This window comes from Papaver somniferum, unplaced genomic scaffold, assembly GCF_003573695.1.
Source record: "Papaver somniferum cultivar HN1 unplaced genomic scaffold, ASM357369v1 unplaced-scaffold_107, whole genome shotgun sequence".
Lineage (NCBI taxonomy): Eukaryota > Viridiplantae > Streptophyta > Magnoliopsida > Ranunculales > Papaveraceae > Papaver > Papaver somniferum.
The window spans coordinates 3,381,010-3,441,957 of NW_020619603.1; the positions used below are offsets into that span (position 1 = coordinate 3,381,010).

General features: G+C 36.6%; 5 protein-coding genes and 1 long non-coding RNA gene across 6 annotated transcripts in view; 1 reads left to right on the top strand and 5 right to left on the bottom strand.

The window, feature by feature from the left end:
- LOC113328229 overlaps positions 1-560 on the bottom strand; it is a 4,589-nt gene extending 4,029 nt beyond the window's left edge. The window contains exon 1 of the long non-coding RNA XR_003349312.1: positions 50-560. This is a non-coding gene — a long non-coding RNA (uncharacterized LOC113328229). The remainder of the gene's footprint in view (positions 1-49) is intronic.
- Positions 561-5,698: 5,138 nt separating this feature from the next.
- Positions 5,699-6,583, bottom strand: LOC113327889 (ethylene-responsive transcription factor ERF043-like). Its single transcript, XM_026575009.1, has one exon. It carries the CDS (start codon positions 6,581-6,583, stop codon positions 5,699-5,701), a length of 885 nt encoding a protein of 294 aa, XP_026430794.1.
- Positions 6,584-36,081: 29,498 nt separating this feature from the next.
- On the bottom strand, positions 36,082-37,322 carry LOC113327845 (ethylene-responsive transcription factor ERF016-like). The gene has a single exon (XM_026574962.1). It carries the CDS (start codon positions 37,181-37,183, stop codon positions 36,353-36,355), a length of 831 nt encoding a protein of 276 aa, XP_026430747.1. The 5' UTR covers positions 37,184-37,322; the 3' UTR covers positions 36,082-36,352.
- Positions 37,323-43,530: 6,208 nt separating this feature from the next.
- LOC113327890 (putative F-box protein At5g62660) lies at positions 43,531-44,754 on the bottom strand. Its single transcript, XM_026575010.1, has one exon. The coding sequence runs from the start codon at positions 44,752-44,754 to the stop codon at positions 43,531-43,533; it is 1,224 nt and encodes a 407-aa protein (XP_026430795.1).
- A 6,343-nt stretch (positions 44,755-51,097) lies between these two features.
- On the bottom strand, positions 51,098-54,597 carry LOC113327637 (DEAD-box ATP-dependent RNA helicase 17-like). Its single transcript, XM_026574800.1, has 10 exons — positions 54,461-54,597; positions 54,229-54,301; positions 53,932-54,041; positions 53,691-53,834; positions 53,465-53,573; positions 52,911-53,275; positions 52,747-52,820; positions 52,362-52,666; positions 51,873-52,122; positions 51,098-51,755 (listed from the first exon to the last, which is right to left on the bottom strand). The coding sequence occupies exons 1-10, from the start codon at positions 54,564-54,566 to the stop codon at positions 51,474-51,476; spliced, it is 1,818 nt and encodes a 605-aa protein (XP_026430585.1). The 5' UTR covers positions 54,567-54,597; the 3' UTR covers positions 51,098-51,473.
- A 219-nt stretch (positions 54,598-54,816) lies between these two features.
- LOC113327749 lies at positions 54,817-56,409 on the top strand. Its single transcript, XM_026574877.1, has 6 exons — positions 54,817-55,120; positions 55,239-55,332; positions 55,521-55,639; positions 55,714-55,770; positions 55,910-55,999; positions 56,094-56,409. The coding sequence occupies exons 1-6, from the start codon at positions 54,830-54,832 to the stop codon at positions 56,148-56,150; spliced, it is 708 nt and encodes a 235-aa protein (XP_026430662.1). The 5' UTR covers positions 54,817-54,829; the 3' UTR covers positions 56,151-56,409.
- The last annotated feature ends 4,539 nt before the right edge of the window (positions 56,410-60,948 follow it).

The window sequence follows — 60,948 nt, forward strand, 5'->3', positions numbered from 1 at the left end:
CGCAGAAATTTCAATACAGCAACAAAATTTGAAGAAACTAAGCACTTACCTGTGTGATTTCCTGGTGTTTCAAGGAAAGGAATAGATTCCTCAATAGGGATTTACATCACTCAATTAAGATTAATCACCGATTGAGGAAAGAGAGAAGAAAGAATGAAGGTCCTGATCAGATTTGATGAAATTAGGTATTAGGGTGTTGCCGACCTAAATCCCTATTCATCCCTCGTAATCGAAGCTAGCTCTTTGCTAATTCCACCCAAAATTGAAGTTGTTCATGTGAGATTAGCGGTGTAAAGATGGTTGGATCGACCAAAATCAAGTCAGGATTTGAGTTTTATTCGTTGCCAGATTTTCACCAAAAATCTCTCGGTATTCACTTTTTTTTTTTTTTGACTCATGATTTAAATACATGATATATGGATCATAAATAATTCTAATATAATTCCAGAAGAGCGATAGGATTAGATGCTCACATGCGACTATCACTGTAATTTATGGTTGCATCTGCTAAATTTTTCTCAATATATTTTCATTTTGAAAACCTATTATAGGGGCTCCAAAAAAAAGAGTCATGAACCCTCATAAGGATTCAAATATCCTAGGATGAAGATAAGGAGACCTAATTCAATTTCAAAAATACTAAAATACCCTTAACCTATTAAATATTGAAACTTAAAATTAATTTATTTTCATTCCTCTCCTTTTAACTCTTCCATTTTCTTCTTCCCATCACCTCCATCGCATATTTCTTCGATTAATCATCAATTCTCAAAATAATTCATTATCGGTTAACAATGACTTTAATAAGGTAACAATCAAACCCATCTTATTTTATTAGTTTTAATGCATGGATAGGCGAAATCGATCGAATTAGGTTTTTGAAAAAAACAGTTTCAGAACTGGCTACGGTTGGGAAACCAAACTGTACGTCATCTACGGTTTGGATTTAAGAACTCCAAACCGTATATTCTGGATTCAAAAACCTTACGGTTTGAAAAAATCATACTTCCATACCGTAACTTGTACGTACGGTTGGGAAATATGAATTTTCCCTACCGTAGGTTAGCTTATAGTTCAAATTTGGGGGTTTTAAAAACAAAAATAAGTGATGGGTTTTCTTAGTTTTTTCTTTTTGTGATCGTCTTCTTCATCGCGACGGAGAATAAGAAGAGAGAAAGAAGAACAATAGGGTATTTTTATGATCCTCATCTTCATCATGATTTATGAATGAAAAGAGAAGGAGAAGATAATAGATTTAGTTTTTTTGTATATGATCATCATCTTCATCATGATGCAATTATAATCATCATCTTCATCATGATTTATGAATAAAAAGAGAAGGAGAAGGTAATAAATTTAATTTTATTCATGGAGGGTAATTTAGCCACTACAAAAAATAGTTGGATATGGGGTTTTATTGATTACTATTTCATAACCCTATTTTGTCATCTTGTGAGCCCTCAAAACCCAATGTTTAGAGCCCCTATAATTAAGGATGCACAAGATCCGGTCCATTTTACCTGTACAGGTCAGCAACCGAAAAAACCGGTCCGAAACCGAACTGGAATCGGAGTAGCCGGGACAGGGACTGGGAATGGATTTCAGAACCGGTTGTATATGAGTACAGGTACCGGTTCTAACCCTATTCCCGGCAGAACCGGACCCAGAAACCCGATGTATAATAGCCGTCTAGATTAGAGAATCCTAGCCACTGGTGCTAGGTATTCATAGCATCTTATAATCTAGCGAACAGAACTCATTCACTTGTTCTTTCTTTCATTCACTTGTTCTTTCTTTCATTCACTCTTTCTACTTGCCTCATTTTCTTGTTTTCTTAACTGAAGGATGAAGAACAATCCATGGTTCACGTATTTTTAACAAGAATCACCACTGCCACCTTCTTCTTCACCACTACCATGCGAGGTGAAATTGTTGTTGTGAATTAAAAAGAAGAAGTTGATCTGATCATCAACACCACCTTCTTCTTCACCACCACCACCACTTACCAGTTACCATCAACGAAGAAAATCAGTTACTGATTTACTTCTCTTGAATATTCAACCAACAACAACAAGTCAAGGTAATAATTTATTCATCTGATTTAGGGTTTGTTCAATTAATTGCATGTCTATTTAAATTGTTCAATTGATTTTAGATCTATGATCACTTCTTCTTGTTCACCATCTCTAATTGCATGTTAGGGTTTGTGATTTTATTTCTTGGAGATTTGGGGTTTGTTGATGCTGGCTTGTTGCTGCAATGGAAGAATGATGCTATTGTGTATGGAATTGAAGGGTTTGGCTACAAATTTGAAGTCAAGAAGGAAATACAGGTTGGGTTATGTATGAAATTGAAATTTGATTCAGGTGGAGGTGGATTTGTGGTGTTCATGAGATGAGGATAGATGGGGTTGTGCTCTAATTGATTGATTAATTACTTACTGTAATGGATTTTGTTATCTCTTGAACTTGTTGAATGCACATAAAAGTGTGAATTTATTTCATTGTGATTCAGTACTTGATCAAAATTATCTCTTAAATTGATTAATCACTGTAATGGATTTGGAATTTTGGACATTTTTTTTGAGTATCAATGAGTTTAGATGGATACAGAACTGCAGTGGGTAAAAACCCGGTACCGACTTGTACCGGACCGATGTTACAGGCAATGTAGTTGATTTCGGATTTCGGTTTGTCTCGGTCCCAAACGAGACACTGGTATAATGTTATCTCGCGGAAATTCCGTTTTCAAATCTCGGCGTAATTTCGGTTCCAATTTTTATATATGATCTCTACATATGTTAACATATAACAAAATGCTATCAAATTAACCAAAACAAAAAGAATTATTCATTAAAAAAATACAAAAATATAAACAATTTACTGATCGAGAGTCATTATTTATAAACTTTATACCTGAGCTACGGTTGTCGGACATATTGCACATTTTTAAACCGTCAAGGGTAATGAGCAATACCAGTTATAAAAAAGAGAGGGGTTAAACAAAAGAACGAACAATAGTTACACATTTTATAGAGTGGACAATGGAGACGTTTTTACTTGTACGTGTCCAGCTTGTGCTTGTGTATTCATACACTTTTATATTCTCACATGCACCCCAGTACGTGGACACCTTTGGGAAAATATATTGCAAACTCTCTCTTTTTTTTACCAGCAATTCCATACGTCTCTCACTACTCTCTTTTTTTTTTCATTCATAGGAAGAACAATTGACTTTCATATGCGAACTCTTTCACTGATTGTTAGTTTCTTCTTCGTTTATATGGACGTACTAGATGATTTGGGTGTTTCAACAAGTGTCTGCTCAGTTTATATATAAATTACGGTTTATTTCTTTCTGTTTTGAATCGAATCTCTAAATGATGTACCATAATTCATACGGATTTATGATGGGATTGATCATGTTCAGCTTCTTCTGTAATGAAATTTATTTATCTATTGCTATCCTTTTTGTTTTAATTTATTAGAATCTGCTAGAATTATTTGAGCCTTATTAAAAAAGAACGGGATTCATGCACCCCGATGGAAATCGAAAAGCTTCAATGACAATCCATGAAACAGTAAAGCAAAAATAAAAAGCCAAAAAAGAGAGAAAAAAAGAACGAGATTTCGGCCGATTTTCAGCCGAGATTTAAAGATTCCTACGAATTTACTGGTGGAATTTTGCCTTGCCGAAAATCTTTATATCGGCTCCTCTATTTCCGAAACCGGAAAAATCTCCGAGATATCGGCAGGCACGGACGAAATCGACTGCATTGGTTACAGGTACAGGTTCAAGTACATGTACAGGTACCGGGTCTTCATTTCCGGTCAACTCCAGATACATGTACCGGGTTCATAAAAAACCTGGACTGTACCGTCTCATGTGCAGCCCTATCTATATATAATAAGTTTCTTCATTTTTGTTGGTGAATACAACAATTTTTTTTCTTTCGTTTACCATCATTACAAAGTTATTTAGAGAAAGAAAATAGACCTTATAAAAGGCCATATGATAAAGTTCCCACAAGGCTCTTTGAATCAGGATTAATTTTGGCTAGCTTCCTTGACTCGCTAGTTAAATTTTTCAAAAAGAGAAAATGCATGTCCCACTTACAGAATTGTGATCAAACTTCACTTTACTATGCGGCCACCATATGACCCAAAGACGATTCATGATAGCAATCCACAAAATATTCCTTAGCTAAAAGAAAATTTTAGTTTAGAAGGAGATAAATTTACATATTAAAAGGGCTTATTTGGATTCGTCTAGGTGACCAAAGCCCAAACAATTTCTTTAAGTTTTTCTAATCAGATTTTAGGTTCTAAATATGTAATTAAATAACTGTGGAAAAACACAGTAGTAATACTTATAACTGTCACTAAAACAACAAAAAGAATTGGGCTTTGGACTGTGAAACAGTTGAATGTTTATTAAAATCTAAAGAAGAAGAAGAAGCATCTCTAGTTTTCTTATAATCTATAGTATATACACTTATAGTTCTCTGGTTTCTACATTTCTTCATCTATAGCTACTAGTTGAATGTTTTGCAGGTTTTCTTATATTCAGTAACTGTAAGCAGTTGTTTCCTGTTTCGGCTCCTTGATGTACCGAATCCGTCGTCCCAGGGAACTCGAGCTACATTACGCATGAACCAGCTTGTCTTATAATTTATTGCCATCAACTGTTTTTAGCATGTGTTGATATAAGTATCAAGAGTCAGGTAATGTGGTGTTTGTGACATGCAGCCGGAGAACTTCTTGAGAAAATGCAATCTGCAGGGAGCTTAAATCAGAATCCCATACAAATCCAGTTTCCACCACAATCCCATAGAGTGATAAAAATTCAGTTTCCAATTTATAACAACCACCCATTTGAGTGAAATGCAGGAGTGAAGCTAGTCAAGATTGAACTGAAGCTTAATTCTTCTTCAACTTCTTTTCAAAACCCAAACCAACAACGAAAAAAAAAAACTCTCAAAGAGTTGAACTTAAATGAATTCTGCTGCCCCACTTACCAAATTTAGGTGAAATAATTAAGAGAGACGGGTAAAATATCTGTCTTTACCAGGGCCGTCCTAGCTTTTAAGGCCACCCATGGTTAAGTGAGACTATGTTTAGTGAAGGAATAAAAAATGTCAAGATGGGGGTCTAAAACGGCAGATGTTCAGAATATGAGCTTCACAGGTTGCAGCCGAAGTGGAAGAGTCTGCAACACGAGCATTTTTGCAACAGAAAAAGCACATCAAGGAGGGTTATATGTGAAGCTTTGAGAGTTTGATATCCGGACTTCGAAAGTGCAAAGTGTCTGAGGTGGTTAGCAGTGCGTCCCTTTCGGTGCGTATATAGGAACCAAGAACTGTTGGTGAAATGCATGCTTAAGACTAACAAAAAGTTCTGCAATAGCTTAGCTAAGCCTAAAGCTAAACTTTTATCAGTTTTGTCAAATGGCAGATGCTACCTTATTTATCATATACTAGCACCATGGAACATTACAACCTCCCCCAAATTGTCATCAATCGGAAGGAGGAACAAAAAAAATCATACTTGATCTGGAGAGAAGCAAAATATGTGTTCCCCGAAAACATGCATCATATGAAAAATTGATGCATTTTGCTACTAAAATTGATCAACCAACTACCGTGCAATACCTTGAAACCCGTAGCACCTAGATAGAAAAATAAATAAATCCATAAGTGTCATCGGTATGTCCAACAATAATATGGGTCATCCGGGGCCGACGACTGGTATAACACGTCGCAACGGCTACTTTCGCCGCCACCACTAGTACCATGAGGAGCAATAGCATCTTCTAGAAATCCGTTTCCTCCTTGGCCCTCAACTGCCGCCACCACCGGTGATATATGTTTCTCCATGGCTGCATGACAATCTCCACCATAAAATTGATCAAAACCCAAACCATCATTACAATTGCTGCTATTTGCATGCCAATTTTCAACCACAGACATTTCCATAGGTGATGGTGCTAAAACCTTTTCTCCTTGACATAAAAGCATCGAATTTGCATTCGCTACGGGCAATGCAGAAGACATATCAAGTGAATTAGTTGGCAATGCAGAAGACAAATCAAGTGAGTTAGTTGGAAACGCCAAAGCATCCGCTGCATGCAATGCAGAAGACATGACAGGTGAATTAATTGGTACCGCCGGTGCCATTGTTGCAACATCACTAGTAATATTTGCATACTTTGAAGCCACAAGTTGTATTTGTGACCGTGTCAAATAACTTGGAAAACGATTACACGATACTGTTGTTGATGATAACGACGATGAAGACGCATATGATGATAACAACGTCTCTAATGCTGGTCGATTTTGAGGAAAGTTCAAGTTATAAAGTTTTCCAACACCACCTCCTCTCATGCAGAAAACAGCAGCATCATAAGCTTTGGCGGCTTTCTCAGCAGTCTCATATGAACCCAACCAAATCCTTTCTCTGCTCTTAGAGACTCTAATCTCAGATACCCATTTTCCCCATTTCCTCATTCTCACTCCTTTGTAACCACTGCCCCCATTCTTACCTGTATTGCCCCCATTATTATTAGCAATACTCTTGTTCACCATGACTTAAAAATAAATTTTATATCGATTTTCTTCAGTATTCTATAGTTTTCTCTGATGTTTTAAACTGGTTTTCTTCAGTATTCTGTAGTTTTTTCTGATGTTTTAAACTGGTTTTCTGTAATTTTTTCTGAGTTTTTAACTGGTTTTTTTCTGTAGATTTTTTTTGAGTTTTTAACCGGTAATTTTATTGTTTTGGATCAGGATTCATGTGGATGTGATATTTATAGATCAGTAAAAAACTTTGGTTGAATCGTGGTTGTTTTGGAGGTATGACGCGCAAGATTTTCTAGTTTGTACGTTTTCAGAGGTTTGGTCCATTTGGAGCTCAAAGAAATATTTGGTAGAGCCGTGTGTGTTTAGGGTTTGTGACACGTCCGAGTTAGTTGAAATTTTGTTTTACAAGTGACGTGTAGAATGTAAAGGGGTTACAAAGTGACGTGTCATTGTAAACATAGTCTCCAGAAGAAGCTCTTTTTTGTTTGACTTGAAACCTACGTATAGTGACAAGGGGGATGTATGTTTGACAAGTAAGACGAACATGTGTCAGTACATGTGGATGTCCTGTGTTGACACGTAAGACTACGTTTTTAATCAGAAAACAGTCGAAAATTCGAAACTTATCATCTTTATATAAGTACGAGATGATTATACGCACTTGGGCCGGCAAGATTTTGTGCAATGGTCTTTTCAGTGAAATTTAAATCTAGACCTCCCCTGAAATGCTTCATTTCGAGTAAACTGCATAGTGCATACGTATATATATTTATTTGAAACGTACTTCTGATTTGATAGTCTTGTTTATAAAGTTACTTTAGGTGTTTATTGAATGAGGCTCTGTACTTTATTGCACTAAAAAGGGTTTGATTCAGTAAGCACCTGAAGTAGCTCCTTTGGAGATGAAAGTGTGAACATGATGATGGCTTAATTTATTTGTAATTCTTTTGTGAGAAAAAAAAAGGTTACATATTTATATTAAAAGAAAAAAAAGGAAGAGTTGATGTTGATTGTATTATATAGATAATTGGAGTCTGATTCAGTAAACACCATTGACGTGGTTAGCTCTTTTGAAGATGCATTAAGGGATTTATGCAAAGCTTGATAATTAAATTTCAAGACGAATGGGTTTTGAGTAACGGCCGAACCAGCATGGGTCATGAAGACGTCATTCCTGGGGACATTTTGGTAAGATATATTTTTACTTGGTTTTCATTTTCATTTTTCTTTTTTAAATTACCTCTTAATGTTTTTTTTTTTCATAATTTAGTGTGGTAGGGTAAGTGTGAACAGTTGCAGTCTACAGAGATCTTGTCTACTGTACACTTGTGGACCAACTTTCCTTTGGTCTACCTATTTAAAAAACAACTTTCCCTTGGTATAGACTATAGAGTAGACCCTTGAGTACAGTGATCACTATTCCTACATGGGGTCACTTGTGGACCCTTTAAGTTGTTCAAAGTAGGAAGCTCGAGGCGAGTCAAAAGTACAGTGATCACTATTCCTAGGAAGCAGATTTTGGACCATGGTCCATGAGGTCCATTTTTAGTCACTGAGCAGATGTTAGCTCAGATAATCATAAAGGGACGAAGCCCTGGCTATGGCTAGTGTTCTTCAGAGTGACAAGGCATGCATGCCGTTCATCAGATGATCATACGTGAAGAAGCCCTGGCTATGGCGAGTGTTCTTCAAAATGACTAGGCGTAAAGAGCAGGAACATCGTCCATCGGGATTTATAATCACGAAATTTTTAGATCATTAAAAATGGAACTTTCACGTTCCATATTTTCTCCGTGAACATGTGTTCACCGGCATAGTTTCCGGTAGTGCAAGCAGCCAAAATATTGAGCATCAAGCATACAAAAGTGGTGTGTTAGTGCCAGATGTCTCCGTGGGACATAGTAATATTTGTTTGACCTGAAGTATGATCTGAAGTTTACTTGTGTATTAATTGACAAGTGGATGTATGCTTCAGAAGTATGAGTGGACAAACATGTGTCATACAAAGTGACGTGTCAGTGCCAGGCCATTGTAGAGATAGTCTCCAAAAATAGATTGACTCCAGATCTGTTCACACTCCTCTAACGAGTGTATATTTCACATTAACTATTTAACTGATGGTCCCATTATTTTCCAAGTTTAGAATCACGATCCTCGTTACATAGCTATCTAAATTAAATAAAGAATAAAGATTGAAATGTGAAATATAGCACGAATTCGCACCATTTTGTTTGACTTGAAACCTACATGTAGTGACAGGGGATATATGTTTGACTAGTAAAGACGAAGATGTGTCAGTACATGTGGATGTCCTGTGTTGACACGTAATACTAACGTTTTAATCAGAAAAAAAAATCAAAACTTCGAAACTTATCATCTTTATATATGTATGAGAACATTAGACCCACTTGGGTCCTTCAAGACTTGAGAGTAATGGTCTTTCCAATGAAATTTTAAACCACTGGTAGTCACTTTACGTATATTTCATCTATGAAGCGACTGCATATTTAAGATTGATCATATATGCCCTGTACTTTAGGTGTACATTGAATTAGGCTAAGTACTTTCTGTACTAACATGGAGTTTGATTCAGTGAACCCCTTAAGTAACTCTTTTGGAGATGAGGGTGTGAACATGAAGAAGGTCTAATTAGTTTGTAATTCTTTTTTTTTTTGAAAAGAAAAGGTTATATATTTATATTATATTAAGAATAAAGAGAAAGGAGTTGAGGTTGCTGGTGCCCGAGGGAGTAAAACTAGAAAATTGGAGTCTGATTCAGTGAACACCATTTATGTAATTAGCTCTTTTGAAGAATCATTAAGAGCATTTGTGCAACGAAAAAAAAAATATTAAGGTTCAAGATAAAATGTTTTTGATTAGTGGCGGAATCAGCACGGCCCATGAAAGACGTCATTTCTCGCGACATTTTGGTAAGATATATTTTTACTTGGTTTTTTCATTTTCATTTTTTCTTGAAATTACCTCTTAAGAATTTTATTTACAATTTTTCTCATAATTTAGTGTGTGTGTTAGGGTGAGTGTGAACAACTACAGTCAACCGACTTTACACTTGTGGGCCAACTTTCCCTTGGTATGGACCCTTGTGTCAGTGACACGGGGTCATTTGTGGACCCTTTAAGTTGATCAACTTTTTTCTTGAAAACAAAGGTGATCGAACTAGGCAGTCCGATATGGTCAAATATGTCGCGGAAATCAACTATACAATTTTTTCACCAACATAGCGGAAGATAAAATTTCCAGCTAAGATCATCCTCAAGTCCTCGTGTACCCATACCGAATTCTAATGGACGAGTAAAAATTATTACGGGTGAAATGGACAGAAACAAAAATAGCAAGGATGAAACTGGATTCATCCTGGCTTATACTTAAAACAGAGCGAGGATGAAACTGGATGCATCCATGTAAATTAAAAATTAAAAAAATATTTGAACATAGATACGATGAAACATTTTTGTCCATTTAAACAGAATCAAAATCTAGATATCTTTTTCACCCAAAATTTATTAATTTTGGCCTTTTTAACCAATTTTATGAAAAACAACGCCAAGGACAAAGCAAGAGGAACGTGAGCCTTACGTCAGATACAACACGAAACGCACTACCTTATGGTCTATCTATATCTATATGTATATATATCCCGGAGAATACTACACTTGTTTTCCTATACTAAAACCGAATGAAGGTAAAAAGAAAAATTTAGGTCCAAGACGGCACCCTGGTACCGGATTTATTCGACGGGACTCCGCTCGGGGACTCCAACAACAAGGCCCCACAATAACGATCGTCAGGATTAGGGGGTCTTACTGCCAATAAGAACCACTACATACGTTGGTGAGGTCAAAATGTTTGATTACGTGTCGGAAGATACAAGTCAGATGAGGGTCAAATGTGGGCGTATGAACATCTTCTGGTTGGAGGGTTAATATGAGGGCATGACGAGACAAATTCTAAGTGACGGTGCACATTTTGGATCACATGCTTACTTTGGATGATTTATGGGTCACAAAACAGATTATGGTCACTGATTCGGTTTGAGGTGATCGTGAGAGACGAATCCTTGGCTATGCAGAGTGTTCTTCGAAACGGGTGGGCGGACGTAAAGGACATGCACGCCGATACAGATGATCATACGTGAAGAAGCGGCGAGTGTTCTCCAAAATGACTAGGCGTAAAGAGCAGGTACGTTGTTCATCGGCATTTTATAATCACGAGTTCAATTTTAGATAGTCCCAAATTTTCTTTGCAAAGCCGCATTGTAGGAAAGACAAAAAAATGTTTCTTTCCGGGCATAATATTGACCGGAACAAGAAGATCATTATCAAGCATATACAGTGCTTCAAAAATGTTTTTCTATCAAAGTATATAAAAGCGTGTTAGTGCCAGATGTCCTTGTGGGACATAGTATTCAACTTGTTTGACCACAAGTTTACGTGTATTATACGTGAGAAGTAAAGACAAACACGTGTAAGTACATGTGGATTCTTTTGTTGACACGTAAGAATGCTTATTTGGTCAGGTAGATGAACCAACGTCGCATCTGTTTACTTCACTGATATTTTTCATTAAAAAACAAAAATGATTATCAGATTAGCCTTGGTATGTACCCTTGAGTGACCAATACTCCTATATGGGGTCACTTGTGATCTTGTGGACCCTTTAAGTTGATCAAAGTAGGAAGCTCGAGATGGGTCAAAAAGTTGTCCAGAAATCAGCTACATAATTTCTTCACCAACATGGTAGAAGCAAAAATTCTTAAACTTTGATCACCGCCGAGTCCTCCTTTTCCGATGATGAGTTGTAGCCACCTACGAGAGAAAATACAAACCGAAAGGCACATGAGCTTTTACCTCAGGAAATGTATTCCAGGAAACAAACTACCCTAAGGTAAGGGGAAAAGTATGAGGATAGGTTGAAAAGTATTGTTGGGTAAGTATCTTCGTTACCGATTCTCCAATAATACAACTCGTGTATTATCCACCGATCCGTTACAACTCTTTGTAACACGGTTTTCATTTATGTACCACGTTTCGTAATACCAAGAACGAAACAAGAAAAGAATGATAGAAAAGATGATCAATCACAAACTTAAACAAACTTACTTGGGTGTATTGAGGCGAGTAATCTCTTTGCTTAAGACATTTGATGCCCTGTATAAAATATTGTTACAGATTTAGCGGTATATGTCTCCAACATTCAACAATACCTCGATGTTTTTCACAGCACTTCGATAACACCGAACAACGAACGCGAATAAATGTAGCACAAACTCTTCTTTGACTCTTGAAGACATTATGCAAACAACAATTTTCTAGTACTAGTTTTTGACTCTAAAACACATTTGCAATGGAGAATGAGTGGGGTTTAAAAAGGTTTAGAGGTGACTCTTGGAGAAGTCCTTTCATGAAGAGTCACAACCGTTAGTGGAGAATCGCATCCCTTGGGATAAGACACTAATGTTGAAAAGACTCAAGTGAGTTGACACATATATTCATATTTCTATTCAAAAATTCCAACAAGTATGAGAATAGCTTTTACCGGAGATATCACACGCTATCCCATGCTACAAAAGAATAGGTTGAAGATGGTGAACCGGTGCCTCCCTAGTAGCGGATTTATTCGATGGCATTCGGCACGGGGACTCCAGCAGCAAGGCCAACTATAATAATCATTAGGGTTAACATCCTACTGCCAATAAGTGTTAGAATCATCTGATCAATCCAATACTCAGTCCACCACAATAGTCTAATAGTCGTTGGTCAATTACATGCTCATGTTAGTAACTGCATGTTAGCATTCTGTTATTACAGCTGTGAATGCCAATTGTACTCTGCTATAAAAAAAAGTGTGTGGTATCAGATGAAAATCTGAGCAATTGTGTAACGACACAGATCTCTTCACATGGTATCAGATACCCATACACCATTAATGGAAACTTCAAAAACTTCATCCTCTTTGAATAATCATATTTTCTTACATTTAAACCTCCATCAAAACTATCAAATTCAAACTTTCTTCCATAGAAATCACAGATTGTACCTCTGTTACACAGTTACGACTTGTTTCGCTTTGTTGATGGATCTTATCAATGTTCAGTGAGATATGTTCGTCAAGATCCCAATTCATCAACAACTACTGACGATCATCATGACTTTGTTCAAAATCATATTTATCTGTATTAGATCAATTAAGGTCAGGCGATTTTATCCTGGTTGTTCTCTGCTTGTACCAAAGAAATACACTCTTAAGTTGTTGATTGCACTTACTCTGATGAAGTTTGGAGTCGTTTGGAGAGTAATTATAATGCTACTACAAGATCTCGTCGTATGCAGTTAAAAACTGATTTGATCAAACTCAAGAAAGGATCTGATTCTACACATACCTAATTCATAAAAGCTCGTTCAATAGCTTTTTCAACTTTTTCAGATTGATCGTCCACTTTCTGATGAGGATCTTGTTTTTCATATACTTCGAGGCCTACTTCTACAATTCAACGCTTTCAAGACTTCTGTTAACACTTTACTCCATCTGATCTTTTAGGTCTTCTCTTATTAGATGAAACTGCTTCTGCAAATGTTGTTCATCCACCACAACACAATTCTAGTTTCTCCTCATCTTTTGAAATCTCTCATGTGAGCAACTTTTCAGGTATTTTTTCTCCTAATTAATCAAATTCATCTTGGAAATGTAATCCTTGTTGTGGTGGTGGTTATTCTTGATCTAATTTTACAAGAGGAGGTCATAATTTTGCAAGAGGAGGACGTTTCAATTCAGGAGGTAGATCTAATTTTGGAGGTAGATTTCAGTCTAGTGGCAGATTTCAATCTGGAGGTCGTTCTAATGGAAGATTCATTAGAGGTTCTACAAATTTCTTTTCTCATGTGAAGTATTACTATTATATTGAGTGTCAACTTTGTCGCAAGCCTGGACATCTTGCTAATGAGTGTAGATATATATTCTGGCACCGATTTTTCTACAACACAAGCTTATAATGCATATTCTGATGATGGATACAATGAGTATTTAATGTTCATCATTTTAGGAAACCTGAGATGGGCCAAAGTGGTCTCAGTAAAAAACTACAGATCAGGTAAACTTGTAAGTACTGGGTCTTAAGAAGTCTTCTCTTCATAAAAAAAGGTTTCTACAAAGAAACATATCGTCTATATATATAACTATTTAATGTTCATCAGTTTAGGAAGCCTGATATGGGCCGAAGTGGTCTCGGTAAATAACTACAAAAACAGGTAAACATGTAACTACCGGGACCTGAGAAGTCTTCTCTTCATAAAAAAAAAGGTTTCTACAAAGAAACATATCGTCTACATATATAACTGTTTAATGTTCATCAGTTTAGGAAGCCTGAGATGGGCCGAAGTGGTCTCGATAAATAACTACGAAAACAGGTAGACATGTAACTACTGGGTCCTGAGAAGTCTTCTCTTCATAAAAAAATGGTCTCTACAAATATACTTATCGTCTATACATATAGTTGTTTAAAGTTAATCAATTTAGGAAGCCTGATATAAGCCGAAGTGGTCTCGGAAAATAACTATAGAAACAGGTAAAGTTGTAACTACTGGATCATGAGAAGTCTTCTTTTCATAAAAAAAAATGGTTTGTACGGAAAAATTTATCGTCTATACATATAACTATTTAAAGTTCATCATTTTAGGAAGTTTCAGATGGGCCGAAGTGGTCTCAGAAACTAACTTCTGAAATAGGTAAACTTGTAACTACTGGGTCCTGAGAAGTCTTCTTTTCATTAAAAAAATGTTTTTTTATGGAGATACTTATCGTGTATATATATAGCTATTTTATTAAAGTCCATTCGTTTTAGGAAGCCCGAGATGGGCCGAAGTGGTCTCGGAAACTAAATAGAGAAACAAGTAAACTTGTAATTACTTGGTCCTAGAAAATCTTCTTTGCAAAAACTAAAAATGGTATTTACTGAGAAACTTATCATCTATATACATATAATAATTTAAGGTTCATTAGTTTACCGATCCTGAGATGGGCCGAGTGGTCACAGAAACTAACTACAGAAACCGATAAACTTGTAACTACTGGGTCACGGGATCTACAAAGAAACTTATCATCTATATGTATATAACTATTTAAAGTTCATCAGTTTAGGAAGCCTGAAATGAGCCAAAGTGGTCTCGTAAACTAACCACAGAAACAGGTAACTACTGCGTCCTGGGAAGTCTTTTTATCATTAAAAAAATGGTCTCTACACATAAACTTATCTTCTATACATACAACTGTTTAAAGTTCATCGGTATAGGAAGCCTGATATGGGCCGAAGTTGTCTTGGAAAATAACTATAGAAACAAGTAAATTTGTAACTACTGGGTCTTGAGAAGTCTTCTTTTCATAAAAAAAAATGGTCTCTACAAAGAAATTTATCGTCTATACATATTACTATTTAAAGTTCATCCGTTTAGGAAGCTTGAGATGGGCCGAAGTGGTCTCGGAAATTCACTACTGAAATAGGTTAACTTGTAACTACACATATAGCTATTTATAGTTCATCAATCTAGGAAGCTTGAGATGGGCCGAAGTGGTCTCAGAAATTAACTACTGAAACAGGTAAACTTGTAACTACTGGGTCCTGGGAAGTCTTATTTTCATAGAAAAGATGTTTTCTACATAGAAACGTATCGTTAATATACATAACTATTTGAAGTGGTCTTGGAAACTAACTACAGAAACAGGACCCAGGATCTAAAGAGAAACTTGTCGTCTATATATATATATATATATATATATATAACTGTTTATAGTTAAAAATTCATCAGTTTAGGTTAGGAAGCCTGAAATGGGACGAAGTGGTCGCGTAAACTAACTACGGAAACAGGTAAACATTCAGCTACTGGATCCTGGGAAGTCTTTTATCATAAAAATAAATGGTCTTTTCAGATAAACTTATCGTCTATACATATTACTATTTAATGTTCATCATTTTAGGAAGCCTAAGATGGAATCATAAAAAAATGGTCTTTTCAGATAAACTTATCGTCTATACATATTACTATTTAAAGTTCATCAGTTTAGGAAGCCTAAGATGGACTGAAGTGGTTTCGGGAAATAACTACAGAAACAGGTAAACCTGTAACTACCAGGTCCTCGGAAGTTTTCTTTTCATAATAAAAAAAAAAAATGGTCTCTACTGAGAAACTTATCGTCTATGCATATAACTATTTAAAGTTCACAGTTTAGGAAGCTTGAGATGGGCCGAAGTGGTCTTGAAAAATGGGTCTCCCGGGAAAATTAAGCGCAGGCCCCAAAAAAATAATATTCTCATTGTCAGGCCCATAATTAATTTTAGGTACCGTGACACCCATAATTATTTTCGCGACACCCATAATTATATGAAATTATTAAAAATGTCTGCGTGACGGATTATGTATCCACATGATGGGTTATGCACCAGGGGTATAATTGGTAATGCAATTTGGATATAACATATCTAAAAATCCGCGCCTTTCAATTTTACAAATTTTATATCGTTAGAAATCTTTTTAAGAGAGCTATGCAACGAGTACAAACAACAACATCAAATTTTTGTTTTTCACGAAAAAAACGGAGGTGATCATCATTTTTGGCAAAATTTCGAAAACTGAGTACACAACCATTATGCAGCCACAAAAAAAGATGCATAACACATTCTGCAGACACATAACGAATTATGCAACTATTTTCTCGACTTCATAACAAAGTTATGCATCTATAACAAGTTATGTAACCATTGTTTTGGTTTTTTTAGTGTGTACATAAAAAATTGATGCATAATGCAGTATGCATCCATATTTACGGATACATATCAGGTTATGCATCTATTTTATCGATGCATAAAAGATTGTGCAACAATTTTCTCGATGCATAATGCATTATGTAGTCATATTTTCACGACTGCATAACATGTTATGTAGATATTATTGTAGGTGCATGACAAGTTATACAACCTTATTTTTTGTTGGTTTCAGTACTAACAAAAAAGTAGCTGCATAACGGGTTATGCAACCATTCTCTGGACTGCATAACAAGTTATGCAAACAAAAAAAGACTGCATAACTTATCATGCACCTACAATAATAGCTGCATAACGTGTTATGCAATCATTTTCTGCACTGCATAACAAGTTATTTTGCATTTGCATTATATACCACATGCATATTATGAAATTGTTGCAGCATTTATCTACCTCAAGCACCTAATTGGCTAATCACTTAAATATCATGAACCTTCCTATTAAAATACACTATCCTAAAGTAATGAAAATGTACAACATGATATATAATGAATCAAGGTTGATATAAAGATACAGTTATCACGAAGTGTTCCAATCAAAAAATCAAACCAAAACATCACAACGAAGGTATGTTATTTTACCTATTAAACTGAAATGGTTGTGCAAATGACAGTACATTTTCTACAGATTACTAATAAGTATCAAACATGTCTATGTACTCGCATTATAAAAAGGACCGACTAATAATCCATTTGAGTGTGCAAACACTTACGTACCTCTGCTTCGACGAATAAGCTTAATCCAACAACTAGAAAATGTTCTAGAGCCATGCATCAATAAGCCCTGACCCATCGAAATTTCGAGCTTGAAAAATCCTCAAAAATATAGCCCGAGCATCACTTTTTAAGTTGAAATGAAAGATTCTCCATTTCCTCCCCAAAATACCTCCCTCCATGTTAGATGCAGGTCATTACTACACAAACTGAAACAAAGATTAATTCTAAATTTGCAATATCACCTTGTGATCTGTGTTTAGGAAGATGAAAATGGACCAGCAATTCCAACTCCACCTTATATTGTTGCAAAATGGAATCCAGAACTTGGCGAGATGAAAAGCCTTTAACAGAGCGTAAAGCGTCAGCTCTGACCCACCGTCATCGGACAAGTAGAGACTGAAATTCTCAGCTGGGTACTTAAAAGCCATCACTAAAAAAAGTGTTAATCACCATTATTGGTGGCTCTATTGTCCGCAGTACATACAAATTAACGGATCCTGTCGTAGGTGCCTCTACATGAGCTTCGGGTGACCAAATATGAACACAAATACAAATTCACACCATGTAAATTCTCCTCATATCTGCAATGAAATAACGCGAACGCCAAAATTGAATTCTAGTTATAACGACAGTGCAAGAGCAATTATAAATATAAGGTTTTAGATACTGTTGTTCATACAACCACCGACTCCCAACATAACAGTTCACTGCTAATGATTTCGAAGGATTTCTCAAGTATGTAATTGTGTTATGTGATTGTCCGTTTTTCTACATGATTACCTAGGACAAAAACATTTCCTAGGCATACACAATTCGAACCCAATTTCATTCACACAAGTGAAAAGTCAAAACACAACCATATAATTAAACACCCAATTACCAGATCTAATTGATACTTGGAAAAACAAACATCTTCGAACATCTCTAATTCACTCTCTGATTCAGTGATTACCGTAATTATATCAGATCTTAAATCTTCTATAGATGAACACTCTCTAGCTAGATTTACGGTGGTTCTCAAAGTCTGTAGATACATGTAAACCATTAAACCAAAACCTAATGGAACAAAAGTGTAATCAATAATTTCTCTCTTCATTGCAGCTAGACAAGAAAAGTTCATTCATCGGGGAGAAAGAAGAAAAAAGTTTTGAAAAAGAAGAGAAAAAAAAAAGACGAAAACATGATTTTATAAATAATGGGTTTCGGAGGAATTTTCCTCTATAAAATGGGTGCGCGCGTGAACTTCTCCGTCCTTGAATTTCACGGTGGAAAAAATCTGAAAAATGGGTCTCCCTGTAGTTTTCACTATACATAAACATGTAAAATTGAAACTACTGGGTATCAGGAAGCCTTCCTTTTGGAAAAAGAAAAATGGTCTCTACCGAGAAACCTATCGTCTGTACATATAACTATTTAAAGTTCTTCGGAGTAGGAGACTGAGATGGGTCGATTTTTGGATAAAAATGCGGATTCTAATTTGTGGCATATTCTGAGTCGCCGAGGAAGCTTTTGCACTACAGTGATTGGTTTTTAATTAAACTAGGAAGCCAGATATTTACCGCAATTGTCCCAAGAAATACATAATTTCGCAAACTAAAATCTAAATTTTATTAACTGCTTGAAGTCCAGAATATCTTCTGTTTAAATTTCTAAGCACCACCAAATACAGCTTTAGCTTTCTACACAGAGGCAGATTTTTTTCTTTTTGTTGCAGCAACTAAAACTTTCCGGAATTCTGGTACAATAAGAACGAGAAAAAAACCAACATTTAAACTAACCAAAAAAGAGTTCAGATATCCGATCACTATGACGACGCTGCACATCTTATTCTTCACAACACTACTAGGTAAAAATTACCAAGGAGCATTCGCTACGACTTCGAATTCACTGTAGCTCATTGAATGTACTGCTAATTCTGAAACTTTCACAAGTTCATCTATCCGAGAAATCATAAAGGATACCTTCATGCCAAGCTGAACAAACGCTTCCAAACTATTTCTCCATGCTGTCAACTCCCCCTTACAAGTATGGCTAAGTTGGCAAGACCTAATGGCATCAGCAATGTTTACAGTTTCAGATATCATACCCGTAACTAATGTAAAATTGAGACCGGGCAGAAGATTTGCATGAAGGGACGAGTTCTGGCTGCGGCAGAGATTATAATATTTAGTTGTGACATGCTCGGGGATTTTACGACCTCCAAGACAGAACTACTAGATATTATGATAAAAGAGAATTATATTATTGAGTGAGATGATTTACATTGAGAACCCATAGGGTATATATAGCGACACCATAACTTGGTATGCAAGACTAATACTTGTAAATCAATTCATACTAAATATATCAAACGCTAAATATAACTCTAAATACTAAAACTTTCCATATAATATTTGTATACTCTAACACCCTCCCTCAATCTCATGAGGATTGGAAAAACCGCATGAGATTGGCCATGAAAGTTGTTGATAAGGTGCGGTGCCAATAAACGCCCGAGAAGTATAAGAAGAAGCGTGTCACCATTAAAAAGAATACCGATTCGGAGAACCGCCAAGTGAAAATAACATAACCGTTGATGGAGCATATAAGAACCATCGATAAGAGAATCTAGAAGAAAAGTTGACAAAGAATGGATATGATGGGTGTTGGTTAGGCCTAAGTGGGTGTCGGGCTCGGGGGCTTGGAAAGTGGGGTTTTGACGTTTAAGATGGAGTGGACGGTATAATGTGGTGGTCGCAAAGATTAGATGAAGAAAGAAAAGATGTGCTTTTAACGACTGTGGTTGATAGAGGATTACGAGGGAGAAGATGTTGCAAACTATACCAGCGAGAATGATGGAGGAGGCTATGGTGAAGATTCTAGGTGATTGCCATTGATAGGGATTGAGATGGTTACTGCCTGTGGAGCAAACGGAGATATGTTAACTAGAAAACATGGAACTGCGGAAGATGAACAGTCGATGTTTGAGCTGGTGGTGATGGTGATTATTCAGAACAGAGAATGAAGGAGTGCAGTGAGATATGGACAACTAGAAATCGACAGGAAATAATGGGTGTTGTTGGTAGTCGATGGACAGAAAGGAGGAATGGTTTTTGACGGTGATTGGAAGATGGCAATGATTCTCGGTGATGAGATAGTGATGGTTTGTTGCCATTGACTGACGAGCTCGAGAATGGAGAGAACAGGTTGCTGCATACGGAGTCGAGGTTAGCTGTAGTTATAGAGAAGATAGATGATTCCACTTCAAGAAGGGAGGAACTATAGAGAACTGAGCTAGATGATCAACTGAGAACGAGGAATAACAGGATATGAGATGGACAGTTCGAGCTTGGTTGTTGAGATTGAGCTCGAGTATGTAATGGTTGGTGAACTGATGATGCCTATGCTCATCAGTAATGAAGAATGATGGAGTTGAACTCGGTCTTTGTTGTGGCTTGTGATGGCAGTAATGGAGTTTGAGTTAGGAAAGGAGAAAAAGAAGAAAGTAATTCTCACGGAGGGCCTGGTATACGTGAGATGATGAAGAGAAAAGTGAAAGTTCAGGGAGTTTGAAAACTCACGGAGGGAGAAGTGTCCGTGGAAAGTTTTGCTCGGTCTTTGGCAATAAAGATGAATTATGGAGATTGGCAAAGCCAGAATATGGCTGTTGCGATCTGACTTAGTTGGCTGAGAAGCTAGAGAAGACATGGAAGGCGATGGAGTAAGACAAGAAGATGGTGGAAATATATTAGTGAAACAAGAAGAAGTTAAGACGGCGGTAATGATGGTCAACGAGAATGGAGCTGCAGTCATGGAATTCGAGTTTATAGGGAATTATCGTGATCAGATAGAGATAGACAGCTCAAGAGAACAGGGAGAATGGATGAAGATGGTGTCGGTGAGGAGAACTCCGAGAGAACACAGGAAAGAAAGGTTTTGTAGATGATAAACCTAATAAATAAAAACCTAATAAGAAAAACTAATCATATTGCACCGGAGGAAAGATCCAGCGGACGATAGCATTGAAGGCTACCGCCGCCGGTTAGAAAAGAAAACGAGGTGGGCAACATGTCCTGATCGTACCTTCTGATACCAAGACAGAACTACTAGATATTATGATAAAATAGAATTGTATTATTGAGTGAGATGATTTAGATTGAGAACCCATAAGGTATATATAGCGACACCATAACTTGGTATGCAAGACTAATACTTGTAAATCAATTCATACTAAATATATCAAACGCTAAATATAACTCTAAATACTAAAACTTTCCATATAATATTTGTATACTCTAACACTCCAACTAAATTGTTTCCGAATGTTGTGAAGTTCTCAAAATTGATGCCTTCAAACTCAACAGCTGAAGCTACCGCCTCATTGTTATTATCAGGTTGCTCACTAAGAGGCAATGGGGGGATCCCTTGTTCATCGCAGTCTTGAATAACAGCTGAAGCAACACGCCTTTGGCGTTTCTTGGAAAGATTTTCCATCAGCTTACCTTCAGTAATGGCTGATTGGAGACACCTTTGGCGTTTCGCGTTAGGTTTTATCCTCGGCTTCAAATTCTTAACAGCATCTCCTAATTCACAAACGAAGTGTTAGTAACTAAACTACACCATTTTAATGTTGCACAGAAACTGAAAAATCAGAATGACAGACCCGACAGAGATACCTTGAGATTTATTCACCGTTGGAGCATTTACCGTTAAAAGGTCACGAGCAGCATCTGCTCCGCCCTATTCCCTTACAATGTGAATCTTGAATTTACTAACGTCGACTAATTCGAAAACCACTGCATCCCCCTCCTTCAGATGGTGAGCCTTGGCAAACCCTTGCTAGCCACCACTCAGTCCACAATTTCTAGGAAGGTAAGATATTTCATTAAATTCAATGCCATCTTCATCCACCAAGGTTATCAAAATATCAACTTTTGACATAAAATATTTACAGAATTTCGAGGGAATCCCCTGTTAACAAAAAAAAATAAAAAATAAAAAAATGCCAGAAATCTATAAAAATTTAGCATAAGACAATGGGATAACCATACCATCCAGTAACCTCCTCCAACATGCGAAGGAAGCATAACTCTCACCAAACTTGGTATTGCAGGGTCTAAAGACTCTAAACTCATTTGAATTTCTTCCGCTCTGTAGGATCAGAATCTCGCAACGATAATGTCTCAGCGAAATTATCAACTACACAACACAACAGCGTTGCAGAAGAATTTCAGAAATGATACGATAAACGACGTCAGCTAAAATCACGAGAAAGATGTGATAGTTCTGCGAAAATTAGAAAGCTTGCGAAATTAACATTAGTAAGGTTGCGAGAATGTCGCAAGCCATATCCGAAAATAAAGGACAGATTAATTTTCATCCACTATGTATTTCCCTATAAATAGTCGTTCAAGTTGTAAAGAAAAGAGAGAGATCTTTTTGAGTAAGAAATAAGTAAATAGGAGAGAGAAAGTCTAGAGCAGAGGTCATTCTTGATTCCTTTATCTTTTCTTGTAAGAACATTCAAAGATTGATCAGTAAAATTAAGAGTGTAAATCTAAAAATGAGTTGAGTAATAATGAAATCATATGAGGGGTGTAGTGTAGGATTTCCTGCAACTACATAATGGCGCTAGAAACAGGGAGGTATTGAAGATTATTCTAGAAAAAGCTGAAAATTAATATTGAGATTTGTGAAGATTTAGAGTGATTGATTAAGAATTTTCCATAATTTCTTGCAATATTGTTAACATTGAAGAAATGGCTAGAAAAAGAAATACATCCGAACAACCGACTACTGTTAAAAGAAGCAAGAGAATTGATGGGAGAGAAAGAAGTGAAATGGTAGAATCTACTAGAATGAGAAGTAATAGAGAAAATAAAATTCAACCACCAATTCAACAAACACTAGTACAGGGGAGGAATACAGATTATGATAGGGTGAGTATACACACTTGACAATCAAATTCGGCAGAAGAAGTAGAAGAAGAGCAACAAAACAGAAACCATAGACAAGTAAAGAGAAATCAAGAAGCAGATGAAGGAATAATTCATGGAGATGAGGAAGTTGGAGCGTTAGAAACGTTGAGACGAAGAATACATGAAGAAAGAAGAGCTGAGGCAGAAGCACGTGCAAATCTAACAAAGCAAAATCACGAATTAAGGATGAAGAATATAAGACTACATAATAGAAGATCAAGAAGTATTACAAAATCATATTCAAGATCGACTAGAAGATAAATGAGGCGAAACTCACCCACAATCAATGCTGGAAATAATATTCAAGAAGAAATATCAAATCCTAATAAAGAATATCGTGAAAATAGAGAAAGAGCTGATGATCGTTACGTTCCACAAAATGAAACTTTTGATGATGGGAAAAATGGTAGAAATCAAGAGAATGGACAACGTCAGGGACGAAATGACCAAGATGGCGAAGAATATCGAGAGGAAGGAAGAAGAATTTTACATGAAAGAGAAACTCAAAGAAATCAACAAACGATTGAAGAAGAAATTGAAATACATTATGCTGAACAAGCACGTTACTCTGCGAACGTGAAAGATTGAGAGCGGAAATGGAAGAACAAGAACTTCAGGAGAAAATTCGCCAGAACAATCACGACAATCGAGAAAGAAGACGTACACAAAACCGGAATAACGGTAATCTCAATGAAGAATATGATAGAGTACAGAGGGTGACTGAAAGACAGCGAATGGAATTGATAAGAAATGAACAAAATCATGAAGGGGAAAATGATAGACATAATCATTTGCGAATTCAAGATAGGGGTGAAGAAGAAACTCGCAGAAGAAGACGAGATGAAGATAATGTAGAAGAACTGCAAAATTTCGCGAGAGAAGAAAGACATGAACGCAGGAGAAGAAAGGCGAAATTAAAAAGACCAATGGATCAAAATTCAGGTGTAAATAAACAAATCTTGAAAGAATTAGAAAAAATGAGAGGAATGCTAAATAATAGAGGAGAAGTAGGAAGAAGACAATTGGATGAAGCAATAGAAGAAGCTGCGAAAACTCCATTTACAAGGGAAGTACAATTATGAGGAATACCACCGAAATGCAATTTGCCCGCATTAACCAGCATTTTTGATGGAACAACTTGTGCAATTCAACACATTAAAGCCTATGTGAGGTGCATGTTACAATGGGAAAATCATGATGCCGTATTGTGCAAATATTTCACATCCAACTTAACAGGAGACGCGTTAAAATGGTTTGAAGGTATACCAAAGAATACAATAACATCCTTCAATCATTTGCAGACTACATTCCTAGGGGCATATATTAGTAATAATTCTTCGCGGCCTGGTATAGAAGATGTGTTTGGATTAAAACAGAGGATTGGCGAAAGTTTGAAACACCTGACTAAAAGATGGAGAACTATGTGTAGAGAAATGGTTGGCCCTGTAGATGAGAGATATATTATATTATCATTTATCAATGCTATGTTTGCAACAAACCTATTGTATGTACAAATTTTCAGAGTCAAGAATACGATCACAATGACTGAATTGCGAGAACTTCAAGAAGAATACATTGCTCTAGAGGAAAGGCAAAATGAAATGGAATCATATCCAGTTGCGAACACCAAATCACAAACAACGAATGCAACCTTATTACCCAATCTAATAAACACAGTAGAGAATACTTCGCAAGTACAACAAGAGAAGATGACGGGTAACAATCAACAGAAACTGGTGGCTATGGGAAGTCGAGATCAAGAGGAGTATGAAAGAGAAAGAAATTTCTACAATCGTGGTGGAAATAACAAGATTCAAAGACTCGATCAACCACAAGAAACTTATGGAGGTCAAAGACAAAATTATAATAGAGGACAAGGAAGTCACAAGGTAGTATGGGAAGAAATCAAGATGCCACCTCTAAATGCAAGTGTGGAGAAAATATGGGAAGCTATAATTTTGATGGAGAATATACCAACACCATGGAACATGGGAACAGAACCACCTCCAAACCACAGCAGCCATGAGTTTTGTTCTTATCATCATTTTCATGGACATACAACAAATGATTGCAGAAATGTAAAAAGAATTATTCTGGGAATGATAGATCAAGGAAAACTAAACCACTTTTTGGTAGGACACCCACAATCTCAACCATTACCACCACCACCAGAGCATCACAAAGTAAACACGATGAAAAAGAAGGAAACATTCTTCATAGAAGTTGGTGCAAATGCAAATAATCTATTCTGTCACTCTATCGTGCATTCGCACAAGACAATTGAAGATTTTCATGACAATGTTTTAAGTACAGTGTTCGCAAGAGATAATGATGGAAGAGAAATTATGAATATTGCGAAAATCTCGCCACTAGAGGAATGGCAGAAACAGATCATTTCTTTTACCACAGAAGAAATTCCCGAAGGAGAAGAGGTGCAAGATAATCCATTGGTAGTAAAATTAGAAATTAATCCAAAACCGAAAGAAGATGAGGATAATGAAGCTGAAGATTCATGGGCAATTAATAGAATTCTAATCGATACTGGAAGCTCTGTGAACATCTTATTTTATCATACTTATAAAACTATGGGAGGAAGAGATGATGATCTTATACATCAACATATAAGATATATGGTTTTATTGGTACTGCTAACAAGCCTAAAGGGGAGGTTACTATGCGAATTCCATTGAAGGGAATATCTTCCGAAATCTTATTCTGTGTCGTTGATGTAGAATCACCCTACAATGCGTTAATTGGTCGACCTTGGCTACATGGGATTCTAGGTGTAGCTTCAACTTTCCACCAATGCATCAAATTCCCTCACCCCAGTGGTGTAGGAATCATAAAAGGAGATTGGATTGAACAAAAGAGGTGTTACGAAACTGAGATAAAATATTGCGAAGGAAGAGCAAACAAGAAGGAAAACTGGCGACACAAAATCAAAGATACACAGAGAAGTGAGAGGTTGATGGTGGATGAAATCGAAAGAAAAGAAGAAAAGATATTGCGAAACTAATACTAGCTCAGAGTAAAAATGATGAACATACCACTACCAAGGAAGCAGTAGAAGAAAATAATAAAGAAGCAGAGGATGGCAAAGGTAATAAAAACAAGAAATGTATGAATGATTAAGTTGTTGCGACACTCTCGCAATAAGCCAAATTCTCAAAAACACATTTTATTGAATGACAAAATTGAGATTGCGAAATCCAAATACAATATGATGATGTGCGAGACTATCGCAGAGATAAAGAATTTTACAGAAGACAATCAGAGAAAAATGACAAAAGAGAAAGGGGCAAATCTTTATGGCGTACACCCTAGTTCGCGAATGCAATTTCGCAAGAGGCAAATATAAGACCTAAAGTACGTCATATAAGGGGGTACCTGTTGCATGGCTCAGGGAAAGGCTACACCGCCACTGGAACCTGAGTCATGGAGATTTGGGGTAAATAAATCCCATCCGGGAGAGGCACCTTGGATTCTCAGCTTAAGCATATGACTTGGGTTGGGCGACTAAGGTAATAAGGACTCTCCCAAGGAGTGCAGATCTGATCAAGGCGTTGAGGTACACGGTTGATTCAAGAGTGCCAGGGGCGTTTGAAGCGCACCTTGCTATTCTTGACAAGTCTTGGCTTATACTGCACTCGGCCTGAAGAAAACCCCACTTAGGGTGCAGTCTCGTAACCATAAGCCCTATAGGTAAAAGGGATAAGAGGCTGCGAAAACAACTGGTTGTTGTTAAGACTGGATGGGAGGAGCTAACCTTGTATGGTAGAAGTACGCCTCCTTGAAGGGGCAACCAGGGGGGAGATAAGGGCGGCACCCTCCATTAGGGAGCTGATAAGTGTCTTAAGACGCAAATGTCATGAGGCTTTTTATTCGCAAGGATATTAAGGCTTGTCATATTTGTGCAACAATCCTGAAGAGGCAATAATACAAAAGAAAAGATAAGACGAGATCAATGGGTTTTCGCATGAAAGTGCGAAGACGTCCTGCGATTTCGTCGCAAGACGGCAATGTCATGGGGCTTTATTTTCGCAAGAATATTTAGGCCTGTCATATTGTCGCAACATTCCTGAAGAGGCCATAATACAAAGAAAAAGTTAAGGCAAGATCAATGGGTTTTTGCATGAAAGTGCAAGGACGTCCTGCGATTTTGTCGCAATGACAAGAGGTGGCATAATAAGACCTTTAATTAGGAAGGAAAAATAAGACCACACAGGAATGAGATTTTGAAAAGAATCAAAATTCACTTCGCATAAGATTGCGAAGTTATACATAATTAACTGCGAAATTGAGGCATAAAATAAGAAAATTTATAAAATCTCTCATTTGGATCAAATAACAGAGGCAAGTATGGGAATGAATGAAATTAGAAAATGTTATTTGTCTCCATATGATAGATTTACTCAAAGATTCAAAAATTAATGATTATATTGATTAACTGTATTGCAAGGAAGAATTGTTTTAATGAATGCAGGTCAAAATGAAAGAAACACAAATATACAGAAAGAAGGAATAAATGTACAAGTATTACAGAATCAAAGAAAGAAAAAAGACTACTTCTTAGTTGATCCTTCATTATCTTCATCAGACTTGTTCCCTTCTTCGTCTGCGTCAGAATCTTCATCACCATCAGAACTTCATCACCATCAGATTCTTCATCATCAGCTTCACTATCATAAATAATCAGACTGAGAGTATTCTGTGGGATCTCTTCCAAGAGACAAGGATAATCATAATGAGGGATATTATGATCGTCACAAACCATTTGGATAGTTTGATTGCGAAAATGCATAACATCATTCTTAAAATTCGCAACAGTGATCTTGATTTGATTCTTTAATCTAGAATACTTGTCGTTGCAAGAAGAAAGATTCTTTGCGAGCTCTTCCTTTTCAGCTTCGAGTTCCTCAATCTTTTCACGATATCTATTTTCAGAATCTGCAAGCAAAAGACAATCAATTATTAACTTGATGAAAATTCATAAGAAGCAAAAGATTAGTAAAGAAGAGCAGTTAGTAACCTTCTCTGTCAGAAATCATATCTCTAATCAAGGTTGTATGCTCAACTTGGAGACTAACATTTACACCTAAATCTCTAGCATCATCTAAGATTTTCGCAGCCCAAACAAATTCATCCTCATTACTTATAAGAAGACGAGAACGAATTTGATTCTCCCTTTCGCAGAGTTCGATGTTCTTGCGGTTAGCTTCATCTCGTTCAAGTTGAACTTCAAGAAGAGTCTCTTGGAATTTCGCCAAAGCCTTAGCACCTTGATCAGAGATGCGATCCTTATCATCTATGAGACCGCTAATTTTGGTTCTTAACTCATTGGTTTTCTCTTTAGAATCAAGAAGGAGACGCTTAAATCGGTTGGCTAAGCCTAAACTAGATCTATGGTCAATCTCTAAGAGGCGAAATTTGGATCTAAGCTCATTTAGAGAAAGAGATGAAATTCTATCATTTGAGAAACTATTTAAGGAATTGTTAAGACGCTCAAGAAGGGTATCATTATCCAAGGCATTAGGAAATGAACGAAGAAGGGTAGCTTCATCAGAAAGACCATAAATGTCTGCAAAAAGGATCATTTAAAAAAGATAAAACAACAGGATGAATGAATGAAGGGAAAAGAGAAAAGTAACATACCGTAAAGCTGATTATTAGCTTGCTGAAGACTAGAGATTTTGTTCTTATACGAAGAAGAATCAATTTCTAATTGTCTATTTTTCTCGCGAAGACCCTTAACTTCAGCTTCCAATTCTTCATTCTTTGTGCGAAATTGAAGATTCTTCTTTTCAAGATTTTCGCGTCTCCTCTCTAGATCCGAGGCAACAGCGAAAGAATCTTTTCCAGCCTGCGAGAAAATATAAAAAATATTAATATAGAAAGAATTTTTGAGTTATGACAATGAAGAAATAAAAGGATAAAAATATACCAGACTATTGAGGGAATGCAAGAAGTCGGGAGTCACTGATCTAGAAATTCCACGAAGAGAACTATCACCATCCAACAAAGGGACATCACAAAGTGTAGCGAGAGCCTTGCAGGTGTTAGCGAATCGATACTCTAATAAAGCTTGGTGTATTAGGTTTTAAACTCGATCGAAGTTTTTGTGCTCGCTCTTCAACTGATAATAAGTTTCACCCATCTTAATCCCAATTATCTGATTTCCAATTCTACAAATTTTTGTGCGTTTTTATGTTATGAAGGTTTTTATTTCTTGCGGAGCCGTTTGGTTGGGTTCCATTAATGATATCTGTATAAACATTGTACATAAAGATATCAATGTAACTAATGCTTTCATGATTAAACAAAATTACAGTGACCATAAATCTTTAATTAGAAATTAAAACGATTAATTGAATTCAATATATACAAGTAAAAATCTTAAATGAGCATGAAATATTAATTAAACAAAAATTGTCATATTCGATTACTCGTTCGAAACTATGATTTATAGCTCTGGAATTAGATACAGCAATCATAACTCTTAGGAAAATAAAAATCAGACCTGACATAAATGTTTGATAAGTACTTACTTGATTAGCCGGAGTAGGTGACTGTGATCGGTCTTTCGAGATAGAACACTATAAACCCTAATAGTTCTAGGTTTTTTGTTTTCCTCTTATCTCTTTATTCATTCCTTAACACATTTAAACACCGGTCAAAATTTTATGCCGTTGAGTGTTGAAATTTCAACTTTTTTAAAGTAACTAAAATTCGTGGGGGTTAAACGTATTTAGTGGGCATGTCGTCTAGGTTTTCTTGTCACTACACAATTTGGCTAACAATGGGCTATGATGCAGATTTTGGCTAAGGTTAAGTCGGAACTGGATATCCCAACCCAGATCGGGTTATCACCAAAAAACAAAAAAAAGGTTGAAAAGTCTTTGTTTTCATTCTAGTCAAGTTGGGAATTGGGATAAGGATGGCTAATACATACTTGGTAAATTTGGGATCACAGTAATCAACTTGTAGTTAGAGGTAAATTGGTTGGATCACATCGATCAGGAAAAAATAAATAAAAAACATTTAGATCACATGACATATTCATTTAGCATGTTTAGGAGTCGGATGTCCTCAATCTGACGAGTGACCCTTGAACGTTTAGTATAAACTCAGTAAATTCTGGTGAACCAGCTTTAGCTTTATGCACCCATCAGTGGTAATTGACAACTCCTAGAGTCATTATTCCTATGACTTAATGCAACTTGGATACCCAAATTGTTTAAAAACAACACATCACCCTTGAATCATTTGTCTCAAATTGACATAAAGTAATTGATTTTCAATCATGTGATGTGGCAAGTTTTGGGTGTCGTAAAAATAAATAAAGAAGGCTATTATTGGGGTGTCACATTCCATTAGAGAGGCATCACCTAATAGGACAAAAACAGGTCACCCATAAGTAATATCAAAAACTCCTTATTTAAAATAATTTTGTAATGACTAAACAACTCTTATTTAGTTAATTTTATTTAATTTAATTAGGTAGAAATTAAATTAATGAATTTTGTTGTATACTTGGTGAATTTTGGGACAAAGTTTTTGTGGGAAGAAAAACTGGCCGTAAAATAAACTTCTACGGTTGGAAATAATCCAAACCTGGACGTAAAATCACTTCTAGGGTTAGAAATAATCCAAACCTGGACGTAAAATCACTTCTACAGTTGGAATTAAAAGAAAACTAGACAGAAAATCAGATTCTACGGTTGGAATTAAAAGGAACCTGGACGTAAAATGAGCTTCTACAGTTGGAACTAATTCAAACCTGAACGTAAAACTACATGCAAATAAAATTCTACGGTTGGAATTAATCCAAACCGGGACGTAAAATCACTTCTACGGTTGGAAATAATTTAAACCTGGACGTAAAATCACTGTTACGGTTGAATTAAAAAAAAACTGGACATAAAATCGGATTCTACGGTTGGAATTAAAAGAAACCTGGACATAAAATGAGCTTTTACGGTTGGAACTAATCCAAACCTGGATGTAAAACTACATGAAAATAAAATTTTGTGGTTGGAATTAATCCAAACCTGGACGTGAAATCACCTACGGTTTTTAAGTTTTTATTTTAATTAAAGGGTAATCTAGACATTTTGTACATGTGTTAGGATATCCTATAATCACTTTTTTGGACATTAAAAATCCAAATGAAACCTCTTTATTGGAGTGTGACGCCCCAATAATAGCCTTCTAAATAAAATAGCCCGCAAAGTTGATTTTGGGTTACAATGTGGACTCGAGTTACAATTTGGATTTGAAGTCAGGAAGGGAAAATTATAATTAAACTTCAAGCGAAAGTATTTACTTAAAAATTTAATCAGAGTTGTGACCGGAAAAGGTAAGGTACCGGAAAAGTAAAATCAGGTTTGGAAACGGTAACCTGTTTCGCTATATATATTACTGATCTTGACGTGAAGATCATCGGTAACATCAAAAACCTAGCTAACTAGAAGATGAAGAGAGTAAAAAGATATGAAGCAACTGATCAAGTCTTAAAATACTCAGTCTTGAACATTTTGATGTTGACATACTTTATGAGATACTAAGCAGAGTTCCAGCTAGATCACTTGTCCGGTCATGCAAGTTTGTATGTAAACGGTGGCAATCTTTGATTCGATCTCCACACTTTGTCGAATCGCATCGTATCCAATCACAAACTCGCCGGCCATCACTTATTATCACTACTACTAATCTCGGAGAACGAAATACCAAGTTATTCTCGTTGGAGGATGGCTTGTCTGAAGTGAACCGATCATTAGCCACTCTTTTAAAGACTTTTCCGCAGGAGCGCATGCATATTATATCTTCAAATGGTTTGTTCTGTGTCTTAGACTCAATCATGGACAGTATTCGCATCTATAACCCGTGCACCGGAGAAATAACTGTTAGAGTATACAAATATTATATAGAAAGTTTTAGTATTTAGAGTTATATTTAGCGTTTGATATATTATTGAATGAGATGATTTACATTGAGAACCCATAAGGTATATATAGCGACACCATAACTTGGTATGCAGGACTAATACTTGTAAATCAATTCATACTAAATAGACAGAACTACTAGATATTATGATAAAAGAGAATTGTATTATTGAATGAGATGATTTACATTGAGAACCCATAAGGTATATATAGCGACACCATAACTTGGTATGCAAGACTAATACTTGTAAATCAATTCATACTAAATATATCAAACGCTAAATATAACTCTAAATACTAAAACTTTCCATATAATATTTGTATACTCTAACACCCTCCCTCAATCTCATGGGGATTGGAAAAAACCGCATGAGATTGGCCATGAAAGTTGTTGATAAGGTGCAGTGTCAATAAACGCCCGAGAAGTATAAGAAGAAGCGCGTCACCATTAAAAAGAATACCGATTCGGAGAACCGCCAAGTGAAAATAACGTAACCGTTGATGGAGCATATAAGAACCATCGATAAGAGAATCTAGAAGAAAAGTTGAAAAGAATGGATATGATGGGTGTTGGTTAGGCCTAAGTGGGTGTCGGGCTCGGGGGCTTGGAAAGTGGGGTTTTGACGTTTAAGATGGAGTGGACGGTATAATGTGGTGGTCGCAAAGATTAGATGAAGAAATAAAAGATGTGCTTTTAACGACTGTGGTTGATAGAGGATTACGAGGGAGAAGATGTTGCAAACTATACCAGCGAGAATGATGGAGGAGGCTATGGTGAAGATTCTGGGTGATTGCCATTGATAGGGGTTGAGATGGTTACTGCCTGTGGAGCAAACGGAGATATGTTAACTATAAAACATGGAACTGCGGAAGATGAACAGTCGCTGTTTGAGCTGGTGGTGATGCTGATTATTCAGAACAGAGAATGAAGGAGTGCAGTGAGATATGGAGAACTAGAAATCGACATGAAATAATGGGTGTTGTTGGTAGTCGATGGATAGAAAGGAGGAATGGTTTTTGACGGTGATTGGAAGATCAGTGGAGATGAAAGTTGGCTGTGGAGTGGGTAAGATGCTTAAGACCCGATGATGGTTAGCTGTTGTTGGCTGGCGATGGAAGATGGCAATGATGCTCGGTGATGAGATAGTGATGGTTTGTTGCCATTGACTGACGATCTCGAGAATGGAGAGAACAGGTTGTTGCATACGGAGTCGAGGTTAGATGTAGTTATAGAGAAGATAGATGATGCCACTTCAAGAAGGGAGGAACTATAGAGAATTGAGCTAGATGATCAACTGAGAACGAGGAATAACAGGATATGAGATGGACAGTTCGAGCTTGGTTGTTGAGATTGAGCTCGAGTCTGTAATGGTTGGTGAACTGATGATGCCTATGCTCATCAGTAATGAAGAATGATGGAGTTGAACTCGGTCTTCGCTGTGGCTTGTGATGGCAGTAATGGAGTTTGAGTTAGGAAAGGAGAAAACGAAGAAAGTAATTCTCACGGACGGCCTGGTATACGTGAGATGATTAAGAGAAAAGTGAAAGTTCAGGGAGTTTGAAAACCCACGGAGGGAGAAGTGTCCGTGGAAGGTTTTGCTCGGTCATTGGCAATAAAGATGAATTATGGAGATTGGCGAAGGCAGAATATGGCTGTTGCGATCTGACTTAGTTGGCTGAGAAGCTCGAGAAGACATGGAAGGCGATGGAGTAAGACAAGAAGATGGTGGAAATATATTAGTGAAACAAGAAGAAGTTAAGGCGGCGGTAAAGATGGTCAACGAGAATGGAGCTGCAGTCATGGAATTCGAGTTTATAGGGAATTATCGTGATCAGATAGAGATAGACAGCTCAAGAGAACAAGGAGAATGGATGAAGATGGTGTCGGTGAGGAGAACTTCGAGAGAACACATGAAAGAAAGGTTTTGTAGATGATAAACCTAATAAATAAAAACCTAATAAGAAAAACTAATCATATTGCAGCGGAGGAAAGATCCAGCGGACGATAGCATTGAAGGCTACCGCCGCCGGTTAGAAAAGAAAACGAGGTGGGAAACAGGTCCGGATCGAACCTTCTGATACCAAGACAGAACTACTAGATATTATGATAAAAGAGAATTGTATTATTGAATGAGATGATTTACATTGAGAACCCATAAGATATAAATAGCGACACCATAACTTGGTATGCAAGACTAATACTTGTAAATCAATTCATACTAAATATCAAACGCTAAATATAACTCTAAATACTAAAACTTTCCATATAATATTTGTATACTCTAACAATAACACCTTTTATCGGAAGAAGGATTGCAATTGAACAATATATTGGAGAGACTATTCTTACGTCTGCTACTTACGGATTTGGATTCGATCCTTCCACTAAGAAACACAAAGTAGTTCGTGTGTGCGTTAATAAGGGGAGATTTAGGCGTAGTGCAGCTGTCAACATTTGCGAAGTTTTGAGTACAGGTGAAGACAATGCATGGAGAAAGATTGATGAGGTAGCACCATGCATAAGTAGAATAGTACCTGCAGTTAGTGTTAATGGATCAATATATTGGATGAAATGCAGCGGTCATTCTTGGTATGCAAAGTATGAAGGCTTAGTTGCGTTTGACGTGGGAAGTGAGCCTTCAGAGAGATTTCAATCCCGAAATCCGTACTTGAGGAAATTCACCCGATAAAATTATTAGAAGTGGATGGATGCATTGCTATATTACAAAGGATGTGTGCCTTTGAGGTGAAATTATGGATATTTAGTGGAAAATGGAAAGAAGAGATTATATCAATACCTTCTGAACAGGACGGAACCGATTTATATGATAGTATACAGCACATTCTAGGTACAGAGATAATCATCCTAAAATCAATAGAAACTTATGGTGCGGCGCCAAGAAATATCGTATTGCTATATCACTATGACAGGAAGAAGAAGACATCCAAGAAGGTTAATATCATTCAATTTCCTGCAAAGGCGACTAGTTCGGCTAAAAGATCACCCTTACATTATGGATTTTTCACAATTAGTGAAACTATTTCTCCTGTTCAATGAACAGCAGAATCCTAGTATAATCTGCGTAATCTCATTCCTTGATAATTAGGTGGTCAGGTCAGGGTATAGCAGATTGTGAGTCAATTCATTAGAATGAATATAATTGGGGTGTCGGGTCGAATTGTGCGATACGAGCCAACAACAAGGCCCATACTTAATGGGCATGTTTACGAGTTAAGATGCTAACCAATCATTAAAGTGAACAACTGTAGTACGGAACTCTTTTAAATTTATGGACCAGCTTTCACCTCATATGCACCACCACACCCATCAGTGACAATCGACAATAACTCCTGTTGTCCCTACTGCACACCCATATAAGTCGATTAGCCTAGGAGGCCTGACGTATGCCAAAAATCTAACAATACATGCATAAAATTTGCCAAGAAATTTATTAACTGTGAAGCCCAGAAATATCTTCACTGCCGATTTTAGATTAATACAGTGGTAAAACATTTTTTTTTTTGTGAACATAAAATTCTTTACCGATAAAAGAAAGAAAATAAAAAAGACTTCTTTTTTAAAATTTTGTGTCACGTGACAAATTCTGAATCAGGTTTTGGATCCATTCCAAGTCACTAAGCAAATGTTGACTTAGAGCTTCGATAACAATTTCTTTTCTAAGCAATCTCACGAAAAGAGATATATCGAGAAAAGACGATAAACAAACAGACTCGATCTATCGGTGTGGAGACTCGCTCCACCATTGAGACCCTGTCGAAGCACCCCTCTCAGACCTCTCATAAAATATTTTGCTTCATGGGGTAATTTGGGATCACGGTAACTGATTTTTTTAGCATGTTTAGATGTTACAAAATCTTTGCAGGGAACGGTTAGTAATTTTATCGAATGTCCCTGAAGTGACCGACTGACTAGTACGAAGCTCTTTAAATCCGTGGACCAGCTTTAGCTTTATGCACCCATCAGCTGCAATTGACAACTCGTGGAGTCACTACTAGGATGCCAATATGTCCCAAAATGTCCCAAACAACACATTAATTTCGAACATATCCTAATTTATTTAACTGTGCAAGTCCAAAAATATCTTCTTTGTACTACAACAAATTTCTTTATAAAGGATATGAATAATTTGGAGATGACAGTTGAAAACAATAGCACCACCAAAATAGAGAGCTTTAGCTTTTGTAAACCGGAGGAGACAATGGAAAATAAAGGGTCCAGCAACTAAAACTCGCCGGAGTGCGCGATGACTATACACCAGTACTCTACTACTTACTGTACGTGTATGTATCTGCTACTCGAAACCTATCTACCAATCCCAAAGAAAAGATTGTTGGGTATATTGAGTCGTCGACATTTCTTGATCACCGGCATAACTATCAGTTTCCGGTGGGGGAAGGGAATATTCAATTGGAAGATCATCATCGAATATACTACTACCGTAATAAGGCGTGGATGGTGCCATACTACTTTCAGCTGACTGCGGTTGCGTGTTTAATAAATCCAAGAATGACCAGTCCATTGATGGGTTATACACATTATCAGTATCTGTAATGCTAGAAAACATCGGCGACGAGCATGCTGCACTTGAAAACATTGGTGATGAATATGATGCAGCGTAGGAAGATGAAGCTTCTGAAGATTGGCAGAATTCTGAATTAGCTACTGGCATAGTTGTCGTGGTACTACTAAAACTATGATCTTGATCTCTACAGCTTGGAATAACAGTACTACTTATCACTTCTTGTTCATCATGATCTTGCTGATCATGATGCTCCTCGTTTGCGAATTTTGCTGCAATGTTCTGGATTTCAGTTGGTGTAAGTGACGAGCGCCCGCCACTTCCGCACACCATATCGGCCAATTTAGTACTATAATTCGGGAAATTCAAATTCGCCTTTCGTCCACGTAAACAGTAGCTAGCAGCATCAAAAGCTCTTGCTGCTTTCTCCGGTGTGTCATATGAACCTAACCAAATCCTCTCCCGACTGTTCGGTAATCTAATCTCCGATACATATTTCCCCCATTTCCTCTTCCGGACACCTGTATAATTCCGCTCGTTTCTCTTCTCCTCGCTTGATTTGCCACTGCTAGTACTAGATGTAGACATTGTCATCGCCGTCTTTGTTGGTTTCATCATGTTTTCCGCTGATCGACCGATCGAAAATTGATTGATTGATTGACTGGGAATTTGTAGATGCAAGTGTGCTTTAGAGAGTGAAGTAGGAATTGTTGAGTGATGATGATAATTGGAATGACGGCTCGGCGGTATATATATGTCCTCCCGTATAAAACGCGTACGATCATCGATTTTGAGATAATTCTAATTTTAGTAGTGTTTTCGTGACACGTGTAGGGTTAGGATTAGTCAAGGACTGGTCTCACCTGGGGTCAACGCGTAAATGTTGAATTAAGCACGTTTGGATAAATTGTATTGTTTTCCTCGTGTTGTTAATGTTTTTAGTATGTGGTGGGGATTCACTATTGCTGGGAAAGGGGGATATTATGAGGGGACACTGAATCCAGAAGATAAAGTGGGTTGAGGGGAATATAAAAATAAGATCATTCTAAAAGAAAAAAAAATGTCAATGGCCTTTTGGTTTCTTAGCTTTTTTTATGTATTTTATAGAGTTGAGTGGTTGGTGCCACCGAAAAATGATACCATGAATGTACCACTGCGATTCAAAATTTAGTACAAAAAAACTGTATCATATCTTTTCCGGGGTATTATGCGGGGATGTTTCTGAATTTTTCCTTGAGTAGACCCGGAATGTCTCTGATAAACATTGACAAGACAGGAGACAAAGCTTCTAGAAGAGAAAATTCTCATCTTGTTGACGTTTCTCCAACTGCACTTCAATTATTTAGGAGAGTCGAGTGTATATATAAGACGTGCAATGCGTCTAGATGCACGTTCAGAGATTATTTCTTGACTTTTAAAAAGAAAAAAAAATCAATATGATTTGTGCAAGTAAAAAATTAACTATTCGTGAAGCAAAAATTATGTTTTTTTTTTTAATTTCTACTTCTGGTATCTGAATAGGCTATTACGTTGATATCTAGTGGTTTCAAATATATGGGACCATCTCATGTATACCCAAACAAAACAGAACAAAAAAATGAAAATATCTTGAATTATGTTTTATTATAATCCACGTTTAAGATAGGATGATGCACGGTTGCATCCCCTGGTTATCGACAAATTTTGGTTGTTATTAATTAGTTTGATAATTATGGTTGGCGTCATCTTCGTTGGTTTTATTAGGCTGCTAAATGTGTACTTGAGGCTTTGATAGTGTCTATACCGAAAGAGGTAAACATACATATTGCAAAAACGTGGTCCAAGTGATGGCATTTTTACTATTTCTTTCTTCTATTTCCCTTTTTTGTTTAATATTGGGGAGCTTCCTCCAACCTCCATGAGTTTCGGAAGTTTCTTGTCAAGTCAATCCATATGTTGACTGTGAAACCAGACCTCACTCAAAATTCGAGGAAGCTAAGAGCGAGCATGTGCAACTGCCTCTACTTGCCAATCAGATTTTTAATTCACAAAATTGGTTAAAAAGACCAAAATCAATAATTTCTGGGTGAAAAGGACACTTAGATTTAGATACTGTTTAAATGGCCAAAATTTTAAAAATGGCCAGGATGTAACCAGTTTCATCGTTCCCATTTTCAAATATTTTTTCTTATTTTTAATTTACACAGGATGGATCCAGTTTCATCCTTGCTATGTTTTAAATTTAAGCCAGGATGAATCCAGTTTCATCCTTACTATTTTTTCTTTGTCCATTTCACCCGAATTATTTTTTACTCGTCCATTTGAACCGTGATTAAATTTTTTTTGGACAAATGACCCATTTTCCGTTTTTAATTTTAGGGCTTTTATTCGTATTTGCTCTACATATTTTTTCCCTATACAATAACATATTTTTTCTTTCTGCGCTCTCTTACCTTCAATTCCAGGTTTCACAGTCAACGTATTTGTTCAGTGGGTTTGTCCAATTACCTTTCAGAATATGTTACTAAGTTGGAGATTAGACGGAGTGGCAAGGAAGCTTAAGATAATCTGGCATATGCTACCTTTTGCTATCAGCTGGGAAGTATGGTTAGAAAGAAATAGAAGGAGATACCGGGGAAAGACATAGAGATAAGGATGAATTAGTTCACGCAATCAAGATGCATATTTGTTTGTGGAGCTCTACTACAGATATCTTTCAGCACTTCTCAACGAATCAAATAGTTCATCAATGGGAGGAATATAATCCATATGTGATTTGAGTTTTTTTCTTTTTGGTTTTGATGGGTAGTTGTTTCTCTGTTTTGTAAAATACCCTTGTACATACCATCTTTTTCCTTTTAATATATAACCTTTTTCCTTAAAAAAAAAAAAATAATAATAATAATAATTCATAGAAGGATCTTTGGAAGTTTCCTTCCATGGGCGTGTAAAATCACTTTCAAATATCATGGTAATAATAAGGTCAACCTGTACGTTATGCGATGGCTGGGTGATCAAGTGTGTGTTACATGTGTGATTTTTCACTAACTGCAGGTTTATATGTCTAATTTGGCTGCTTTGTTTTAGAAACACTATCCGTGGTGCTTCCTGACAGATCCCATTGTACTCTTTTTTTCTTCTCAAAGTTAAGATCAAGTCTCGCTGCAACTCTTATAATCGAAGGACATATCGTTCGAACTCTAATAATTTCTTTTTGGTGATAGCGATGGAAAAAAAGATGATCGAAAGAGCCAGGACTTCAAATATTGTTAAGAATAGTCGAACATGGTTAGCTACTTGCCTAATTCAGCCTACTATCGTTTGAGATCTTCCGGTCACAGATGAACAATCCTTGAGGCAGAAATTGTACCTTAGTGACATCATGTATAAGGAAGGGCGGGCTAACGAGATCCTAAGTAGAGGGTAGAGGTGAATAGCAAGGGACACAACTTTATACAAGGAAGGGCGGGCTAACGATTATTCCCCCTGTATAATAGGATAAAAAGGATCACCAGTTAGTAATTTCAAAAATCACTTATATATAGTTTTCATAATGGCTAAAAAGTCGTTATTTTGTTAGTGTTGTTAATTTAATTAGCTAACAACTAGATTAATGAACTTTTTTTCATACTTAGTGAAAAATTAAATGAGATTAAGAGTTAGGTTTTGTGGAGAGATAAAATATAGAGTTTTTTTCTTCCTTTTTTTTGAGATTTATTTCGGAAACCTAGATTTTGATTTACTCAATTTGAGTGACTTCAGTGACAAATTGGAGGTGGATGAATCTCTATATGATAGAAAAATCATATTTTACAGATACCCCATGATGGAGATCCTACTATGGTCGATCTCTTAGCTCTAATGTCCGTTTCAGGGAAATTTACGGTTGGAATTAACCATAGAAGCCAACCGTAGGGCCATTTCCGGTTGCAATTAGCCATATAAGCCAACCGTAGGGGCATTTACGATTAGTATCTGAAGAACATCCAACCGTAACTGGTTAAAATTGGGAAACCCAATCACAAATCAGTTACGGTTGGATTTTTGTCCTGCGAGACGAACCGTAAATAAGTTATGGTTCGTTTGTTGATGGCTAGTATCCAAACGTAAGGGTTGATGGTTGGTAACATTTAAGTAAAATCCAACCGTAATCAAACTCAAAAACTTAAATTATTTTCGCTCAGGATTTTTACGGTTGGTATTGTTAAAATCGAAACCAACCGTAAATATTTTTACGGTTACAAAATGAACCATAACTAGATATTCCAAATAGTTTTTTAGGATTTACAGTTGGTAGTTCTTCAATCACCAACCGTAACACCTTCAAAAATCATTGTTACGGTTGGTTAATTAAGTATAACCAACTGTGACTCCATCTGCAATCATTTTTCATTTTTTTTTTTGATTTTAGTTTTTTTTTTCTTTTTGAAGGTTTCAATATATTTGATATCGATTATCAAAGAATTTTTTGATTTTTTTTTTATGATTACGTTTGACTTTGAATAGATAAGAGGGTAATATAATCCTTTTAAAAATGGAAGGTTAATCTAGACCTTTAACATGACACTAGGACACTCCTAACCAATTTGGTGGACATTATTATCATGGTTCAGCCCCTATAATAGGTTATTTTTATATAGTTGGATGCTTGGTTGGTGCCACCAAAAAATGATACTATGAATGTACTACTACTTTAGGATTCTAAATTTAGTACAAAAATTGTATCACATCTACCCGGGGTATTATGCAAGATGGATTCTGGATTTTTCCTTGAGTAGAACTGGAATGTCTCCAATAAACGCTAACAAGACGGAAGAAGGCCGCAACAAATTCTTGAAAGCTTTTAGAAGAACAATTTCCATCTTGTTGAAATCTTTCCAAATGTATTTAAGTTATTCAGAAAAGTGGAGCTTTGAAGACTTATTATGCTGAGAAAAATATAATAACACCTCAGTATATAATAATCTCCATATACGGAGAAAATTCCGATTGCAATGTTGCTTAATTGTTGTAAAATTTACCTCCATATAACAAGATTTTTGTTATATAACAGAATAATATTGTATGGTCCCAATAATATTATAAAATAAATATTTTACTCTGCATGACAAGATTTTTGTTCAATGGCTTCAAATCTGTCAACGACCATTTCATGTACTATAATAAATAAATAATTAAAATAAAGCATGGAAATATCTTGACAGTTAATGAAAAACAATTTATTATATAATTTACGTTGAAGATAGGATGATGCACGGTTGCAGCTCCTTGGGTGGGTTATTGATAAATTTTTGTTGTTATTAGTTTGATAATCATGGTTGGCGTCACCTTCGTTGGTTTTATTAGGCTAAAAATGTGTACTTGAGGCTTTGAGAGTGTCTATACTGAAACAGGTAAAGATAGTTCAAAAACGTGGTCCAGGTGATAGCATTTTAAGTTAACAATTTTGTTTTAATATCAGGGAGCTTCCTCCATCCTCCATAAGTTTCCGAAGTTTCTTCTCAAGTCAATCCATTTGTTGACTGTGATACCAGACCTCGGTCAAAAGTCAAGGGACCTAAAAGTGATCGTGTGCGACTGCTTCTACTTGCCAATCAAATTTTATCAGACCTCACTTAAAAGTCGAGGGAGCTAAGAGTGAGCATGTGTAACCGACTCTACTTGCCAATTAAATTTTAATTTAGGTTTTCCTTTTTTGTGTTTGCTCTACATATTCTTTCCCTACACGGTAAGATATTTTTCTTTTTGCGTTCTCTTACCTTCATTTTCTGAGTACACGACAGCATCAGTGACTACGTGAATTTCACAGCCAAAAGACTTCATGGAAGGATCTTTGGAAGTTTCCTTCCATGGGTGTAAAATCACTTTCAAATATCATGGTAATAATTAGGTCAAGCTGTACGTTAGTCGATGGCTGGGTGATCAAGTGTGTGTTACGTGTGTGATTTTTCACTAGCTACTAGTGCGTACTAGGTTTATATGTCTAATTTGGCTGCTTTGTTTTGGAAACACTATCCATGCATGGTGATTCCAGACATATCCCATTGTACTGTTTTTTTTCTTCACAAAATTGGTTAAAAATACCAAAATCAATAATTTCTGGGTGAAAAGGACATTTATATTTTGATATTAACCGTGCGATTTATTTTTATTTTAACAATTAAAGAGATAATTGGTATCCAGGATTTTGATTCTGATATGCAAGATTAGTTACTGCACATAGATTATTTTTTGTTCCATATAATGCTAAGATCTAACCTTTAGCAAATAAAATGCGGCGAGATAGTGTAGCAAATAAAATGTGGGACGAGGGGATAAAGAGAATGAAAATTAAGGTATATGACAACAATGAGATTTATTTTGACAATGAACACATATTTGATTAGGTATTCATGGTACTGTTATAAACATTTTAACATGGATAATAAAAAATTGATAAACGTTTTAAATTTTTCATGGGATATTATACATTTTTTGTCTCTACAAGTCACAAAGACTCTCTAAAATACTCTAAGAGAATCACTAGAAGTTTCTAGATTTTCGGAGAATCTCTGGGAGTCATTCAAATTACAAATCTACGAAAATACATATAAATCTTATTTGACTACCCTGTTAGTTTTACAAAAAAAAATGGCATAAATGAGATATCTGAAGTTTCCTTCCATGGGTGAAGTGTGTCTAATTTGGCTGCTTGGTCTCGAAACTATCCATGATGATTCCTTATTTTCTTATATTTTTTTGTGAAGTTAAAATCAAATTTGGCTGCACGTACAAACGATTGTAATCGAAAGATATATCATTCAAACTCTACGTTCTAATCATTTCGTTACAGAAATGGTGATAAAAGATAATTGTAACTGCCAGAACTTCATTGTTAAGAATGTCGCACGTCGACAACTAAAGACTAAAGACAAACAGCGGGCTACAACACCTACAGAGAGGTGAATAGAAACTTAACAAGGTAGACAATTTCATCAAGGAATGAGCTAGGATTGATGCTGCTTTCGAACAGGATAAAGGCTATCGAACATTGTGAAAAAGCCATAGTCTATTAGCCTTGTGAGTAATCCTGTTCTCCCGGGGGAGAAGCTCCTGGTAGGAAGTCCAATGATTTTAACCTTATCGAAGGTCTTCTTCGTTATGTCGTATTGATATACGGATACGAGATGTCTTTCCGCATCATCACGAGTTCTTTTAGCTTTTATGATGATGATATCTGTACCCGGAAGTTGTTGTATTGTTTGATATATATCAATACTGGAACTGTCCCAGTCTATAGGCATCGATATAATCTCTTCGGTCCAATTTCCATTGAATATCCAGAATTTCACCTCAAATTCACTAATTTTTTGAAATATAGCAACGCATCCATCCACTTCCAATAATTTTATCTTTTTAGTTTCTTCAAGTAAGGATTTCGGGATTGAAATCTCTCTGAAGATCTCACTTTCCATATCGAAGGCAACTAACGCTTTATATTTTCCAACCGTGGATGCACTACTACTTATCCAGTATATTGAACCATTAAGACTAACTGCAGGTGTTTCACTTATAAATGGTGGTACTTCATTAATTTTTCTCCATGTATCGTCTTCGCCTACAGTTAATACTTCAGCTACAGCAAGCCTGCCGTTCCGAAGCGTCCTTATGTCCCAGACACGAACTAGTTTGTGTTTCTTAGATGAAGGATGGAATCCAAATCCGTAAGTTGCAGCAACGAAATAACTCTGTCCTTCAATTGGATTCGTTTTTCCTATAGAAGCTGTTATTTCTCCGGTGCACGGGTTATAGATGCGAACATTATGCACCAGTGAGTCAATGAGACAAAATAACAAACCACTTGAGGATACTAACATACACTCCTCCATCGTAGGCGTCATTAAAGGAGTGGCGTTTAACGCCCGACTGTCTTCAAACAAGCTTTCTTCCACAGAGAAAAACTCCGTTGTTGTTGTATATATGATATAGTCAGTAGTCGTACTGCTGAAAATAAGTGATGGCCGGCGAGTTTGTGATCGGATACGATGCAATTCAAGAAAATGTGGAGAGCGAATCAAAGAAAGCCACCGTTTACATACAAACTTGCATGACCGGACAAGTAACCTTGCTGGAACTCTGGTAAGTATCTCGCAGAGTATGTCATCATCAAAATTTTCAAGACTAGCTAAGATTTGAGGATCAGCTACACCATATCTTTTGGTAATCATCATCTTCTAGCTAGGGTTTTTGATGTTACTGATATCAATATATATAAGTATGTAATTTATATATTTATAGCAAAACCAGTTACCGTTACCTAGTTTAAGTCTACTTCCGATAGATTGCTTCCGTTTTCTAGTTAAACTCTTTAACACCAAATAATGTCTCGAAGATCTGTTTCCCATGGGAAAATCTAGGTTCCGACCGGAGATATCCGAGATTTACTTGATGACGCAAAATCTATCTCAGAATCAAAATTGGCCATGCTAACCAAACATATGTCAACCAACAGTAATCACAGAGTTTTTGATGTTACTGATATTCATATAGATCACAAGAATCAAAAGACTAATTAGGAGGTGGTCAGTCAGTGGCCACGGTAATCACATATGGATGACAATAGCAGTTCACTGTCCGCAATAAAACATAGGATACTCAAAATAAAGCTCTTGGCTTCGTCTTGTGATACAAATCAGCATAGTTAAACAGCAAGAGAATCGCATTCCTCACGTGCATGTCGTTCTTGTCAGCATCACACCTATTCCTGAGGTCCTCAATGATACGGTCACTAGGGTTGATCTCCATCGTCTTCCCAGAGTCCGTCAGAGAACAAGCGGAGAGGGATCCGGAGGAGACAACAACATTCTCAACTCTATCACCTAGCACTTCCTTCATCAAATTGCATAGACACTGAAAATTCTCTTCCACCGATCTCCTAGCCTCCTCGTACTTCTTCCGCTTACTTTCCCTCTGACGACAGTTTTCTTCAGCCCACATCTGTCCGATGCATCGACTAACTGTTTCTTTTAAGATTTCGACTAGATGTTTCACGCTCCGATACACCGAGAACGAATTCTTACAAGCTTTATGTGCTTCAAACACCTTGCTCCTGTAGGCCGCTACTTCTTCATAAAATTCCTTGAGACGTATTTTAACATCATCATCCACCACCGGCGGGGAGCAGGATGGGCAGGACTTGTAGGGTGATTGACCGTACGCGAGAGTGGCGACGCTAAACTTAGGCCTTTGATATCTACACTCGCACGTGTAATCGACTCTATCCCTCACCGATCTCTCTTCCAGAATTGCTTCAGCCCAATATTCATCATGTATCCCGTTGTATGCTTCCATATTTGGAAACTTGTCGAAAATTTGACGTTTAGAATCTTCAACGGCATCATGAAGTGGTTTCCGGAAATCTGTTACGACACCAACACCTTTCTCTGTTTCCTTAAATACTCTTTACTTATTTTAGCCTGCTAGTATCCTGGTTTAGTTAGACTTCTCTTTATTAGTTTTGCGTGTTTAAGTTTCCTAGTTTGCATTGCTTGCTACTGAAGTTTCTTAAGCTATAAATACTTGGCTGACGATTGTATTCAGCATTCAATTAAGAAAACTCAGTTATTTATTTGCCTTCGTTCTTGGTTGCTAACCCCCCAAAAAAAGGGTTTTACCTGGTTCTTATAGTTTTTGCTTGACATCCTGTGGTAGAAGTCTAATACCCTAACATCTGGTATCAGAGTCATTTTCGATCAAAAATACACCAAATTTTTTTTTCCTTCAAGATGACTTATACTGATGATTTAGCTGCTTTACAAAATAGTATTACTGGTGTTGCGGACAAGTTGGATGTTCTTACCGAAACTATCACCAACTTATATGTTCTTGATGAGAATACGCAGAATCAGAAGGCAGACGAAAGACTTTCGCGTAAAGAACAAGAAAGAATTGATCTTGCTGATAAGCTCACTTCATCCTTGCATACTCTATTTACAGAATTTTTCCCTCCCAATCATCCAAATAATGGCGCTGCACCTCCTCCACCACCTCCGGGTAATCAACACCTGCGACCTAATTCAGTTAATATTAAGTTTCCTACTTTCAATGGTGAGGATCCTGATGGCTCGATCTTTAATGCTGACCAATCCTTTAGTGTATATAACAACTCTGATGCTCTCAAAATCATTGTTGCTTGGCACATCTAAAAGTAGAGGCCAATATTTGGTATCGATGGAAGCGCACCAGAGTTGTTGTGACAACATGGCTAGAATTCTGCAACTTAATTCGTGCTCGATTTAATCCTGAAAAGTTTGTTGATGCTCGCCTAGCCATTAGCACCATGGAGCAAAAAGGTACGGTTCATCAACATATCTCTGAGTTCGAAAAATTACTGAATTTTGTTGAATTTCCAGAAGATTATTTGATAAGTTGTTTTATTCGATCCCTTAAACCCCATATTGGGTCTGTGGTTAAACTGCTTGCACCACAAACCTTGGATGAGGCCTATACTAAGGCAATACATCAGGAAGAAGCTTATGTTGCTACCAAGTTTGTTCCTAGACCACCATATTTTCCACCTCCATTCAGAGGTCCAAGTACACCTCAACTGTCTCAAAAACAACAGCCAACTTTTCCTCAGGGTTATAAGAGATTATCACCAGAAGAACAAAGAGAAAAACGAGCTAAGGGTATTTGCTTCAAGTGTGATCAGCCATACATACCAAATCATATATGTGTTAGTCCTCAGTTAACTATACAATTTTATTAACCCATGGGTTCTTTTTCTACGTCTGAAGTTAATAATTCAGCGGAGGATGATTCTAAGGCTGAGGATGTTCCTTCTATTTCTCTGAATTCACTCATGGGTTCTCCCTTTCCTACTACAATGCGTATTATAGGTTTTTCTAAAGCTAATCCAATTACAGTTCTAGTAGACTCTGGTTCTACTCACAATTTTATTAACCCATCATTTGTCAAACAATGTGGTTATCACATTCAATCCAAAGATACTTCTCTTCGTGTTACAGTGGGTGATGGTGGCCATATACATACTCAAGGAACATGTGCAAACATACCAATTCAACTGCAGAATCACATATTTTCAATTGATTTCCATGTCTTGGCTGTTAGTGGATGCGACGCGGTTTTAGGGGTTCAATGGTTACGCAAGTTAGGACCTATTCAATGGGATTTTGAAAAATTATTAATGAAGTTTAATTATGACGGCGCAGACATTCAACTAGTTGGTAATAACTCTTCTACAATGATGGTCTTGGATACTGCTCCCATGCAGAAATTGCTACGTAAAGAGGTTTATGGGTTCTTTCTACAATTATCTGCAGTACATAATTCTGCATTAATTACTCCTTCAATTGAAAACCCTGCAATTAAGAGGTTGATATCTACCTTTCAAGATGTGTTTGCAACACCAACTTCTCTTCCTCCGACAAGACTACATGATCATCGCATTCCATTACTACCAGATTCTGCTCCTGTTAATGTTCGTCCATATAGATATCCACATTTTCAGAAGGATGAGATTGGAAGATTTTTTCGGAACTCAAGCAAGATGGTTTCATACGTCTAAGTTCTAGTCCATTCTCTTCACCCATATTAATGGTTCGTAAAAAAGATGGGTCATGGAGAATGTGTGTGGATTACAGGGATTTAAACAAGTTGACAATTAAAGATCGTTATCATATTCCTATGGTAGACGAATTGTTAGATGAACTGCACGGTGTTGTTATATTCACTAAGCTTGATTTACGTTCTGGCTACCATCAAATACTTTTATACGGACCTGATATTCCTAAAACGGCATTTCGAACTCATGATGGTCGCTATGAGTTTCTTGTCATGCCTTTTGAGATCTCTAATGCGCCAGCTACATTCCAAAGCTTGATGAATCATATATTCAGACCATATTTGAGGAAGTTTGTGCTCGTTTTTTTTTTTTGATGATATATTAATTTATAGCTCCAATATGCAAGATCACATTAAATACTTATCTTTGGTGTTTGAACTACTTCGTAAGTATCAGCTATTTGTTAAAGAATCAAAGTGTACTTTTGCACAACCATCAGTGGGATATCTTGGCCATGTCATCTCCTCTGAAGGAGTTGCAGTTGAGCAAGATAAGATTGACAGTATACTCTCTTGGCCACTACCTACTACAGTTAAAAGTCTAAGAGGATTTCTTGGATTGGGAGGGTATTACAGAAAATTTGTAAAGGATTTTGGTAAGATATGTGCACCTTTAACACAACTGTTAAAAAAGGATGCATTCTTATGGACTGAGGAATCTACTTCTGCTTTTCGAGCATTGTAACATGCATTGATAACTACACCTGTTTTGATACTTCCTGACTTTACAAAAGAATTTTATCTAGAATGTGATGCATCAAGAACTGGTTTGGGAGCTGTTTTAATGCAAACTGGTCGACCAATTGCTTATTATAGCAAAGCATTGGCAGGTAAGAATCTTAATCTCTCTATTTATGATAAGGAGATGCTTGCAATTGTATTTGCAATCCAAAAGTGGAGACCATATTTATTGGGAAGGCATTTTAAAATTTACACTGATCATCATAGTTTGAAGTACTTTTTGGACCAGCGTATATCCTCAATTGAGCAGCAGAAATGGGTTTCTAAACTTCTTGGATATGATTATGAAATGATTTTTCGTAAAGGGAGAGAAAATATTGCAGCTGATGCCCTTTCTCGAAATCCTGGTTTAGCATTCAATGCTATGACTTCTCCAGTATTTACAGGGGTTACTGAAATCATTCAAGAGACTAATTGTGATCAAGAATTAGGAGCTTTAATTGAATAGTTACGGCACAATCCTTCATGTAATCCAAATTATTCTTTTCTTAATGATGTCTTAAGATACAAGTCGTTTTGAAATTTTGCATGTTTGCTTAATAGAAATATATTATTTTGCTTCTACAAGTCGTTTTGAAATTTTGTAAAACTAATTTCTAGCTTTTCAACTTCTAAACGTCAAAAAACAACTACTCGAAGTGTATCCAAATAGTGTATCTATTTCCTTAGACTAGACACAATGGCAACGTGTTTCCCTTAGTTATAACTTATTTTTATCGAAATCCAACTACTATTGTCATCTGTGCCGCTTAAATGTAGCGAAATTCCTTAGCTATACTGTAAAGTTGATCATATTTGATCGCCCTTTAAACTAAGGCAAATCACGTAGAAACTCAGTTTCCGTTGAAAAATTCACTTTATGCAACAAGCTTGTTGAAAAGTTATTTATGCAACAAGCTTGTTGAAAAGTTATTTATGCAACAAGCTTCATCATCTGAACAATAAGGCTATTTTTTGTCTCCAACTCAGCACTGCTCAACTCGCTGCCTTTTTCTTCCAACAACATATACTATACTCAATCTTGTAAAATAAAAAGTGTAAATCTCTCTCAGTTGGTGTTATGTCAACTAGTTTTTTTATATGTCTCAAGCTAGTATGTGTGAGTGTGTTGTGTTGAATGTTATCTACATATGTGTCTTCAAGCTATCTAAATGTTCTCTTAGGTCCAACTCTCTTTAGAACTTGAGCTTTAACAACAACAACTTCCATAGGTTACCATTATAAAACATACCAGATTGATTAAGTTCTAACTTAACTTTATCAAATAACTCTTTCTTGAAAAATTGTTACCCACAAAACAATTGAACATAACAACAAGAGATGAACAATACCCAAGCTCATATGTGAAGTTAAAATTTTGTGGCTTTCTTTACCAAGAATGGTATTATTTTGGGTTTGACTATGATGAGTAAATTCAAAAGTAATAGTTTGATTATTTCTAGTTAACGAGAAAGAAGTTTTACTAATAAGCAAAAAAAAAAAAACCATAGGGAGAAAATTGTGACTTATCTGAGTGAATTGGCTTGGAATCGCAAATCACATCGGTCATATAACGAGTAGCGATTACTCGACGAATAATCGGTTGAAGAAAGCGATTTCAACTATACTGATATGATTCGAGGAATTTTTGCAGCAAAGAACCTCAAGATTAAATAGAGTTTTTCAAAGAAATATATTGAACATCAAAAACCCCATTTGTGCTTTGAACATGGACTATGAATTTCCTTCTATCCCAAACTCGTAAAGAACTAAAGAAAAATCCAAAATTCACAATCTAATTTTGGTTATTCTTGCAAGCAAACCAAAATGTAATCAAAACATTAACATCTCCATTAAGAAAATTTATTGAGAATGAAAGGTTTTTGGAAAAAGAATATAAAATTATCATTTTTCATGATAAAAAGTTTTTTTTTTTGATGGATTAGTACAGTGGTTATTTGTGGCCCTTAAATACTACTAGCAATTACAAGGTCCAGGATTCGAACCGTTACCTCCTCCAAGGGAGGGAGCATGAGAACCATCAGGCTACTTGAAAATCTAAGAATATGAAATTCTCATTTTTTTATGATAAAAATATTGAAAATCCCAAGGTTAACCGCTATAATCCCTCGGAAAACATGCGTAAAATGATGAACAGTTGCTGCAGCTGATACTGCTAATTTCAAATCAAATTTCTTCATACCATTTAAATGTACCCAAATATAAAATTTCTTTATACCAAATCAAAATTGCTGCAGCTGATACTTCTAATTCCAAGTAAATACAAAAAACAAGGTTACAACATAAAAGCAACAGAAAGGTTTAGTTTCTTCACATTCCGATTTCTACTCAAGGTTCTCTACCCCGTCTTTGGGATACAATTACCAGTCATTCTAGTGTTTAATACCCTAATTGCATTTCGTTAACCAAAAAGACGGATGGGTATGCCAGTAATACAAAACGCTCCTATCACCAAGTCACCTTGCATTTAGTAGTGTAATGCCCAAAAGCTTAAGAAAGCAAATCAAGAAGTGAACCAGTGAAGCTTTTCTGTCAGTTCATCTCAGCCCATTTCATCTTGCTCGTCTCACTGTTTTCTTCGTTTAGATTGGTTACGGTCAGGTTTTCCAGATTCTTTTCTCTTTCTCATTGGCCCTTTGTGATGCTTCAGATCTTTCTTATTCTTCTTAGCTTGCACTTGGAATGCTCTCCCAACCATGGAAGGTTGGTCTTTGAGCCCAAAACTCTTCGCCACGTGTCCTAAGTGAAGTCTCTTCACCATAAAAATCCTCTTCAGGTCGCCACGATGTGCTGTATATGCACGTATCCAAGAACAAAATGCGTCCTTCGCCATCTGCTTCATCTTTTCCTGAAAGCAGAAACCAGATCAGTTTTGGGCCAAAACAAAATGAACATCAATAGTGCGGTAAACATACAAATTGTCATAGACAAGGGAAGAGATAAATATCAACTGATTGTGAAGTACCTCCGCACCAATGAAAGATTCGAGTGCTCTCTGCAGAATCAAAACCCATGGATGCAACTCCAACGGTACGAACTTCTTAACGTGCTGAGGCTTCTGAGCAGTAATTGGGAAACTGTCCAGGACCTTGAGAAGAGGATACTCTTTCAGGGTCACACCATGTTTTTCCAGGTCTTTCAAATAATCCATTTCAACGGGTTGTAAAAATAACAATGCATCTCCTCTTTCTCCAAGTCGAGCTGTTCTTCCAACTCTGAAAACCCCAGCAGCAACAATGCCAGATAAGATACTCAATTATCCATTATAACCTTTTTATTGCATGTCAGAATGACTGTTGAAAGTGGTGGCAGAAATGAAAGGCACACAAATAATGGTTTTCATATATTTAGCACTACAGGATCTAGGAAAAGCGTCCTCACCACTTCTTCTTCTTTCCGTTTTTAAATTGTTGATTAGGAAGCCCATAAAAGATGAAATAAGAAATATACATACCTGTGCACGTATTCACTAGCATCTCCTGGAGAGTCATACTGAATGATACATCTCACTTTCGGAAAATCTAATCCTCTTGCAGCAACGTCTGTGCATAAGAGAAGGGCCGATTTGTCGGTTTTGAATCCCTGAAACGAGGTACGACGGCCTTCCTGTTCCATGCTACCATGTAATCGTAGAAGTTTAACACTGAAAAATTTCTGTTTCTGCTGTGTTCCTGATTCCGTGTCAGAGGACAATTGAAATTCACTTAGGAGCGAGTAGTGGAAGTCCACAGCGTCACATGTTGAGAAGAATACCACAATCTGTCCAATATGAACATCAGTTCACATCAAGTTGCAAAATCAAACAAAAAACGACAAAGGAGTTGATGAGTGTTCCTCACCTTTTGAGAAGGTTCTTTCTGAAAAAGATTTTTAAGAATGGACAGAAGAACCACTAGACGGGAACCGCAGGGCACTGTATAACACAATCAGAAGTTCAATTTAAAACCTCGTACCGATATTTTACATGAAGTGTTTGCCTGGTTTCAGTAAACAGAAAGAGTACCTTTTACGTATGTCTGAACTAACTGAGCTGGTAGGTTATAGCCTGCATCTGAACCACTTTTTAGCGTCGGTTGTTCAGACTCTATATCGTCATTAGATATTAAATCTCCTAGATGTTTATGTGATGGTTTTTGCATTTCACCAGAACTCTTCTTCTCATCAAGACCAACCAGAACCGGGTTTTCTAAGCTAATATTAGCTAGATGGTTAACTTTTTCATTTAAAGTTGCTGACAATAACAAGTTCTGCCTAGGGAATTTGGGAAGCTTTGACGCTCCATCCGTCTTGTCATCGGTCCCATTTTTCTTGGAACCCAAAACATTAAGTATATCTTCTATCTCTTTACCAAAACCCAACTCTAAAATCCTGTCAGCATGCAAACATATGTGCACTTGTTATGCATCAAATGGAAAAAGGGAATCCATCCATACATCTAGCTATTTATAAACTGATGGCTATAAAGAAACAAAAAGACAAACATCGAAAAGTAGAATTGGTGATGCAGATCAGAAAGGAAGTACAAGGAACTCTGTTGTGTTAATAAATAGGTTATACCTATCTGCTTCATCAAAAATAATCCACCGCAAATTGGAGTGCACAAAAGATGACGTATTCTTTAAGTGGTCCAAAAGGCGTCCAGGAGTTGCCACAAGAATAGATATTCCTGTAAATCAACACATGTCAACCAAAGCGTAGAAATTGAACAAATAATAGAGTTTGTGGGCATATCTTACTGCAACCAAATTTAGACAACGAAGTCGGTATCAGAAATATTGTATACCTTTCCGAAGCCTGGCTTTCTCCTTTGACCTGTTCTCACCTCCCATTACAAAACCTGGAACTATCCAATGGAATCTGTGCAGTAACTTTTGAAGGATTTCATATACCTGAATACACAACTCTCGTGTTGGCACAAGCACCAGCGCTTTAAAGCAACAACAACAACAACAAAAAACCGAAGTCAATCCCAGCTTGCCAACTTCTAAAATAATAAACTCGTAAAATTAAGGCTTTACACATACCCATCGTTCCATGAGACCGTTCAATTCTCGGATTGTACATTTGCAAATGATGAATTAGTGGAACCAGATACACTATAGTCTTTCCAGTACCAGTCGCCGCATTCACAAGTCTATAATTTCACTTAAGGAACTCAAACCCACAGAGAAAATTCAACAAATGTCGCTCACCACCGCCATCAATTACACAATCCAGCAAATTAAAGCTTATAAACAACAAATGTCACCCCCACCATCACCGCCACCAATAACAACAAAAACTAAAATTGAAGCTCATAAACACATCAACAAAAAGGATACACATGTTTCCCGGAGAGAATAAGTGGAATAGCTTTAGCTTGCACCACCGTTGGAGCTTCATACCCCATCTTATCTATCAAAACAAAAATTGAAATTTTAGTAACAGAATGATTCAAATTGAGCTCAAAAACATGCCCCAGATTGTATCTCCTAAGTTTTCCGCAAGTTCAATCAGCTCAAACTAAAAACAATCAAAAATCCACAAAAAACATCAGAAAAGAAAAAGAGTTACCTTTAAGCTCATCGCATAAGGTAGATTGAAGACCCAAACTGGAGAAAGTACAAGACGCAAACACATCATCTCCTTTTGATTTCTCTTCTTCTCCTTTTTTCGCCATTTTTAGGGTTTTAGGAAGCTGCTCCTCTGATTTTTCTTTGGAGGTTTAACACAGCAACTGAGATTCAAGTTCAACCTATAAGCCAAGCCATGGGGACCCACTAAACAAATTTCATCCGTCAAATTACAATCACTGATTATTTGATGTATCATCAGCCGTTGGATAGACCTAATTTTACCATCTGAGATGTACTATATCAATCATGTCACACTTTTTTCTCTAAAAATTGGATCTTTTTTGATTAGAATTTCAGAATTAGGGATATGGGTTCTGGAGAAATTGATGTATTGGAGAGTGGGTTATTGTTACCAGATTCAAGAACTGAAGATGAGGATGAGGAGAGGGTGGTTTTATATTCAGCTTCATTTGCAGAAATGGAGGAAATTTATGTGAAATATCAAACGATTCAATGGGTTTTATATTCATTGCTGTTAGTGTTAGCATGGGGGATTGGATTGTTCATGTTGATTTACATACCAATTAGAAGATATATCCTTAGAGCTGAATTTCGGTCTAGAATGCTTTATATTACACCTAATTCCATTGTTTATAAGGTAAAATGAAAGGTCTAATTTTTAATTTTATTCATTGAATCAATTTGTAACCCTAAGCAAATGGCTTGATTTTGATTTGATTTTGGAGTAACGGGTTTGTGATTTTCTGTCAAATTAGGTTGTAAAGCCAGTTGCTTTCCCATGTTTTGGAGTGTTGAAGAAAGAAAAGCACATTTTACTTCCTTCAATTGCTGACATTGTCATTGAACAAGGTAATTTCAGGGTTCAGGGTCTCAATTAGCTTCTAGGGATGTCACTCATTGACCAATTGCACTAGCCTGAGTGCGCTTTACTTTGGAGTTGTTCTTGTTTGGGTGACGACATTGTTGTGTTGTTGTTCAAGCACATTTTACATTCTATGTTAGTCTAATGAGACGACATTGTTGTTCTTGTTGCTCAGGATATCTGCAGTCGTATTTTGGTGTGTATTCAATTAGAATTGAGAATGCAAGTGTAAGGAGATCCTCGAGTGATGATGTTCATATCCATGGCGTTGCGAACCCGAGGGAGTTCAGAAAGGTGATTGGAATAGAGATTCTGTTTGTGATTGAAATTTACAGGCTAAATTGTCATGGATGTATTTGTGTGTACAGGTTGTTTTAACACATCTTGCAAACTTGAAGAGGGAGACTGCATTGACGTCCCACGGGGTATGAATGATTTACCTCGAGCTTTCTTATTTTGCTCGAAACATTTTACCGATATGCTTCTGCAGGAAACATTGAGAACTGCTCACTGTGACTATCTGATTGGCAATGTTTACCGAGTTGTCTTTTACTTTGACTGCAGTCTCCATCGAGAACTCCCAGGACTGGGATTATTCCTTCATCAGGAGAACTTATACTGCAGAAACTGGAGGAGGTCGGAAGCTCTGTAAAGGTATTTAACATTCAATACTTTTATTTGGCTTTAACATTCAATATTGTGTCCTCGGAGTCGGGACTCATGGATCCCGTTGTCGACAAATGTGCAGAGGGTTGAAAATATAATTGAGGAGCAAAAGCATCCCAAATCGCAACCTGTAGACTGAAGACACTGGAATTTGCAATTACCTGCTATTGTATGTAAATAAAGCTTGCGTCATGGAGTTCTGAGTCGGTTCCTCAAGTCTTTTTACGAAGAGAGTTTACAGTGCTGGTGGAGCTTTTGTTATTTACATTATTTGCAACTGAGATGACATCGGAATAAGCTTATTCCTGTATCTTGATGTTTCTCTGGGTTGTGGTATGTCGTAGTACTTCTTATCAATCAATAAAATAAATTCCCGGAATGTGTTTGTTTTGTGTGGACATCCTGATGTTTCTCTGAGCAGGAGCTTCTGCAAATGGTAGCTTCTGCATGTGGAGCTCCTTTGTAGACAAACATGTGATTGGAATGAGAATTGCTGCTAAACCCTCATACCACAATGAGGAGCACTGAAGTTTTGACTAATTTTCATTGGTGTATAAGGGTTTAGCAGTCATGCAAATGTATCTCCAACAATAAAATTTTGACAGACCAACTGCTGTGAGGGAGCCCTTCCAAGAATAGGAGGAGCATTGAAGCTTGACTGAATGGGTTGTCTTGTGCAGACTGCTGGAAGTTTGATTCTGAAGTTGGTGACACTTGATTTTTTTTACTTTAGGGTGTTCGAATTAGCAAACAATTGAGAATCAATCGATGAAACCAGTTTAGAAATTGATGTGAAACTAGAGTGAAGTTGCTCCTCATTACAACGGACAAACTACAATGGAGACGCCATATAGAAGGCCAGCCTCGTCCAATTAATTCTCAAAATAAAAAACTGCTCCTCAATTCCATAGGCTCCTTTTCCAATTTTTTGCAGTTAACTTTGTGAGAGAAGAAGTCCATAATCGTAAATCTGGTATAGACTCTTCGATCTCTACTTCCTCAAGGTGCAAACCATTCTTCTAAATTTTCCAAGTTCCCGATGCTCAAATAAGTTAACCAAGGAAATAATGCTCTTGTTGTTGTAGTAGCTATTGCTGGACCTTTACTTTCTTCTTCTAATACTTCTTCTTCTTCTTTACTATCATCAACTCCCGAAGAGAGTTTAGATCTGCTAGCTCACGGATAGAAGAAGTACTTGAATTATAACTACAGGTATCCATGGAGACATCATCTTCTTTCCTGACGATGTAAGGCTCTAATACTTCGAGCCGAGTTAGATTTTCAATACCCATAGGCATTATCACATTATCCGTCTCTACTTCAAAATTCTCAGTTCCACCCAATTAAGATGCGCATTCCTTTAGATAATCCACACACTGGTTGTAGGAAATCTGGATTTGGACAGCCCCCCAAAGGTGAATAAAGTTGTGCCTGTTCCCAACCAACGTGACCATTCAGTTTGGGTCACAACCATTGGTGAACCGTCATCTTTTCTATTATAAGAACCCAATGTTCTTAAACGTACAGATATAGAAAAAAACGGAAAAAAAGCATCCATTGTTTTCCTGAAAATAAACTTGCATTAGAATATAATTGAAGAGAGTTTGCTGCTGCTTTAAGTTTGATTGTTTTGATGTTATTCGAGTGCATGTTAACATCAAAGGTATTATTATTGTATCTTGGCTAGACTTACTTCCGAATTCGTTTTGCACCAGTGACGGGAAGTTAAAGTTTTCAGGAAAAATGAATTCGTTTTGCACCAGTGACGGGAAGTTAAAGTTTTCAGGAAAAATGAGTACCTCGCCTCAATACACAAATTAAGTTGGTAATTCTAGTCCTTGTTCTCTATAATTATTGTATTGTCTGTTTTGTGAACTGTGGATTCCTTGGTTGCTGAAATTGGAGGAAGAGGATTGCTGCTCACCAGGTATTTGATAAATTGTCTCAACCATCTCTTGTGTTATTTAGATAAACTAGAATATGGGTCTTGTTTGTGAACGATTGATTTGGTTGTATCCATGGTTATAACCCAGATTTTCCAACAATCTGAAAACTTTAAGTATATTTTGGGTTATATGGTTTAGCAATTTTTAATGTTGTGTTCTATCCCCTTTGTCCCTGTTGACACAATTCCTACTTGTAAACAAGAACTTTAATCAGGGAGTCTTCATAAATTAATTCTTATTGGGCCTAAATAGTTTGACATCATTTTGATCGTTGTCAACAAACGAATCAGTGAAAGTTTGGTTACTGTTTAGGGACATTAATTTAAACTTGAATGATATTTGCTTTTAGTGTTGTTACAGTATACAAAATAAGCAGTTGATGTGAACAACTTCATATTTCTTAGTACCGTATACAGACTCCGGACTAAATTCCATGATTGATATATTAGAATCTCGACTCTAAAATTTTATTGTTACTGAGTATTATATACTGTATACTATTTTTTATCATTCACTGTATGTGTAAGTGAAGTATGGCTACCAGAAATAATGAGTCGAAAACAGAGAATATGCCATATCTAGTTTCCGTTGTGTCGGAAGTGATTATGGTGATCAACCCAAATGATTGGCGGGCTGATACCGGAGCGACTCGACATGTATGTCGAGATCGTTCTATGTTTTCTACTTATGAAACTATAGAGAATGGTGAACAAGTATACATGGGTAATGCCGCAACTTCTATAGTGAAAGGCAAGGGTAACGTGGTGGTCCAGTTTACGTCGGGTAAGAAAATTACCTTGACCGAAGTGCTACACGTCCCCGATATCCGTGGAAACTTGATCTCTGGCGGTCTACTTGTGAAACATGGTTTCAAGTTAGAATTTGTTTCGAATTACTTTGTTATCTCTAAAACTAATGTATTCGTGGGAAAGGGTTAGCTTAGTGAAGGACTCTTCAAAGCGAATGCAACGACAATTATGTCGGAAGTAAATAAAGACACTTCTTCCGTATACATGACAGAATCTAGTTCAATATGGCATAAAAGATTAGGTCATGTAAATTATCATTCTCTTAAGAGATTAATGGATATGGAACTGCTACCCAAGTGTGATATAGATTTCACAAAAAGGTGTGAAATTTGTGTCGAGTCTAAATTCGCAACGCTTCCATAAACTACCGTTGAGAGAAATACGGAACCATTATACTTGATACACTCGGATTTGTGTGACTTCCTAAAAGGGTTAAAATAGGACCAAAAACGGTGGATTGCATCTTTATAGGCTACGCTGAACATAGTAGTGCCTATAGATTTTTGGTTCAAAATTCTGACATCAAAGACATTCATGAGAATACGACTTTAGAATCGAGAAACGCAGTTTTCTTCGAAAATATGTTTCCGTTCAAACCAGATCATAGCAATCTTTTGAAAAGGAAAGCAATTTCTGAAAATGGAAACGAAGCTACTTCGCTATCGCCTACACAACAAGACGAAAAGGTTGTTGATGAGCCACGAAAAAGCAAGAGGGCCAAAGTTGCAAGAACTTTTGGTTCCGACTTTGTAACATGTATGTTAGAAGACGAGCCTCGAACATTTGCAGAAGCAATGTCAACTCCAGAAGCACCATGTTGGAAGGAGGTAGTTGACAGCGAAATAGATTCCATCATGCAAAATCACACTCTTGAGATGTGTGATTTACCTCTTGGTTTTAAACCTTTGGGTTGCAAGTGGGTTGTCAAACGAAAACTAAAAACGGATGGAACTATAGATAAGTATAAAGCCAGGCTAGTGGTTAAAGGCTTTAAACAAAAGGAAGGCATGGATTATTTTAATACTTATTCTTCTGTCACTAGAATAACATCTATACGAATGCTTATAGCAATATCGGCATTGTATAATCTAGAAATACATCAAATGGATGTAAAAATTTCTTTCTTGAATGGGGTGTTAGAGGAAGAAATATACATGGAACAACCAGAAGGATTTTTCGTTCCCGGTAACGAAAAGAAAGTATGCCGATTGGTTAGGTCTCTTTATGGATTAAAGCAAGCACCAAAATAATGGCATGAAAAATTCGACACAACCATATTATCAAATGGGTTTAAAGCAAATGTGTGCGAAAAATGTGTTTACACCAAAGTAACACCCACAGGGATAGTGATAATATGTTTATACGTAGACGACATGTTAATAATGGGTAGCAACCCTGAAATTATTAAGTCTACAAAGAAAATGTTGTCTAAAAATTTCGATATGAAAGATTTAGGCAAGGCAGATGTCATTCTTGGAATTAAAATCTCTAGAACTAGAGAAGGGATTAAATTATCTCAAGCACACTTAGGCCTGTCAATGGAAGAATATCCGTCGGATATTTATAAATCCGATATCCGACATGTTAAGCACTACCGGATATGCGATATCCGATAATATCCTATAGGATATCAAAATCAGATATCGATTCCGATATGCTAAGCTGTCGGATATCCGATAAATATACGATAGTATCCGGTTATAACAAAAAAGTTTAAAAAACCCTTGTAAAACATTTTCATAATTGACACTTATGGGATATTTATCCGACAATATCCGATAATATCCGATACTAGACTCGAAATTAGGATAAATTACAAATAAGTTCCTACACTATCGGATATCGGATATTAACATTTCGGATGGGGTCTAATCCGTTTCCGATATGTTAAGAAAGAAATATCTGATAAAATATCCGATCCGATATCCGATAAAACGGATAAAATCCTATAGGATCTCGAATACTCGGAAACGGATACCGGATATCGGACAAATATTGACAGGCCTAAGCACACTATATTGAGAAAATTTTGCAAAAATTTAACAAGAGTGACGAGAAAACGGTAAGAACACCGTTAGATCATAATGTCCATCTTAAAATGAATTTCGGCAAAGGAGTAAACCAATTGGAATACTCTCGTGTGATTGGAAGTCTTATGTATCTAACGAGTTGTACTAGACCA

Coding starts and splice junctions, on each gene's coding strand:
- LOC113327889 (XM_026575009.1), bottom strand. CDS start 6,583: ATGGTGAACAAGAGTATTGCTAATAATAATGGGGGCAATACAGGTAAG.
- LOC113327845 (XM_026574962.1), bottom strand. CDS start 37,183: ATGATGAAACCAACAAAGACGGCGATGACAATGTCTACATCTAGTACT.
- LOC113327890 (XM_026575010.1), bottom strand. CDS start 44,754: ATGATGATTACCAAAAGATATGGTGTAGCTGATCCTCAAATCTTAGCT.
- LOC113327637 (XM_026574800.1), bottom strand. CDS start 54,566: ATGGCGAAAAAAGGAGAAGAAGAGAAATCAAAAGGAGATGATGTGTTT. Junction 53,835..53,931: donor ACGGTCTCATGGAACGATGG/GTATGTGTAAAG, acceptor GTTGCTTTAAAG/CGCTGGTGCTTGTGCCAACA. Junction 52,821..52,910: donor AGTTCAGACATACGTAAAAG/GTACTCTTTCTG, acceptor TGTGTTATACAG/TGCCCTGCGGTTCCCGTCTA.
- LOC113327749 (XM_026574877.1), top strand. CDS start 54,830: ATGGGTTCTGGAGAAATTGATGTATTGGAGAGTGGGTTATTGTTACCA. Junction 55,121..55,238: donor CTAATTCCATTGTTTATAAG/GTAAAATGAAAG, acceptor CTGTCAAATTAG/GTTGTAAAGCCAGTTGCTTT. Junction 55,640..55,713: donor ACCCGAGGGAGTTCAGAAAG/GTGATTGGAATA, acceptor TTGTGTGTACAG/GTTGTTTTAACACATCTTGC.